General features: G+C 44.5%; 3 protein-coding genes and 1 long non-coding RNA gene across 9 annotated transcripts in view; 1 reads left to right on the top strand and 3 right to left on the bottom strand.

Moving 5' to 3' along the window:
- The first annotated feature begins 3,032 nt into the window (after positions 1 to 3,032).
- Positions 3,033 to 37,590, top strand: LOC119198721 (uncharacterized). 4 transcript variants are annotated; one of them, XR_009942769.1, is made up of 7 exons: positions 3,034 to 3,484; positions 4,129 to 4,199; positions 6,125 to 6,174; positions 6,633 to 6,705; positions 18,577 to 18,646; positions 18,768 to 18,941; positions 29,007 to 29,144. It is a non-coding gene; the product is annotated as an uncharacterized LOC119198721 (long non-coding RNA). The 4 variants fall into 4 exon arrangements; XR_005114549.2 differs by lacking the exon at positions 29,007 to 29,144 and adding an exon at positions 36,518 to 37,590 and having other exon boundaries at positions 3,037 to 3,484; XR_005114547.2 differs by lacking the exon at positions 29,007 to 29,144 and having other exon boundaries at positions 3,038 to 3,484; positions 18,768 to 20,233.
- Positions 23,267 to 27,971, bottom strand: en2a (engrailed homeobox 2a). The gene is made up of 2 exons (XM_037456172.2): positions 26,857 to 27,971; positions 23,267 to 24,981 (listed from the first exon to the last, which is right to left on the bottom strand). Exons 1-2 carry the CDS (start codon positions 27,341 to 27,343, stop codon positions 24,662 to 24,664), a joined length of 807 nt encoding a protein of 268 aa, XP_037312069.2. The 5' UTR covers positions 27,344 to 27,971; the 3' UTR covers positions 23,267 to 24,661.
- Positions 37,591 to 40,087: 2,497 nt separating the features above from the next.
- insig1 (insulin induced gene 1) lies at positions 40,088 to 44,773 on the bottom strand. 2 transcript variants are annotated; one of them, XM_037455877.2, is made up of 7 exons: positions 44,676 to 44,756; positions 44,113 to 44,337; positions 43,625 to 43,972; positions 42,325 to 42,449; positions 41,962 to 42,128; positions 41,520 to 41,619; positions 40,088 to 40,294 (listed from the first exon to the last, which is right to left on the bottom strand). In XM_037455877.2, exons 2-7 carry the CDS (start codon positions 44,285 to 44,287, stop codon positions 40,265 to 40,267), a joined length of 945 nt encoding a protein of 314 aa, XP_037311774.2. In that variant the 5' UTR covers positions 44,288 to 44,337; positions 44,676 to 44,756; the 3' UTR covers positions 40,088 to 40,264. The 2 variants fall into 2 exon arrangements, with proteins under 2 accessions (XP_037311774.2, XP_037311773.2); XM_037455876.2 differs by having other exon boundaries at positions 44,113 to 44,773.
- A 21,228-nt stretch (positions 44,774 to 66,001) lies between these two features.
- The window catches only part of htr5ab (5-hydroxytryptamine (serotonin) receptor 5A, genome duplicate b), a 10,464-nt gene continuing 5,229 nt past the window's right edge, over positions 66,002 to 71,236 (bottom strand). The window contains exons 2-3 of one of the 2 annotated variants that reach the window (XM_037456465.2): positions 70,693 to 71,236; positions 66,002 to 66,386 (exon numbers count right to left, since the gene is read on the bottom strand). The exon at positions 70,693 to 71,236 is cut by the window's right edge and continues 78 nt beyond it. In XM_037456465.2, coding sequence (XP_037312362.2) covers positions 66,054 to 66,386; positions 70,693 to 71,236 — 877 coding nt within the window. In that variant the 3' untranslated portion in view covers positions 66,002 to 66,053. Of the gene's footprint in view, positions 66,387 to 70,539 lie in introns of both variants that reach the window. The other variant, XM_037456463.2, reaches the window with a different exon arrangement.

Raw genomic sequence — 71,236 nt, forward strand, 5'->3', positions numbered from 1 at the left:
GAATGCAAACATTCTGGGTGAGGAAGAAGGTTGTGTTCACATGTTTGTGCTTTCTTCATACAAAAATAGTGCAAGGCTGAGCGCCAATGTCACAGACAATTGATACGTGACCGCTATGAATAACAACCCCGACAAACCCCGCGCTAGAATGTTTTCATTCAAAACAGTCAAATTTATCTTTCCACTCAAGCAAGGAGGAATTCTTCTTTTGCAACAACAGCAAGAAACATTTGAGCATATACACTAACACAGGGAAATGTACCACGACACCAACCTCACCACCGTTCAAAAGTGCACCTTCCAAAATCTACATAATCTACAAACCTGCTTTGGGATGTAGATGTTCAGCATAGCTCAGCACACTAGCTGCCATTATGTCATTCATTTGATGTCAGTAATCCCCACAGGCAGACAGCAATGGAAATTTGGGTTTGCAATATGTGGCAGGAGAGTGGACGTACTACAGGATGGTCCTTTTTAAAGGTCCATAACTGGAGGAGGAACCCTAGTGGTAACAATGCTGTCTTGTTCTTTAACATACGATTCAGTTGGTGATCCTCATTCAAAGGTTTTTCATTGCTGGAGCATCTCAGACGTTAAGATGTTTCTAGGTGTTGTCAAACTCTGACAACGATCAGGCTGGAGTAAAATAAAGCAAATCCTTTTCATATTTTTGTCATTAGGAGAATATAAAGGCACAGATGATCGTGAACTGATAAATGAGAAGAACTCCACACATAGCATTATTCACTTCGCGTATAAACAATAAATAAATAAATAAATAATTCACTTTCGACTCAATGAAAGAAGAGAAATCATACTGACTCGTAAAAGAGGATGAATCATTGAACTTTTCTGAGATTAAGTCAAATCAGATCCCAACTAAGACTCAAACAAATCTTCAGGTAGGTGTGAAAGTCGCATAACTCGTTACGGCCTTGTGCTTCATGCTGTTTCCCCTGAAGGCAGGTTTTCCATTTAGTGGCAGAAGACAACTGGAGTTCTCCATAGTTTCCCAATGTAGCAACACCGTTTTCAAGTAATGATTTTTCTTTACAGTACATCAGTCTGGTAATTATTTAGTTAGTTTAGAGCGGTCTGTAGGGGGAACTTGGTTTGTACATTTTGTGTGGATACCACAACCATTCTGAGTAAATTTGGCAGTTTCATTCACAATTCAAGTCCTTCCTTAGATGTCTATCCCTGCAAGGTCGGGGCTTATTTTTTTTCTCTCTTAAAAAATGTAAATCGCTGACTAAGTTTTTTACTGCTTTTGTGCTTAAGTCTGCGTCTGTTGTTGTCGGGGTCTTCAGCCAGACTACAGCAGAATTCTAACCCCCAAATTCCTCCCGGGCTGACAAACGTCAACAAAGGCCCCGAGAGACACCAAAGAGAGGTGAGCAGTGAACTGTAGCCTCATTGTATTGGCTCATTATGGGGTCCCGCAGTGAGGAAGAAGCTATTTTGTAGCACCGCAAGGTCAATATCTGAAAGCCAGGGCGATGGAGGGGATCAGCCATGAGATTTTTAATTCGAGAAAGCGTAAAGGGGGTTTTCCTAGTGAAGGACAGTGTGTGAATGTTAAAGCACTGTGGGGATTGTACAGAAAAGATGTTGAGGTGGCAACTATTTTTCCTTTTTTTTTTAAAGTAGAAATGCAATTTCTCCAGAGTAGATCCCCATCTTTCTCATTACTTATGTGCATATTCAAGGCAACGGGACAATATCTATCCCGTACAAGTTAGTTAAAACAACAGTTTTTCTCCTTGAGCTGATGCAAGTGCAATGCATATCAATATGTATTCCAAACTCCATTAAATATCCACTCTGAACAGCTGTTCCCAAAACTGTATCAGATATTCATGCTCCCTGGATTCACTTTCCCAGGAATTTTGATTTTAGTTCCAAATAGTTGTGAAAAGAGGAGCTGTCACACTCCATTATGGTGACCTCAATGATTCTGTGCCCTATCCAAATCCAGCGGTTTTCCATAACAAAGCAAATTAAAGGGTGCAAAGCCGAAGGAGACAAGACTTGTTATTTTCCATCCGTAGGACAGAAGTTCTTTACAACAAACTTGTCTGTACGCCTTTACATTTAATTCAAATGGCAAGTTGGAAGTTGTTTTGTGTTTAACAATAAGCTTTTTGCTGTCAATTCATGAGGGTCAGCATCTGTCCTGAGAAAGTGGTGCTGAGCTGTGGGTCATGTAGTTTTGCAATAGATTATTTTTTAATGAAAGATTGAATCACTTCATTTTTTGATTCATTGTGTATTGTCTATCTATCTATCTATCTATCTATCTATCTATCTATCTATCTATCTATCTATCTATCTATCTATCTATCATCATCATCATCATCATCCTCATTATCATGTAGTTGGGGCCGTTTTTCTAATGAGAGCTTAAATGAATGTGTAACATGACCATAACCTTTAGCTTTATATACTTTGACAGGAAGATTTCATATTGGCAGAGGTGTAGTCTGTTTCAATGACCCATAGAGGACCAGGGTTGGAATCTCATATTTTTCAAACTATGTATCTTCTATCTAGCAATGTATCTATTGAGCAATCAATCTCTTCTTTATCTATCATCCATCCATCCACCTGTCTACCTTTCCATTACCTAGCATAAATGCCAGGTCCAGTGTTTTAATTTCACACCGCTGCGTGTAGTCATGTGCCACATACATTGACACAATGGCTGCTGCATATACTGTATATCAATACACAACTATAACTGGTGGGTCTGGGGAGTTAAACCCAATATAAATATGTGTGGTTACTTTACAAGCTGAGATCATATTAATATTCTTTGATATGCAACGTAAAATGGTGCATGTATAAGAATATGAAAAGACAGATTATGAATATTTGTGTTAATTGCATTTAGGCTATGCGATTTACAATTAATGATTTGATTAATGAACACATCCAGGGTAATAATATGTCTTTAAAATCAATAACACCATGCATCTGCTATTTGTGTATAGGCTGCAGTCAGTGACCCACATCTCAATGCAATGAACTGCTTAACTCTGTTGTTTTATTCAGTGCAGTGTCAACAGACTGGCGAGGAGCAGGAGGGCGGGGCCTATACATATCAGCCACTGTGATTGGACACTGGACCCGACTCCTCTTCGCCATTGGCCCCCCCGCGCTGTCACTCCAGGATCCGTTCTCGCCGCTTCCCGCGCCATTCGACGTGCACGCGCAAGACGACAAGGCACGTACCCGCTGGGAGACTGTCTGGAGTCTGTCTGAATTTGATAAAAATTGGAGATGGAGTTTCACATCTGTTTGCAAATTCACGAGGAACCCGCCTGCTGGAAAATGGGATTTTTTTTTTTATCCGCTCGCCTCCTCGAACGAGTTCGCCCACGAGCCGCCGGGCTGAGCCCCAAAATACATTTTTTTACAGATAAAGACAGTGAAAGTTTATTCTTCTGCAGCCTCCCAGCAGACAGCTCCTCGTGGACAGGTAGGTGAAGCAGTGCGAGTTGTCTTGAGAAGCACTCGACGCAGCGGCGTCAAACGTCCCCGTTTATCCGCCAACGCGTGTCCGTGGGGTTTTAGTTGATAATTTCGGTTTGCTAGCTTAAAATATAAATGACACTTGTCCCGCATTATCTACAGTCTTTGGTGCTGCGGGACACACACGCTCGGGTTCATCTTTGCCGTCGGCACAAAGCGTGTGAGGTGCCTCTTTTTGAATCTTGGCAAAAGCTTGTTTTGTTTTGGAAGACTTGACCTCATTCGCACCGGGCCAGGAGGATGCGCAGGTGACGCACCTTTGCTGACGTCAGGTTGTTGATTAACCCCACGTGCGCTATACCTGTTACTCAGCCGGCAGGAGGAGGGAGGAGGGAGGAGGGAGGGCGGGACGCACCGGTCTCCTGAGTACTTTTTAATTATTTTTATTTTATTTTAAAATGATTATTTTTAAAAAACACTTTCAGCCACAGCTCCCTAATGCGTGACGTGAAATGCGTCGGACAACACGTACCTAAAGCACAGGTGCACGTAACTAATCCCAAACTAATCTGCGTGACTCTGTTGTGAGGAAATATGGATCCCCTCATGAAATGTTTCCCCTCTTTTCTGGCTCTTGTCGATGCCCTGCAGGAGGCCAGTCGTCAGCCCTGGAGTTCAGGAGGAGTGCATCACCCAGAAGGCAGTCTGCTGGGGTCAGAAAGGTCGGTTTCTGTGAGCACTGTAGGTTCAGACAGGCTTTGAAAGGTTGAACTGGTGTCGGTTGATTATTGCATAGACCATGGCGGTTTATTCTTTTGCGTTGATTACGTGCAACGTTTTTGTCAACATTTCTTGAATGAAATGCTTTCAGTATAACGATGAACTTCCCACAAGTAGCTTTATAATACAATGAGACGTAGTTTGAACTAAAATGTGTCTGCAGCGTATCATACGAACAAAAATACTGAATTGCCATTTTGACCCTGGCTGTGTTGTCACTTTAAATAGAAAATTCTGCACTTTTTGTGTATTCTCTGTGGCTGAGCCGGGCACGTTTCATACATTTTGAAATATTACCCAGCATGCGATTAAAACAATGCATGTCCCCACTGGTGAGGACAGTCGTTGGACGTTTTCCTCACCGAGGTTTCGTATATATATTGTGTTGTGCAGAAATGCAAAGGGGGCACAGACATGCATTTAACTTGCTTCAACAGTCAGTGCAACAGTAAATGCGTCCTTGATCTGCTGCTGCTGTCTCTCACCCGTCTAGACGCTTTTGCTCCGTCACATGCAGTTGTCAGCAGCCACCGCGGTCATATGACTCTGAGAGCCCTCCTCCCAGTGGCTCACGTTTTTTGGGGTTAAGATGGCCACTGTGGCGTTGTCGCAGTCCATGACGTATATGAATCGATGTAAACGAAACCAAATAACACGGGGAAACGTTCTACTTTAATGAAAGAGCCGCTCACGAGAGGCACACAATCCAGTTAATGTGGAGGGATTTGAAGCTTTTTATTACTTGAACGTATTTTTTCGGTTTACATTTGGATGATTATTTGATCCCCCGGTTTCCATCTTTTCAACTATCCCGAGTGACTGTAAATGTTATTATGTTATTCCTGACGTGATGGAGGTTTTATTTCTCCCTTGTTTCTCTACCACAGCGTGTCTGTCTTTTATTGGGAACCCTGGTAGCCATTTTGTGTGATTCATCATTCATCGGCCATTGGTGGCAAAGGCTTCCAGGGTCCCTCAAGGTCGCTCTGGCCTCTGGTTTTAGCAGTTGTATTCTGTATATTAGCTGGACACCGGAATCTTGCAACTACGCATACCTACGGTACATATCTCTAAGATAATAACGATAAATAAAAAAATCTATTACCCACAATCACAGCATTTATTTATGTGGCAAATAAACATTTTGAAGGCGACAGCGTCAACACAAGTATCATGTAATGCGATACATAAGGGTGATAATGAAGTTAGTTACAAATATATGTATATATTTAGTATATCGTACTCTCTCTTATTTGACTAGTTATTGGCAGTCACTGAATTATTACTATATTGTATTTTTCTGAAGTTAGAAAGGAAAGTTTATCGTAATATCACCTCTGGCTTTGCTGCTTTGGACTCTGTTAACTCCCATAATTATAGCCTGTGAAACGTATTTTAAAGTCATAATTATTATCGGGAAAATGCAAAATGCAAATATGCTTTTTATTTGCTCACAGAAAGTCCATTTTTTTAAGGACCGCAAACATTAGTTGAAGCACGGCGTCACTTTATCAAACACATGTTTACAGCTTTAGGTAAGTCACGAAATGAAGTGTTTTTAAAAACATTTTTTTTTTTAGGTTCACGGCCCACTTACTCTGCGAGGTGTGATATTAACTCTGGCTCCTTGCCTCACTGTGACATTACGAGTTACTTTCCCTCAGTGACTCTTTGATGTTTATCTGTTTGCCATATCAGTGACCCGCCTGGACGGATCTCTTCATTATCGCCTGCTTAGTGCATTCCCGTCCGCTGTCGAACACCTCCTTCGGGCTCGTCTTGTCATATTCCTTTTACTGGTTTCAGAACGCTTGTTGATTTTGTTTTCAAGGAAGAGTACACCTAAAGAGTGCGCTGTCTTTTGCAGGCCGGGTCCCAAACCCGATTGATGTAAAATGACTCATTGCGATGCGAGAGGTGAGAAAGTCTCAGGATTATATATTTATTCTTGCTGTAACTTCATGTTGTTGTTCTTGCTTAATACAAAACATCGGATTGTGAATTTAGTTTTGACAGGAAGGCCATCAATATTGTTTTCAAAACACACAAATGAGTCTCAAAATCAGTATTTCAAACATGCCTAGAGTTAATTTGTTAATCTGTTATTTGTTGCACTCCTGCCTGCAGATTAAATCAACTTCCATCATCATTTTTATTGTCTTAATTACAAATCTAATTTAGGCTTAATGTATCAACAACAGCTCAACCTTTTTGTTTTATTAATATTTCTTTTCCTTTAAAGTCTCTTACTGCAATTGTAGGATGAATGAGTTACGCTTTTTAATTTAATGCTCATTTTATTAACCCCGTCCGTGACGTGTGTCTAAGCCCAACAGTTGTTTGACATTGTTTTTTTTGTTGTCATGTTTTCACAGGAGACTCCATGTTTCCTTGCAGCCGCTCACGCCTTCACGTGTCTTCCAACGCCGCAGTGTTTCCGCCCAAATGGTAAGATCTAAGTTGACCTGTTCATTAAAGCACTTTCGGGGGCACGTTCAAAGTTGAGAAAAGCTATTCCAGGAATGCTTTAAGGTGCTGCAGCGAGAGAATGGGATCGCCTGAGGGAAATATCGGTTGGCCGCACAGACCAGGATTTAAAGAGGTTGAGCTCTGGCTCCCAAAGCCAAGCCTCCATGATATGATGAGAAATGGTTAATCAAATCCAGTGCTGTCATTCACTAGTCAGCGGCGATCATATTTTATTAACGCTGATTTCTGATCTCTTCATAACATAATCATGGATATGGATCTCGTAACTTTCACTCGAGGCTTAGCTGGAGAAAAAAAAAAAAAAAAAAAAACGCTGATGCAAGAGACTGCCTCCGAGTCCTCATCCCGGCTTTCCCATTGGCTCGCCGTCTCCTCCCACCGCGCGGTCACGAGGTCTCGCATCACGGAGGGTGTCTGGAGAAAACGGGCTTTCATCCGGGCTCTAATGCCACCTGAGCTATAGTGAAAAGACTTCTCTAGGTTATTTCTGTGCACGTAGACCATCTGAGCTCGTTTTCATGAAAGCCTTTTTGCCTGCTGCAGAACGCCGGGGTTGTTTACCTCCGCAGCCTCTCCTGCTGCTGCGTGACGGCGCCGGCCCCCCTCTTTGACATTGGTCCGCCATGTTTTGAGCCAAGGCCTTCACTGTATTTTTGAAGGCGACTCCTGGCTGCCTGCCAACACACGGATCCATTTGCCCCCCCCTTTCCCCTCCTAAAGAGCACAACTGCACAGCTGTGACCCAGTAGCCGGTCCTCGCCGCTGCTAGCTGCAAGCCAGCGGCGTCCATTTTAGGTTTAGGCAACTGCGGGAGAGGTGAACTATGATGTAGCTGGTGGGGAAAGGGGAACTCTGAACTCGCGGCGTTCTTCTGGTTCTTCTGGTTTTCGCAGGAGGAAACGAACATTTTAAAAGAATACAGAGCAAGCACGTGAAAAATACTGCCACTGGAGTCGCGTTTTGTGACTTAAATGTTTTCTTTTTATCAACGGCAGCGCGATTCCAATTTTATTTGGATCAATATTCTGATTTCAACGTAAAACTTTCCTCTTTCATTTTTATTCCATTTAGATGAAATATGTAATGTGACTTAATACGTAGTGTTTAAAGACATAAACAAAACGTCAATACGGTAATTAAATTAAAGTCTCAAATATACACCATATAATATAAAACTGCATAACGCAAAATCTTTTGCTTTAAAAATGTTGTGTGCGATGCAGTTTCTGCTTTTTATTTATAATTCCTTTGCAAAATTAATCCAAGTTTCATTTAAAACATAAGGCAATGAATAAGACCCGCGATCAACTTGAATAAAAAATATATTTTCAAATGCAATAAAAAGATAATGTTTTCATACGTCTGATTTGAGTTGTAATTTGACCCAGTTGAATATTAACCGCAGCTAAAATTGTATTTTGCAGTTTTTAGAAAATTGCCATTAAAAAGAATTTGAACAATATAAATAAAATGGCGTTTGATTTAAGCAAGTCGGCCGTTTTAAGAGATAAAAAAACAAAATGTTTTTGCCTGATCTTTGCGATAACATAATGCATGCGATTTGTGATTCCATTTTTATTGTATTACGCTAACTATATACAGATCTACATTAAATGTAAAAAATATTTAATCTTTATGTACATTACGATAACTGGGAATAAAAAAAACAACTTCAAGCGACATAATGGTATATTTTTTGTTTGTAACTTTGCATCACTACAACATTGGCAAAATACATCTTTATGATAAAGTGGAAAATGCTTTAAATGCGCCCATTGCTAAATGTATTTTAAAAGTACAGTATATTTTGATGCAGAGCCGCTAACCAGTGAACGGATTAGGTGACCTTTACCCTCTTGAACACCCAGTTTCACTGCTAAGACCTCGTGTGAAAGCCACGCGGTGTTCGGATGCCGCGTAACAACAGTAGCTGTCGGTGACATATTGAGCTGCGCTCTGCTCTGCGGCCACGAAAACGGACAGAGAAAAGACACCTTGGGTTTACGACGAGTTCGCAGTTCCACCATCTGTAGCTTAATGTTGAGTACGTTGCTGCTTTTGTGCCTATCGTCTTGCATTCTTAAACCTGTTGTCCTTTTTGTAGATGGTTGAAAACAAGTTTACTTCACCATATTGCAGGAAGCCAGTTTGCAGACGCGAAGTAAACCATTTATTCTGTCGTCGAAGGGTTTAATATCCCCATTATATTAAATAGTTTTACTTGTGTGGACACACAACGCTTTTGCTAGTATGCAATATGGTTTCTGTTTTTGCCTAGATTGAATATTTCTGCCGTTGAGTCTTTAATGCTGTATTCACGATGCCCTAACATTAAAATAACAACAGGCGAGACTTGTCTATGTGGTGGATTTTACGAGCTTTCTGAAGCATGCGATTGATCTTCAGCCAACAGGAGGATCTTTGCCCGGCGATAAGCAGACCTTTTTGTTTATCATTAAAACGACCACAACACACAGGGCTCACCGGCTGAGCGCAAGGTTTCGAGTTTCAGTTGCAGCCACAATATCAATATCAACGTCACGCGAACACCAGATCCTCATTAGAAGAAGGAAAAAACGGCTCAGTGACCATCGCGTCTGTGTCAATTTGTTAAAACGCTTATTTTTGAGCTTCCTGAAAAGGTAAGTAAATAGCCGGGCGTGCCTTAAGAGGGCCGCGTGTCCGTTCCCGCTCAGCGGCGTGGCGTAGGCGGCTCGGCCAATGCCTCCCGTTAATTTGACTGCCAATCCACCGCTGACTTTTGAAATGGAGTGTGCTCGTCTATAGGAGCCCTCGCAGACGGCACAAAGGCGGCTGCAGGCCTGAGTGAGCGCCGCTTGACTGCGGTGCAAGGCGCCATGCCGGCTTAAACTCAACAGCAGCCCGAACAGGCCACGCAACACTTTGGGAAGAAGCTTTTGGCCGGAGATGAACTTCTTTTAACCTAACTTCCTCTGAGCCGTACCGCCGGGATGGAGGCTTTGCAGGCGAGTGGGCGTAGTCTAACGTCTTCCCGTCGCCGTCGCAGAAACGCAACGCAACGCATGCTCAATGCTTTACGGTTGTGTTTTTCACTACGTCAGCTGTGTCCCTGTTAATAGTGAAATCATCCAAAAGGCTGTCTGCACTTCATTCTCAACAGAATCCTTTTTCTAGTTGCATATATATACAGCGTCGCCAGCCTGGTGCCAATATTTAAGAATGTAGAAAACAAACGCACCAGTGCAGAGATTCTTCTGATTACATTTGCATGAATTAGTTTACTTTCTACGTGATTAACCGTGACTCCGTTGCGTGCAGTTGTAGAATATCAGGACCGTTCTGACCAGAATTTGAGTCTCGGTACTGAAATGTTTAGTAAAACTATAAAGTTCCCTCCATTGCATCGACCTCCAATGATGCAACAACCCTGTTAAGGAGTAAGTAGTGACTCATCATTTTGCTTGAATATTATATTTGTAAGAGGGTCTCGTGCTGGTAAATTTATATTTCTTAAAACTGTCAAACTACTCTTAACATGCCACAGTATTAAAACGTCCCAAGTCTAGAAAGCTCTACTGAGGGCTTCCTTCCAAGGTGGAGATGTGAGAGACTTGAGGGCGTGCTTGCATTTTTCCCTAATTGGAGCTTATTCGAACACACCTGGACACACCTTCCTCTCTGCCATTTGACCTTTTTGGTGAATTAAGACGGCAAAGCAATCAGAGTTTGAGTCCGTCCACCCCGAGGTACATGGTAGCGAGGGGCAGGCTGCGCCGCGACTAATTAGAAAACCTCACTCCTCTCCAAGGTGAAGAGAGAGAGCGAGAGAGGAAAAAAAAAAGTGATTTCCTTTGCCGGGCGGTTGGGGGTTGATAAGTAAATACCCACCTGCTCCAAGTTGCAGTAACCTAATAAGTCTCTCTGGACTTTGAAAGTGAATATTTCATATTTCGCTGATCTCTAACAGCTTTTCTGCGTGTCTCATATTTGACTCCCTATAAGCCATCTCAGGTGGGTAAAGGGGGGGGGGGGGGGGGGGGACGCAGACCGCAGGGTCTCTTTCTCTGCCACACAATGGCTCGGAGAGGTCAGGCCTAATGAAGTCGGGGGTGTGACCCCTGGTATTCAGTGACTTTGCATGGGCCGCCATCCTACCGCTGCAACCATGCCGGTTAATCCCTTTTTGATCCTAATTGATGGGCATTAACATGATCCTTATCCAGGAGCTGTGTTTTGTCTTCCACGGCCCTTCTCTCTGGGTGTCAGTGACACACAAAGTGTGAAAGCGTTAAACCAAATGTGAAATTGATATTTTTAATGTTTGTGTGCTTAAAATCTGCCGGTGGGTCTAAAACACTCACACACAAGTGGCCGATGTTCAGGGTTTGCCCTTTGAGGCTCTTAACAGGACTTAGCATATGACCTCTGGAATCCCACTGTGATGTGAATGGTACCAGCCCATTTCCAGTTTGTTTTGCTTGGAGTCCTTTCATCTTCATCACTAGGCGATTACCCACTTTAACCGTTAACTAATTACCCTCTTTAAAATGTTTGCACTGACTTTTAAAGTCGGCACCCAATGTCACCTTTTACGACGGCGCCCGACGCTGCGTGGTCTCCAAAGTGCATTTAGAAGTGGTTGTCCACTTTACTTTGATGTATTACACTCTTCTTATGTTGCGACATCAGTGTAAACTTTTACCTTTAAAAAAACAACAACAACAACAAAAAATAACCACCTATTGAATCTGTAAGTTACAATAACTTGGTCTTAAGCCTCAGTTCTATAATGAATACCACATTGAGGGACGGGATAACCCGCCATGGTACATTCAACATTTGTCTTTTTTTCATTCGCTCACAATGAAAATAACCAATGAATGCATGAAGCCCTGCAGAGGATTGCTGAACAGATTGTTCCCCTCCAGCACTTAAATTCCTTAAAAGAAAAAAAGGATGAAAATAACATTTTCTAAGGTATAATATGAGGGAGACATGAATAAAACTGCAACATGTATATATATTAATTGTAATGTAGACTGACTACATTAATTGATCTGTTTGGATAAATTCCCATTCAAATTTCCAACACATTTCACTCCCGTCTTTGAAGCTGCTCATTTAGTTTCTTTTCCTGATTTGATTTTCTAAGATGTTTTGAACCATTTCCATTCTGCTGCTCGCTGTGGGACGTTCCCTGACAATGAGGAAATACTGTACCATAACAGAGAAGACAGCAGCTGTGAATGGGCTCGATTCACAAATGTGACATCCTCAATCTGCTTTTTTGATTTATTTATTCTTTGCTCCCTTTTAAGATCTCTAAACATGTCATTTTCTTCAAAAATTCACGCTTTCAAAAAAGTTTCACAGACTTATTATATGGCCAACCATATGTGATCTTATTTAAAAAAAAATTTCAGCCCTTTTACAACCTCCACAATTAAAGCATTGTGTCTTTCCACCGTGCTCAGCGGCGTGCAACAGCCCACTTCAGCTGGAAAATGCCAGGTGTCGCGTTGGTTCTTGTTGGTTTCACACGGCGGCTCGAGTCCCTCCCTGGAACGCGGTTCCCAGGTCTCCATAGGATTGCGCGTTTCTTCCAGCTTGTTTGTTGCGGTGAATAATGAGTACTCGGTAAGGCCTGATGACATAATTTGGTGATTTGCGATGGAAAAATAACCAATTATGGAGCTCAGAAACTACAGATTGGGACTACGCCTGTGTACTTCACTTGACTGGCACCACCTGCCCTCTATATGTCACACTCACTTCACTGGTCCCGCAGTCGTGAAACCGAGCTGGTGTCTGCCAGTTATACGCAACCCCCAGCAGACGCGCACACACACACACACACACACACACGCAGTGTAGACTCCCATCGCGCCTTTTTGTTATTTAGATTTTATTTACCCGTAAACAAAAGATTAGAAGTGGGCGGCGTACGGGATGGAGGGCTCGCTGGAAGCAGGATTCAGCCGTGGTGGAGGAGGGAGAGACGGCTCTCCTGAGCCTGGAGGAAAGTTGAGGAGAGTCAAAAGTTTGGTTCCAGTCACGTGGTGGTTCATCTGCTTCGCTGGACTCTGTCTGTGTGTGTGTGTGTGTGTGTGTGTGTGTGTGTCAAGTGTTGTGGGTTGACCTGCTGCTGGAGGAGCTCTGCTTTTCTTTTAATTTGTAACATTTATATTTCAATAAAATCTTTTGGGAACCGAAGCTTTAGCAGGGAAAGCGCATGCTGATGCCGTGTGAGGAGTTGTCCGGTTCCGTCCGTGCGTGAGAACCTTCTTCTTCTTCTCTGCCCGTTGTTCAACTGACCGCCACACATTTAAATTTAATATTTTACCGTCACATAAATTACCAGCGAATTGTAATCTCGCCCCAGTCTCGCCCCCCACAGTCGGCCTCGCCGTGTTTGAGAGGTTTCTCTTTCGGTGCCGTTGGGTCCAAGTGTGTCGTTGCGAGTAATTGCCAATATGGCCGACAAGTGAGTGTCCGAGCCAAACAAGTGAGCCAATGTGAGCCTATTTCTATGATGGAGGGCTTCGGCATGAAGGTAGAGGTGTGTGCCTCATCTCTGAAGTTTGGAACTTGTCTGTTTTTTTTTTGTGTTTTTTCTTTTAAAAAGGGGTAATGAAAAGCTTTATTCCAACTACACAAGGCAGATCACAGCACCCCCCTCCCCCCCCTGTTCCTCTGTTTATTCTCTCAATAATGTTCTCCTACAAACTGGTCTCCCAGAAATGACACCGATGAAGAAATCATATGTAAAATACTCGCAGGGTGTTTCTGCATCTCCGCAGGGATGAGAAGAGCTTGATGACATGTGTGAAGTAGATATTTTAAGACCTTGAAGTCTACAATAATTTCCACTCCTCTCAGAATATGGCTGTCACGAATCACAGCAGTAGACTGGCATTCAGCTCACTTTTGAGAATCGCCTTATCTGATATTTGGCTGTTTAGGTCTCTGGGACATTGGTCCTTTTGGGGTATTTTACTACAGTTGCATTTAATTATTTTTATTGTTTTAATGCATTTTACTTTCATTTGGTGTAGTTTACATAGCGATTTTAAACACACTGCAGAAGGTTTTTGGGCCTTGATGTTTGATTTTTTTATTTTTTTAATGAAGAATGTAGAGAGAAAAGTAGGTGGAGGAAAAGTTAAGAGTTGGGATGTACTTTGATAAGAATTTGAATGTAAACATTTCACAGAGTGCTCTACATAGAAATATGCTCTGTCCGACCTGAGATACTTACAAAGATATTAATGTTTCATTAAATCTCAGCACTTAAAATCAGCTTTACATAATTGCTTTCTAATTTATGCTCCTAAGAGGAAAAATAGTATTTAGGGGTTTCACCTTGGATGATCCGTGTCTTAGTTCCACCAGTAAGGTTCTTACAACTCATGATATATTAAAACACCCATTTGTGCTGGCAATAATATACATGTGGATTACATTTATTTCAAACTTTAGTGCCATAGCTGATTATTACACACAGTGGATGGCAGTAAAATGTTTTCCGATCATTATTGGTGGACCGATGAACAAAAAAACGATCCTCAAAATCTTTTTAAGTTTAATATTTCGACCTGAGCCACATTGTCTGTGTGATTTGCAGCTGTAAGCATCGTATGGTGTGTGTGTGTGTGTACATAACGTGTGTAATGTGTGAGTATTCATAGCAAAGCTGGTCCCGGATGGGCAGGCTGCTCAATCTAACATCCCAGCACTGCACGTCTACTTTTCTCCTGACAAAACCATTCACGATCAAGGGCAGCATCACCTTCGGCACTAATGAGGTAGTTTATTTACCGAATTTCCTTGCGGATCGTGAGAGCAGGACGAGCCATGCATAGCAGAGCGCACAGTCGGCGTGAGCTGCACAGAGCTCCAGAAGCTCCAAGTTCTACGTTCAGTGACAGGAACGCCGCGTGGCTTACCTGAAACCACCTGCATGTTCGTCATGTAAACCCTTCAAAGAGGCGGCTGGAGGGGAACAGGTCGGCATTATTACAACCCGCAGTCACGCGTAATCTTCAAAGGAACGAAATCAAGGCTTTCGGACTGCAGATTGGAACTTTTTCAAGCTTTTATTTTAAATTAGTTGGGTAACCATTCTAATTACCAAGTTGTTAGTTTCATGGCATGTCAGGTTTTCAGAAACCTAGATGATTACGTTGATGTACCACAACTTTGACGGCAAAGATGTGCAGGTGACTGAGGACCTGAAGGACACTGTTTCAAAAATCCATTAGTAATGACACAAATTCTAAATGGAGACGAAACGGCATTAAACGCATGAAAATAATCAGAACTCTGAAACTTCATCACAGTTGCAAACCATGTCCGCCTTCAGATGCCACAGATGTATTATGTGGAATGCCAGTTATTCAACTTTAATGGAAGTCCAGTAATTGGCATTTGGATTTGTGAGTTTTTTTTTTTTTTCTCCATTTCCAGGCAACATGAGCTGCAATTAGACCCAATCATCTGTGCCCAAACAGCAGCTGCATTGGTTGGAGAAGGGGGGTGGAGGAGGGGGGGGGGGTGCAAATATTTGAATATGTGTGAAAGGAACAGTCAAAAGTCACGACGCCTTGTGCGAAAATCACTGAGAAAGTGGACCGGGCAACGAGGTAACGTAGCCAATAAGTGACGGCCGTGTACCAGTTTGCCAACGCAGCTAATTGGCAATCAGCCTAATGTGACCGACCTGTGCAGCCAGGACGCTGATCCACTCAAGTCAAAGTGAAGACACATCCATTGGCGTTTTTTTTTTTTGTTGTTGTTTTGTTTTGACTAATGAACCAAGTCATTTAATTATTAACTCTCTTTCTATCGACTGTACTGCATTTTTTTCTTTTCTTCTTCTTTTCACATCCATCACAGATCTATCCACGGCGGTTTAACACATACCAGATTAAACCGACAAAGAGCCTGTGGGCATCGATGGTTCGCGGTGATAATGATGTATGCGTGGCACATTTCCTGCTTAAACCCGTCCATGATTTGCAGACCTGCTCGTCAGAGCGCCGGTGCTCCTGTGTTATTTGCTTATTCAGATTGTTTCCCAACCGGTGCGTGGACGTGTGCGGCTTTACTGTATGTTTGCTTGTGTGTCCGGCCGTCCCATCTATTCAAACAGGCCTTTTCATTTAGGGCCTTGTGTTGGCTTTTTTTTTTTCTCTCTTCTTCTTCTTCTTCTTTTTTTTTTTTTTTTTTTCCTGGGTCTTTTCTGTTATTTTGGGACCAGATGGCGAAGGGGCACGGAAGCGGCTCTTTTGTCCGGGCGCCCCAGTGAAAAGAGGCTGTCCTCCCTAATGTAATCAGCGGCACCGGAAGGGTCCATTTCGAGCCGTGAAAGGAGACAATCGGGTCTGGACACATCTAGATTACAGAAACGCAGGGTTCATCTCCCGACCCTGCCCCCCTTTGACCGGGCTCCCGGCGAGGAGGATCCTCATCTTTGATCAGTGGAGGGTGGAGGTGCTGATCCGACCTCATGGGGGCCAAAGGCCACCACCCCCCACCTCCGCCCTGTTTACCCTGCACTTGGCTGCTGTTGACACCTCCTTCCGGAAAGAACCAGGGGGTGGGTGGTTGGTCGGTTTGGGCAAAGGGGGGAGGGGGGTGGGGGGGGGGGGTTACCGTGACCTGTCTAGACACTAGACACTTACTTGTTGCCCTGGTGTTGCCAAGGATACATGATGAACTTTGACCTCAAATATAGTTGGTTAGAAGCCACCATGGTCATCCAAGGAAGACTTTTTTTTTTTTTACTTCTTTTTTTAATTTTAAGGGGTTGGGGGTGGGGAAATGAGGTGGGGGTAAGGGTGTGACCCACATAATACAGTCTACTTTGAGGGACCACAAGCAGGAATTGTGTTGGCGAGACTTCCTTTTTTTTTATTTATTTTTTTATTTGTGTGACGTGTTCAGCTGGTCACAGGTCCAGTTATTTGTGTAAAATAGAGGAAAACATAGCTGGAGGTTTCCTTCACCTTTCAACTCTGAAACAACATCTTACTTTCATGAGAAATGTTTGTTTGCTTTAGTTGAACTGATCCCGATGACACTTTTGGAAGGACGACTGATTTCTTTCTTTTTTTGTTTTGACATTCTAACACAACGAAAGTCTTGCGGTTTGTGGTTCATGTTGGTTTATTCATTTAGATACATTTTTGGACATTTTATTTCTCATCCGCAGTAAGTAATCTCTGATTTTATTTGGTTTTTCGTGTTCTACAATATACTCGACAGGCAGCTGGAGGTAAAGCAAACAATATTCTTACATTTACATGTATATTTTTGAACAATGATGCGTAAAACTCATTTTCACGTTTTCGCCTGGTTGAACCAGGGCAATTTTCTATCTTTGGCACACATGCAGTAATTTTTGGATTTTTCTATTGAGATTTACCTTTTTATAAAATTGTAATTTTCATATTTGAATAGATGGAAATTTGTGTTTGCTTATAAACATAAATCATGTATGCATTATTTAATTAAAAGTATTTTCAGAATTTTTAAGCCCAAATGAAGTGCATCAAATCAAGCCGTAGACATAACTCTGTAATAATGTGTACTATGTACTGTACTGGCCTACGATTGATATTATATATTTAAATATAGCAATTGAGACGTAACAGATCAGGATTTGAATTAATACTTTGGATGAAATTTCCTCCCAATGGTTTTCAAATTGTCAGAATAACTTCATTAACATGAGTAGTCTCTAATAAAAATGCCTTGTATCTGTATTTATCAGCTCGCTCTTCTGCACCCGGGAGTCCCTGGTTTTTGTTCCTAAACCACAAACGCAACCCAACGTGCGGCTTGGCTTTGAAGTTGAGGCCGTTCCTTCAGGAGTGGGTGTAGCGATTCCGCCATGATGGCCGCCACTACCCAACCCCGCCCTCTCGCTTGCCACTCAGGAACAGTTAAAATGGCAGCGTGCAGCAGAATGAGTGAGAGGGAGACAGAGGGGGGGGAGAGAGAGACGCCCACTACTGTGAGCTAAGGTTCGGTTGACTGAGCTGCCGCTCGCCTTGCATGCCAACTCCAACCGAGATGATTATTTCTGTTGTATTTGGCCGACTGAGAACAATGTAGAAGCAGAAGAGGTCTAGACAGGTAGATTGGGCGGAAATCAGTGAACGGTTAACCTTTTTTTTTTTTGGTCACCGCTTTATCCAAACTTGTGATGGAGCTCAATTCCAGCCCCAAATTTTTGTTTAGTATAGAACTAAACCCCGGTGTATATCCCTCTTTTTTAAAATGGCCGAATGTCAGAAATAAATTAAATCCATTGAAACAAAATTGGCGAAACCATGGTTACCATTCAGTGTAAATACAGCCCAATAGAAAAAAAACGTAATGAGCGTAATGAGAAGTGCTACAAACATGTGGAACTCATCACGCAGGTCTTTGGTGGGCTGCAGTTCTGTTCCGTTCTGATTATCACAGGATGCTCCGCAGCATCCGCGGTCCTAACAGGAGCTACGCAATCGCACTCTGCACACGGCCTCCTGTCTCCGTTTGGGCTGTCGGCACAATGGCCAACGGCATCATTTGCATTCCGAAGTGGTTCTGAGATGTATTTATTTTGCGCGGTGATCATCGAAAGGCCTTCGCTCTCGGGTTAAAAACCCGCCCCAATGCATGTGCTTATTATGTCATCTACTTAATTCCAATTAAAGGCTGTACGCTACACCAACCCAACGCCCTTTTTTCGCCGAGCCAGGAACCCATTTAGGAGGGATCACGGCGCGCCGATGTGTGCATCCAGTCTCAATAAACCGTCTGAAATGAAGTATTACACCCAATCATCTCTCTTTGCAGGTCTGGCTGCCACTTCTTAACAACTCTATTGCAGGCTGTGCCACATCTGAACTGCAGTGAGAATTTTAAGGTAAATGTCCAAATCCTCCTATTTATAGGTCTTCCCACTCACACAGAATGACACTTTATTACTGGCTCTTTGTGTGAATATGTGTCTTTTTTTTTTTTTTTCCTCACCCTTTCCTACACAGTGCTGAGGGCTGGTGGTGGACTAGGAGGAAGATGTCATGCTAAGGATGGGTTTTGGTGATGATGTTGCTGCTGTTGATGCAGCATCGAGCTCTCACTTTGTGCCTCTGTCAGTTATGATGCGTAACCACAAAGTGAGTGACAGGCCAATCCCCGGGAGAGCAAGGGGGCCTGAGGTGAGTCAGATGTATCCTTGACCCTGTCTCGCTGTGTCAGGAAGCAACACAAACTCTGAAACAAAGGCCAGAAATGGCATGACTGTACATTGTACATCTTAATTTGGTATATAGAAAAAGAAGCAACTTATTTATGTCCAAGAGATGTGGTTCTTATTGCATGAGCTCCCTGGTCTTATGAAATTGTAATGCAGAATCTCACAGTGCAGCTGCACCTTTTTATATCTTTGCACATGCGTTTGTTATCTCCTGAGCACAGAGGGTTTTTTTTTTTTTTTTTTTTTAGAACTTCAAGCAGGAACCCGGTAGTGATTTTGGTAGATTCAACATTGTTTACTGATACGGTGCTAAACACCCGTTGCCACTTTGAGACTTCAAATAAGATGTTACTCCTGTGTCATTCTTTGGATTCAGATGTGTGTAAAGCTGGTTTGAAGGATTTGTTGTATTCTCATTTTCAACTCGAATGTGGCTCCTATTTGGACTGAACACTTTCAGAGTATCAGGGAGCAGGAAAGTTGACGTTGGTACAAAGTTTACTTGAGAATTTAACCTTTTTTGGATATTTCCATAATACATCATTCATTAAACATGACCAACTGCACCTGGAGGCATCACAATGCTTGAAGGGGATCTAACCTAAGAGTGTATTGTGTGATTAGGCAAACGTAATCTGCATTGCTCGTTGGAAGGAATGGCTAATCACGGATTAGTAAACGTTTCTTCCAATCTGAATGTTGAGGTTTTATTGATGCATTACTTCTTCATGATGTGAAGTGTGATGCGTTCTAACTCCATTCCCACTATTGGTATTGTAATTTATTCATTTTTGTTGTGTTGATTTATATATTAGTCTATGAAAAGAAAATTGACCTGAAACAATTCTGATAATATATCCATTAAAGTCATACATCAACCAATGCTTTCTTCTGTTTGATGTCAACGTAAATGTAATATTTGGGGATTTTTCATTGCTGGTTGGACCAAAAAAGCGATTTGAAAATGAAACCAAGCTGGTAAATCATTGTTGCCGTTTTTACTTTTTCCATTTTATAGACTGAATGTAACTACGGATGAATGTAAACAAGAAAATAATCGGTAATGAAAGCGATCTACAGATGCAGCTTTTTACATATACGTGTGTACCTTAAATGACCTCAAACTGTTGAAGTGTTTTGGGCTTTTATTAATCCCATGTTGTTTTGGTGAGGAACATCTAATGGATCCTGACCGTTGGTCCACAAGTGCTTTTTGCACGACATCTATTAAATGCAGTCTGCATAAAAGACCAAGTCTAACTCTTCCTACAAGCCGATTTTTTTTTTTTAATGCCATCCGTTTCTGTTCCACCTGTAATGTTCCATCCTACGGTTGTGGATTTTCTGGTGTAAAACAGCAGCTCGCAAACTACGTTACAAACACCCAAGTGAAATTAAATTAAATCTTTTTTACGTTTTATTTCAGCCGCTTGAGCACAAAAAAACATCCACTCAGCAACCCAGATATGGTGGCTACATGGGGATAAAGAAAAAGCACATGGGGATTTGTTTTTTGTTTTTTTCTTCTTTTTTTTTTTGTCCCCCCTACGAATTTTGTGGAGTGAACAAAGTCTCTCATTTCTTCACAAGGGTCGCTCAAACGCGGTGTGTGAAATGAGAGTCGCCTGGGTGTGACTTTTCCAGAAAGCATCCGCTTGCTATTGTCCGCCTAGTCAACTTCTGCAGGCCCCAGTGCCCGGGCCCTCCATACATGACAGATCAAGGGTTACCAAGGTGCTTCTGAGAAAGGGAGGGCTCAATGCGAGAGCGGAGGAGGGGGGGGACACACACACACACCAACCAGTCCACAATATACTCATTTCCTCTTTTTGCGCGTTAGGTGCCCTGGTGGGGATTCAGACGGGGTCGCTGACACAAGCCACTGGGGTTGAGTCCCCCCCTCCCCCTTTTATTCCTTTTTCTTCTTCATCGCTGTTCTTAATGAAAACCGTCGCTCCTCCGTCGGCTCGCAGCGGCTCTGCGGTTGTGTGGCTCCACGACGTGCCCCGAGTTTGCCCCCCAAAAAAAGAGGGGGAAGCTAGTTCAGACTCTGGCTGCTTTATTTATTTTTTCCCGTGGGGGGGGGGGGGGGGGGCACAGACGGAGGCACCTCGGGGTAAGGGAAGGTAAAACACATTCTGTCCACCTCTCGTTCTTGCCAGAAAGTTCAGTCACTGAGCCACGGCATTAACTTGTATTCTAACAAGATTAAAATATATTCGTCCTGGGGATTAGCAGTTAGGTGTTCTTTTGCCTTTTTTTTTTTTTTTTTTTTTGTCCTGCGCTGGTGCGGTGACAGTGGGCTTTGATCTGTGTTGCGAGGCAAGAGTCCTGGCTTGGACCGAGCCATTCGAGTGCCAAGTGTGAAATTGGCCTGATGTCATCCCCATTCTTCACCTTTTTACATCTTTCACCACTTTAATTATGTTTCCGCCACAAAGCCCGGGCACCTCTGAGCAGATTCCACTCTGGCCGTAGGAAGCATTTAGAAACTGGGTAAATGACACAGTAGGGGAGGGGGAGGATGGCAGGAGAGGTCATAGCAGGATGGGGCCCCTTTGTGTTCGGAGGGAGACATTGATACTTTCCTGATGTATTCTCTGCTCACGGAAATTGTCAGCAATACTCAAGAAAATCATTTTGGTTTCAGACTTTTTTTGGGGGGGTCGGGGGGGGGGGTTGCAGCTTCATGAAAGATGTCATCTACCCAGATCACTGATCATTCCTCCTGTGGGGTTCGTGTGTCCCGACTTGAACTCCTGGGAGCTTCTCTGCCAGGGAAGATGTTGATGAAGGTTTTCCTATTGATGAGCTGAATGAAGGACCAAAACAAAAACAAAACCCCGGTGGGACGTGTTCATGTGAGGGGAGGGGAGTGGAGGGGAGGGGGGATGCAAATAATCGAAGAGAATTTGGGATGCGTGCGTGCCAAGCGAGGACAAGAAATAAGAAATAAAAAAATAAAGAGGTCGTGGGTGTATGCGGGAGGGACTTAGTGAGTGAGTAGGCTCTGTGTGGAGAATGAGTTAGTGAAGGGTGGGAGGGGGAGGGAGAGAGAGGGGGGGGGGAGGCTGTGCCACCTGCAGCCATGACAGGCTTTGACCTTCATCCCCCCCCCCCCCTCCTCCTCCTTTTTTTTCTCCCCAAATTCCCCTCTGCCTTGTGGTAGAAGCTCCGGCTCCTTTCAGAGGGGAAGACTGACCGTCGTGACGTCATTGCCGGGAGCGGCCCTCTCCGCTCTGACGCTCGTCCCCGCGGCCCTCAGACACGCCGTTTTGGAGACTAGCGGTGCAAGTGTGGAAATGCAGATAAGGCATTGTTGAGGAAACATGCCGGGGGAATTGCTCAAGCCCCCCCCCTCCCCCCCCCACTCCTCGCATACGGTTTGGACGCTTTGGCAAATGTTTTAATCTGAATAGCCGTGAATTTGATCCTCCGTGAATGTGTCGCAGAACCGCCCATAGAAGGAGTGGGTGTTTGTGCGTGGAAAGGATTGTCATGGCCGTGATTATACGTTTGGGAATATTTGGCAACATTTATGTATTTTTCACTTTCCTGAACTATTTTAGAATGCGTGATTGTGATGCCTTCAGAAGCTCTGCATTGATGGAGGGTCACGCGTATTACTTCAGACATGGCCTCTGTTGTATTGTTTCTGCTTTTCAGTGGAAATATATGAACTATTTTGTTCACACAGAGGTGCAAGAGACGTGTTTGTTGTATAATAATCAAGGTTTATTTACTCTTCTTTTGCAGTTTTCAGGAGGCAGTTAATTACGCAATTAATACATGATACAAATTATGTACATTTATACCAAAGAATACTTCCAACATAAAATAAAAAATAGCATTGTATTCTACAACTCTGTGTTGTATTTTTATTTAAACATGTTCATATATAGATAGATATACGCTGATGAGTAAATTCATAATGTCGTACCATGTTTCCATGAAGGCATTAAACTTGAATAGTCTGCATTTGAAGTAATACTGCTTCTCTGATTCGGCACGGTTCTGTTTCATACAAAGTTCACACTTGAACTTTAAGGCAAAGTGTGTTTCTGTTTGGTGGATTTTAATTCACACACACTTTTTGCAGATACACAACAAAAACACTTGGAAAGGCAAAAAGTCCACAATTTGGTATGGATACGGTCTAAAACTCAGCTCCATCATACTTCCGTTGACAAAGACCAAAGTTTATAAACACAGTTATTTGCCCAAGTACAACAAACTGCAGCTTTCATGCAAAGGCCCCATAAACTATTTTCATTCACAAAAAAAAAGGAAACAAAAAAGTTATTGCAAGATAAACAAGCAGTGTAAACACCTCAGATATCTACTCTAAAGCAACACTGGTCATTGGATAGATTTTTTTTTTCTCAATATAATCTATATAAATACACATATGAAGTCCTTTCAACAACGATAAGAGATTTCCAACATTTGTAATACAGTCACTGACGAATTTGCCTTTCATGATAGATGGATATGTGATAAAACTGTTTCATAGAGAAAGATTTAACAAGAACACCCAATAACCTGCTTTTATAGTCTGTACTCTGAGTGGTTGTCGTCATTGTGTTTATGCTACAGAGTTCTGGGACTTTGAAGGCAGCATTACAGCCTCAAAAGTTAGCTACCAAAAAAAGAAAAAGGTGTATATTGCTAAAAACTATAATGGCTGCACTGATGCATTGGTATAACGAATGGGGTACGCACATACTATTTGTTTAAAGGCTAGAAGACGACCACACATAAGCAAGGCGTAACTTTAGCATTTTAGTTAAGTGGCGTGTTAGAAAAAAATCGCTCGGTCACATGTGATAATAAACTGTTCCTGTGATTATTATTTTTTTGTTGATTTTCTTTTTCTTTTTTTTATCCCTTTTTAAAAAAACGTATCAAAATGCATTGTCTGCCCAATTAGCTCTTTAACTGCCTCTAAAAAAAAAAAAAACCCACCTTCCTTTCCGTTTCTACATTAAAACACAACCAAGGAAACCAACAAGCGTGGAAATAAAACTCGTGTTAGCATTTATTTAAATTCACAGTAGCCTGGATGCAGCAGAAAAATATTCTTTGGACTTCAGTTTGTTCACTTCGCTGGCGGATCGAAACGTCAGGAGCCAGCTAGCTCAGTGTGAAACGATGACAATCATGGATAGTGGGCCTATAGAAAAATGATGTGTGGAAGTAGTACCTTCCTGTGGGGGGGGGGGGCGACGACAAACAATGAAAACATATCTTTTATACAACATCTTTTATAGACGTGATATTGCAGAAATATCTTTTTTTTTTCAAACAATTTATGCTGGTATACTCTACGCTGGCCCTTTTATTCGATGGAATTATTGCATTGTAGGCTTGACAAAACCTCCCATATAACGAAAATCCGCTTTAATATTACTATAGGGAACTATAGAGACCTATGGTGTCATTAAATATTCATGTGGGGACTTCAGTAGTCCAATGACCTGTTTTTTATTTATTTCTTTTTTTTTATCGTATTTCCTCTAGTGGGTCAGCACTGATATTGATAGAAGTCTGTTGTATGTTGTGTATCTCCTGGGGTATCTTTAAATATTCCTGTGGGTTGCGTCTATAAAAAAAAAAAAAGCCAACAAAAAAAACCCAAATCTATCACAGGATTACTGTAGGTTCTTGTTCGTCTGTGACTTCTCAGTCGCTGTCGGATTTGGCGTCCTGCGACGAGACGGTGGCGTGATTGTAAAGTCCCTGCGCCATCAGGTGCAAGGCCAGAGAGTTCTTGGCGCCGGTGGACTTCTTGATTTTCGCCCTCTTGTTCTGGAACCAGATCTTGATCTGGGACTCGTTGAGGCCCAGCTCCTGCGCCAGGTTCTGCCGCCTCTGCTCCGTCAGATACCGGTTCGTCTGGAACTCCGTTTTTAGTCTCTGCAGCTGCTCTGCGGTGAAGGCCGTGCGTGGTCGCTTGTCCTCTTTGCTGGTCGTTTTCTTCTTTGGTTTGCGAGATCTTGGCCCTGCGGGGGGGGGGTAGAGAGGGGGGTGAGGAGGGGTCACAAACAGACGTTGGGTTTGTCAGTACCAAAACATGGTCCTTATTATGGGGCAAAGGAATAAACAGGAGAAGGGATGATCAGGCAAATGACGTTTTAAAAGAAACTTCAGAAATGACCAAATGGGAATTGTGTTTTCTCATTAAATGAATCAACCCACGTGACTACTCACTGCTTTACATCCAGGGTGTAGCCTGTGCATTCATATGAAACGCGTGTGTCCATTTAGTCTAGGTTGTACGAATCTACATTGAGTTTAATCTCCCCCAAATCAACAAACAAGTTGACATATGTCTCTTTAAGACGTCTATTTGCAGTCGGTGACCGTCGAGTTGTTCTATTTTGTATACAAACCAAGTCGGGTTGATTCCTTGAGACACATTTTTGGCAAAATTGAGGACTGATTTGTAAAAAAAAATAATAATTGACTTGTTCAAAGAAGAAAACAAACCAAGAAGCTAAACCTCCTCTCCCTCCCTCTCCGATCTACTCCTCGCCCTCTCTTACACACATTCACGTATAGCCTACACACACACACACACTCACACACACACAGGGAATTATTAACCAATAGGACAACACGCACGGGACCAAAACATCCCTGACACATCCCGGCTACTGTTCTAAAATACAGGATTCAGTTCAATGCAGCTGCTTTGCATTTGGGTTTTCGTGGACCACTTGAAAAAAAGAAAACCCTCCTCAATGGGCAAACGTGAAAAGAATTTGAGTTGCACACATCAGACGCACGTTCATTTTCCATGTGGATAGAGGCCTATTCGGCGGAGCTGTGCGCTTAGTGTTTGGTTCCCTCCTCCAAACAGAGTGGAAAACATTAATGAAACGACATAAACACAGGCCGAACCTTTTTAGACGGATGAATCGGCGCCCTGTGTGTGTGTGTGTGTGTGCGCGTGTGCTTCTTTTCTTTCCAGCCCATATAAAAACTGTGCAGCTCTACAACTCGTAGTAGTCGCCCACGCCACGCCATACAGCGTTACATAATGCATGAGAACAAGTTGTACTCCACTCTTCATACACACTAACACGAATGCACTGACGTAACTTCGCCAGGGCTGACAGCCTGTAGCGCGAGTTTATTCTTGCAAATGCACATTAGAAACTCCACCGAGTACAGCCCGCGTAGCCATTCTCCGTGGGAGCGTCCATTGTGAAAACAGACGCATATTTAATTCATCCCGAACACAATAACGCTTTTCTAAAGGAGAGAAATGGCTTTTAAAAGCACCGGTTATTATTTTTTGCAGAACTGCAGATTTTCTGGAAGACTATTCAGGCTGTCAGCGCAAAGGTTTAGTTGATGTAGAAGTCATTTTATTATCGCATTCACAACCCGAGGAAGTGTACAAAACGACTGCCCGAATGGCAGCTCGAAACAAGTGAAGGTTATTCGTGTTTAGGTGTATATTGGTGAGTGGTTTACATTCTAAAGATTCAATTAAATTGGACCATTCAAAACAAATCTATATATTTTTTTTCTTTTGCATTGAAAATAGGCCCCGTCTCAGCGAAATGGACCCTTGTTTCCATCTCGTGTTTATGTCACATATTTCCCACGTTTTTTTTTTCTACCAACGGGATTAGTTTTTTAACATTTTTAATCTTAACATTCACTAATATTTCCTCAAATTCTAAAATGTATTTTAGTTGTTGTTGTAGCTGTTGTTGAGTAAATACATCGCGCGCCTCGCTGTTCTACTCGGGAGAAAGTCGGTCAAAGGCATCCGGGGTCAGTGTTACGGGGTATTTCAGGTTACCGACATCACGACGGAGCAACAACAACAACAACAAAAAAAGCGCACGCACGGTGGCACCAACCTGAAGAAGGCCTGTCCGAGTATCTGGTGCAGTAGACCCAGGCCGGCCACAGCATGGACTTGGACGCGGGTGGGTTCGAGCTGGCTTGGGAACTGTCCGAGTCTGAGCTTAGGCACTGGTCTCCTCTCTCCCCGCGGGGATCCAGGGGCTCCTCGGCGGCTATAGCGGGCTTCTTGCTCACGGTCACCGTGTGCGGGGTGGAGGTGCCCTCCGCCGGCACCGTGTTCCCCGCCGGCTCGGTCTGGGGCGCGTCGGGGCTGCCGGGGCTCTCCCGCGGTGCCAGGCTGCTCACGTCGCGGTTCGCGTCCCCGTCCTTTTTGCGTCCGAAATCCGGCCGCAGGATGTTGTCGATGAAGAAATTGGTGACCCGGTGAGGGATCTGCGGGTTCCCCGGCGCCTGTAGGAGGGGGAGGATGGCTCTGTTGGATTCATCCGCCGACTCCTGCCGCTCCACCACGTCTCTGTTGCCGCGATCATTTTCCTCCATACTGATTCACTTCCCCCGCTTTGCTCTCTTTTAACCCCTTTGTTGCTCGTGCGCTCGCTCCGCTGCAATAAAAAAAAAATCGCAAAGAACTATATAGAAGAAAAATATATTTAAAAAAAAAAAAAACGGCACGCTGCAATAAATGTAAACAAAAAAAACTCAAATGCTAGTGGGTGCCTTGGACACCATGCAAAGCCTTGCGATAGTGCCCTCTGAGAAAAGCATACTTTTTTGACATATATTCCCCTCAATCTCGGGTTACAACTGATACCGCAGACTCAAAACATTTGCGCACCATCCAATTAAGTGTTGTCCGATTGGAGTGTGCTCAGCAATGCCTACACCTAAACTAAACTAAGGGTAAATAAAGAGGCTCCTAAACTGATGCTCTAATACTCTCACTCTGGAGTTTTGTTCTTATTTTCAATACGAGCCCCCCGAGTGACGTTTTCCCACCGTCCTCCCAGACACGTGCCTTGGACCAATGGGAGGGCAGAAACCAAGCCACGTGACGCAGACTCCAGAGCAGTCCACAAACGCCCATCCTCGCCTCGGTAAAGGGGAAGAGTCCTGGAAAAACCTCATTTAAATCCTGCGCATGCTTCCAGATACTCCCTATAACTCATCTATGTTATAAACATGTAACTTATTTCTTTAGGGGGGGGGGCGGTTGTGCATCACTATGTTTGTGTTTATTAAAAAAAGGGGACCCCCGCGGTTCCTCGCTTGCAGGGCAGGGAGGGATTTCCAATAAAACGAGAAATAGTATATTTCTGTACTATGGTCGTGTTCTGTTTAATATAGATGTATACACGTTTCCTTCTCGACACTTCGCGATTCCCACAGCTCATTACAGTTCAACCCTACAACAATAGCAACTAAGAACGTGCTCATTCGAAGGCAAATGAGACAAACCCCTATTGTAAAGAGGGAACTAGCCTAATGTGGATCCATTTAGGGGTCCGTGACCTGAAAACCTTTTGAGGCAACATGTGTTGAAATATGTGAATCGTACACACCTCCAGACACCGTTGGAAAGAGTGTTAATTGGCTGTAATCATGTTCACAATATTTCTGCATTAGCGGTTATTATGGCACCTGTAAGGTCAAATGGACTCGGGTTTGAAGTCAGGTTGTCCTGGCCACGGTGAAACGCGGATAACAATAGCTGCCTGTCTGAATCCACTCATTGGGAACCAAGGGCGGTATTTTCTTGTTTATTTTTTCATTTTCTAAATATTTAATATACATCTCTTTCTAAACCTACAACAGCATACACACGTTATGATGCAGTTGGGGGGGGGCTTTTGCCATTTTTATTTGCAGAATGTTTGAAGTTTGCCTATTGTCCACAAGATGCATCCAACACCTAAAACGTGAGATCCCCCCCCCCCCTCCCCATCTCCCCCTCTCCCCCTTGTCCAATTTTAAAAGCGCAGACACTTGTATTTTTTTTTTTTCTTCCACCGTGCGTATTTTTTGATGTTCTCGTGCGGCCGTTGTCGCCCAAAGAAACGGGGTCTATATCCCTTTAAAAGAAATCAGTGATGCAAACAAACTGTTTTGTGCGCGCCGCTCGGGACACCCGAGTCGCGCCAAAGACAAAACAACTTGTGGGTAACTTTGCCGACCGCAGCCCAGAGTTTGTGCTTTCTCCTCCCAGGACGCCGGCGGTGCTACGGGCGTTTGGCTCAGCCGGTTCTCCGGTGGCGTTTGAACCGAGGCTGCGCGTAAAGGAGATCGGGTTTTCGCGGAGGACCGACGGGAGCAGCCGAACTGAGACTGAGTGAGCGGCCTTTGAACATTTTAGGTGAAAAAGTCAGACATGCCCTCCTTATTAAAAAAAAAAAAAAAAACATGCATTGTCTGCAATGGCTTTTTGGATGTTTCATGTAACTTGGAGCCAAATTTCTAAAATGATCATTGGAGCCATACTATTATTTGTGGTCAGACGTTATAGAATATTCTGATTTATTAGGTTCGTTTGCAGTAAAAGAAAACGTGTACTTTTTGTTACGGCGTGCAGCAATAACCTGCTGCACAAAACTGTTTGTTTGAATTTGTATTTCTGGCACCCTGCAATTTAAACCCGAGTCTAAGCCTGGCGGTGGCTTGCTATCCTTGACTTTGTCACTTGTTAAACTCAGTGCAAGCTTTGTGTATATTGCAAAGTTATTGTAGTGTTTTTACATTCAAATATTTGTCTGGGGCTCAACATGTGTTTGCGTGAACAGCCCGCGTGCACACACTCAGTCAAAACGCCACATCAAAGGGTCTTTGAATCGTACGTTTCTTCCACATCATTTAGAGAAATATCAAATCTGCCCTGTGCTATATCTCTGATGGCAACGGGAGCTCTCTCTCTCTCCCTCTCTCTCCCTCCCTCTCTCTCTCTCTCTCTCTCTCTCCGGCTGCTGAAAAGGAAAAAGTTGGGAGTGAAAGATGTAATTAGACAGGCCACTCTCATGCTGCGATTGTTTCTCACTTGTGAGGGGAAGCGCAGATTAATGCTGAGCGCTAAATAAGCAGCAGACAATGGAGGCACAGACAGGCCGCTACCGCCTCGGCTTGGCCTCTAACCTCCCGGCGAAACAGGGCCGTCTGGAGGAAATGACACCATTTCAGCCTCTGAAATGATAATACATGAGCCGGAGCGCGCTTTACCAAAAAAAAAAACAGGTGCACGTTTTGACACGACAAACAAGCTTAGATCCCTCTCCCCCTCCCCCGTTATAGAAGGTGACATAACGGCGCCCATTTAACTTGTTTACATTTCTAGACGTGCTTTTTAATTGGGAATAGGGATTTGTCTTTAGACAAGGGAAAGAGATGTGCTGCAAAGAGGTGGAACGCCAGTCTGCTGAAGTCCTCTGTCTCTCTCTCTCTCTCTCTCTCTCTGTCTCTCTCTGTCTCTCTTTCTCTCTCGACTGCTGTGTTCCAGCAGCAAAACAAGCTTTTAATACTCCGAACTATAGACTATATGGGTATCCGTTTGCAGTGTATCGTGCAAGGACATAATCCCACTATTCACTATTGTCCGTTCAGTTCTGACTGGCTTGTTTTTGGACTGTGGTGGTTAAAAAAAGAAGAGGAAAAAAAGAAAGAGGGATGAGATGCGTCCTGCTTTAGCTGAAAAGTCAGTCCCCATTGTTGCTTTGCTTCACTTGCTGGGGGTTTCTTGTAGTCTGACAGAGGAGTCAGACCTTCTGCTTACTTGTATATGTGAATGACGAGTCATTGTGGTACAGTGTGTCCGTGGCATCCAATTGTTTATGGCGTGGTTATTTATTTGTTACATTCTTCTTTCCAAGTGAATTCATACTCAGGAATACGAAGCTATGAAGCTATGTTTGTTGTAGTTTTTTAGAAGCCTTATGTTTTCTTCATATTCAGCCATGAGTTTGCTTCTTAAATTGCGAATTTAAAAATCAAGCTTTTGGGATGGTTAATCCTCGAACATTTTGATTTAGCCCGCTATAGTTAAAACCTGTGATACTGACGCTAAAACGAGGCTGCGCTCATCGGGCCTCGGCCGCACGCGGGAGCTGATTTGTTGCCACATTTTTGATAAAATCCGTGTAGATAGAAAGAGATGATCAGGAGAAAGAAAGAAAAAATAGGGGGGGGGGGGGGGGGGCACTAATTTCAAAACATTTCTGTGCAACAAGCGACGCATTGGTCCGCTCTCCTTGAACACGGACGCACGTGGTTCGTATCCCGCAAGCGTTAATTGAAATCATTTGCTCCATAGCTTTCGTTTGCGCTGACTGACGTCCAGAAAGCCGCAGTCCGATCACTAATGGATCATATTCCATTATTTGGTTATCTCATTACGTGGTGTGTTGTGGTCACTATTTGTTGCTTAATGGTTAAATCCCAGGTTTCAATGCAGTTTTGGGATGAATGTATTCTGGTCTTGTTCAAAGGGGCAGGATACATATGGATCATCGTGCATCTCACATCTGTCAGGTTCTACAAAATAAGTGACATTTTTAGTTTGTTTGTTTCACGGAAGGGTTAATATTTGGTTGTGATTTGGTTTCTGTAAATCCAGCAACTGGGTTCATATTCACTTATGGCTCTTCACGCTCTCCACCCTCCTCCTCACACACACACACACACACCCTGCTATAATACATCGCATGCATTGTGCGCATGTGCCCTGTCCTTGAGTTTTCTACAACCTTTTTTTTTTTCCTCTGTATTTTCCTTGGTAGGATTGTCGTACACGTCAGCAGCGCTCAGCACTATGCGGAGTACTACAAAAGGTGACGCGCAGAAGGAGGATTTGTGAATGGACGCCGTGATGTGTGCCAGCTCACACAGATCAGAGGGTGGTGGTGGTGGTGGGACCTCTGCAGATACACCCTGAGCCCCCTCTCTACCCCCTCTCTACCCCCTCCCTCCCTCCCTCCGTCCACCATCCCTCCCCTCCAGATGAATGGGGGTCTCGATATCAGCTCTGTCACCATGCAGGGGTCGCACCAAATCCTCCGGCTTCCTGTGCCTTTCAGACCCTGAAAGCAAGTCCCCCCCTATTTGATGATCCCATATGATTTTTTTTGTTGTGCTTTTGTGGGCCTGGAAGCTCGCTGCCCCCTGTTTTTCATCGCGGGTCAGCCCAGAGCATGGCAGCCGAATTAGAGAAGATTAGAAGCGGGCCTAATTGTGTCTACACTGCAGAAAGTCAATCAGTTTTTCAGAGACAATTAATGTAGTGTTACAAAACATAAGAAATAGAATAAAAAGTGTTTTAAAAAAAAGATTTAGACAGATTAGCCGAGCAGATGTTACTGCATTGTTTTCCAGGAGGGGTGGTGTATTGAATATGGGCAGATTACACAATACATTTATTTTGGGGGGGGGAGTTAATTTGGATTAAAATGCAATTAATTAATCGCATTGTTTTATTTCTACCACTTGTCAAGCTGTGGATAGTTTGGCAGCGGATTCACACAAACCTCTGCCTGTTACCACACCCTTAATTATTTTGGTCCCATTTTGCTGAAATTCTGAGCTATTTCAGTGGACTTCTTGTCATTCTTCTAAAAGCCAACAATGTAAAATTCAGTTTCGCTTTTTGCATTTTTGGTAACCTTTTGCCAGGTGTGTTTCAAAGCAATGCCTTTCGGGTTCTGCTGGTGCATCGCCTGTACTCCACTAGTTATCCATCACACCGCAGCGCGCGTAGATGATGTCTAAATCATTTGTTTTCCCGTTGTGTTGAAAGTGTTTGCAGATAAATCCTCTGCAGTCGCCGAGCAGCGGACTTTGGGGCTGTTGAATCTTGTGGTTTCAGCCCTTTATAGGTTTTAATAACTCTTAATCCTTCTGATCGGTCTGGCGTAGATAAGTCTCATTTGAATTGGGATTGTTCTTGAGGAGCGGCTCGTATTTCTCCACTGAAGTCTCAAACGGAGCTTAGCACAAACAACCGCACCACCCCGAGCGCAATTAAGGCCTCGGCTAAATTGGATGAAGGCTAATTGAATGCAGCTGAGCTCCCATCAGCAAACTCCTGAACGCATCACTAATATGATGAAAACGTTCGCCGGGTTGGCAACCACGTTTTTTGCCCTTTCTAAAAGGAGAAAACGTGTCTTAAAAATAATGCAGCAGCCCTCGTATCGTTGTACATCAAAACGTGTCCATTGCTCATAAGATACAAACAATGAAGCAATGAATCTGGTAATGTTGGATGCAGAGGGGAAGGAAACTTACGGCTGCACGTTTAAAACATTTAATATTGGTCTTGCCCCAGTGGGAAATATCGGGTTTTCATTTGTTATTGATTGATGTGTATTGTGAGGCGACGTTAATCATAGGTAAAACTCTTTGTTCAGTTTCTGAATGTTTTATTTAAAAATATAAAAAATTTATTTTTTTAAACTTCAGGGCTCTTTTCCCTAACTACAAAATGAAACCGAAGGGAAATACAAGTTAGAAATAATAAACCTAAAACAATAATCGGATACCAACAATTTAGACGTAATTTTCTTTCCAATTAATTTCACCCGAAATCATAGTTATTCAATTATATATCACGAACTAGCGCCAATTGATTAACTACTGTAAAATAACGCAAGTAAATGTTCAAAATGGCAGTATGCGATCGAGGTTAAAAACTTTACTAGTTTTAAAGTTTCACTATCAAATCCACAAACCCTGAATAGACCCCCCCCCCCCCCCCCCCGCATGTGAGTCGTGAGTTTGGCCCTCCGACTTCCCTCCCGAAGGCGGTGTGAGCATGCATCAGGTAGTCCGGGTTAGTTTTAGGCCCGCACACTGCTGCCTGCGCGCCCCCCCCCCCCCCCCCCCCCCCAGCTGGTCCGCGCGACTTTTCACGTCTTACTTGTGACAGCAAAGAATGAACTACACGTGGTGGCTATTTCCGTGCACGCACGACCTCATGAGGTCAAGCGGGTTTACATTCTCCGACATAAAGAAAGAATAGGCTGCCATGCAACATGGGGGAGCCGTGGGGGGGAGGGGGGGAGGAGGTGGGCATCTATGGACATGGACATGTGCCGCAAAATAGATCTGAACGAGGAAAGAAAGACAGAAACGCAACGTAAAAAACGTGCATCTGCGTCTTCCCCGACTCCTCTCACTCACGCAGCCCGGTGGGCCCCCCCCCTAAAAGTCGTTGGTCCCGGTGTGGAGGTGCGAGCCCCGGGATGCTTCTCGAGTTTAACATCGCCAAAAATGCCTCGTGCACCTGTCCCGCGCTCCTGCTTGCGTTTAAGAGCATTGGGGAGAACAAGTGAGGGAGACACAGGTGGGAAGCACTTGCTGCAGGACAAACAGAGTGTGGGTCCAAGCATGCGGACAGGCCACCGAGACGAGAGGGGGGTTAAATCCTTTTATTAATGAATTAAAGATATTCCCAAATAAATATCCAGGTGCAGCCACACTCTCCTGAAGGGGAATTCTGCAAATACCGTTTGTCTCCAAACTAAGTGGATTTATTAAAGCTGTTTTTGGTTTTATGATCATCCGGACTTCACAAATGTCAAAGAACACGCAATGTGATTACGTCACATACGGTTATAAAGGCCATTCCATTCCGAAACCACGTGCAACTAAAACTTTTTTGTTGTTGTTCTCTCTCTCGTTTATTTCGGTTTTCCAAATAGGAGAAACAATTCGTGTTATGTGTCAGTGTCCAGCTTGCAACTTTAATTATAGTGGAAGAAGGTCAGTCAGAAGCGGGGGTTTCGACCCCTTCTCCCTGTGTGGCATCGCGCTCTGCGCCGCTTAACTGCCAAAATAGTGCCGGACTGCCCTGAAAGCGCCATGTGCGACATGAGTCCCTTTCACCCCGCGTGCACCTGAGTTGTTTTTACCCCCCAGCCGCGGATATGTTGTGAATTTGTCACTTATCAAGGGCCGGGCTGTCAAAGGCCATTTTAGGAGCAATAACTTTCCCAGTTGGATTTAGCCTGCCAACTTTGTGCGTCTCTCAGCGGCGCGATGAATGGGCTTGCGTGCCTGTTGCTTCCCCCAGAAATGTCTCCTACGCCTACTAATGGAGACTAATTAAAACATGACAAACATCGACCTTTAGTGCATTCTAAACAGGCCTGAAAGCATGATTCGGGTTATGCAAATGGGATCTGCATTCTATGACAGTATTCATGTGGGTGACACATTGCTCACATGTGTTTGTTTACTCCTTCACAGAAAATGTCTTTTCATTTTTTTCACTTTATATTTTATAATTTGATGTATAATGGACTTCTTTTTCACCATTCAAGGCAGGCCCACGCCGAGCTAATCTTAAAACCAGTTTGACAGATCATGTTTTCACATTTTCATTTTTACAGATACACTGTTTTTTTTTTTTTTGTCAGCATCTCAGAATATGATCATACAATGAAAATCCTCAGCTGGATTTACTCCATCACCTTTTAGTCATTTAGTCATTATTAACACCAAGATGTACTCGATGTGCTTAATTCACACCGGGACGGATTTGTTTATGCATCACCTGAGGTTTTTCATTTTATTATTGTGTCCCGCAGAGGAAGTAGAGGAATCTACATGAGAGGCACACGAGGCTAAGCATGCCGACTGAACTGATTAAAACGATGTTGTTTACACTGTAAAGACGATGTACTGCATCTGTGCACGCTTCCCTGCCTTCTTACCTCCATGTTTTCTTTTTTTACATCTTTGTTTCAGCGCCAAATCACTGAATGAATGGGGACAATTTTTTTTTGAGAATTGAGAAAAGGTTTTAGCAGATAATTACTCCCTGGGACAGGAATACGTGAGGCAGAGAGCAGCCCGAGACGTTCCTTTCAATGGGAACTGAGAGGTAATTTGAGCTAAAATGGAGTCCACTTCTGAGCCCCTCACTCAGCCCCCCCCCCCCCCCCCCCCTCCCTCTCCTCCCCTCCATGGCATCCACTGTAATTCATTATTCCTGGCCGGCACTGGGAGAGGCAATGAGCGAGGGGGCAGAGGACAGAGGACGGGAGCGGACCCGGCTCACGGCGTAATGAAGGTTCAGTGGACCTAAACCAACCCCCCCCACACACACACACACACACACACACACCACACACAACCTTTGATTATATATCACAGGGAGCAGGACATTAATGGCACTCAAGACCTTTTGGCAGAGAAATAAGTGCGAGCAATGATTTTTCTCTGAATCCATTTCGGTGACCTTTTCTATCATGCATGTGACTGCCTGCACTGCAGTGTGAGATAAATATTCCAAGAATAAGCTTCCCTCCACCGTTTGACAGATCATCTTTTTGAATCTGAACGACTATTCTAGTAGTTGGGTTTGAGATCTGTATTTTTAAAAAGATGTGTATATATTTCCTAAAATGTGTTGTCTACATTTCTCTCCTACTTTCCCATTTTTAAACACATAAAGCGTGTTGTTTCCGTATCAACTGAATCGGCATCCATGTGTACTCTTTAACTCCACAGTATGTTTGTGTTCTCTAGTCTCAATGAATAGATGTCTGTCATTGTGAGATCAGGGCCCTGTGAGACATTCGGTGTTCCTTGTGCCTCCACTAGGGGTCCACAAAGGTCACGGTAACACTGTCCAGACAAAGCTGAGAGGGTAAATACTGTCATCTGGTGGTAACAAAAGCCATCACTACTGAGTGGAGATCAGTCCACCTTGTAACGCACGATTTACTTCTCCAGAACATCTCCCCCAGTCCTCCTCGGGCCACCTGTGTGCATGCGACACCTGCAAAGGGGACGTTGAGCCACCTGCATCCCCCGAAGTCTCAAAAAAACGTCTGAGTGCGACAACAAAGAAGGTTTGAAGTAGTCGACTGAGTAACCTTGATAAGACAATGCAGTCTGCTCTACTTAATATACCATGTATGTAGTCTGTCTGTTATAGATTTCTCATTTGTCCTTGTCTGTTTCTCTTTTCACATACCTGTGAGCCTTGACATCCAATGAGATGACTTCATTTTCTTTATGGTTGGAATACAGGTTTTTGCATTTATCATAATTGATATGTTTATACAAAGAATGGAAATAGAAGAAAAAGTACATTTGCCCACCTGTGTGTCGGGCATTAAAACATTTGTTTTGTTGTGATCGGATCTTTTTATACATCAATGATTTATGCACTTATGTCAGAATCAGAATGTCTATCTGCTTATGCGTGCAGGGACTCTACTTTGTTCCCTGCATACAAACAAACATGTGCACATAAACTGTACAACACTGAGGTGCAAATGGGGGGGGTGGGGTCTGAGGGTAGAAGCTTTTTGTGTTGTTGATGTTGCCACATCAAAGTCCAAAAGGAATAAAGTCAAATGAGTCCAGCAGGAGACACCATCCTCCACTTGTTCCTTGACTGACCGGCCCGATTTCTCTCCAGAAGCAAAAGCCCCACAATCTATATCAGCCCTTTCCATCCCTTCATCACGGCCACGTGGGAATTTCAAGACCAATGGTTTTTGAATTGCTGCACCATTTCTTCAAATGGAGTTCATCCCACTTTTCCTGAGGTGCACGTTGGAATCTCTCCCCGGGCCTCACCCATAGAACCGTCGTGGACCTCGGCTTGGTGCCTCGTTGTACTCGAAGAGCGGATACGTGTCTTCATGCTTACCGGCGGTGGTGTCGGTGCAACGTTTTAAAATTTAAAATAGCATAATCAGAACACAAAAAAAAGGTGTTTTGCAAGGAGACAAAATTGAACGGTCTACCGGGAGAATCTATAGACGGCTCCAATCGATGAGCTCAGGAGGGCCCGGGCCGGGCCGGAGAGAGTAGGCGGAAGAGAGAGAGAGAGAGAGGGGGGGGGGATCTTTTGGCAATAAGGGGGCACTCTAATGGAGTCTTTCAGTTTGCTGTGGCTGGAAATGAAAGGAAGTTGAAGCCCGGCCAATTATTCTGCCTGGGAAGAGGAGGAGGCTGAAAGAGGAAGGCGAGGGGAGAGGCGGCGTGTGGCGCCGGATCGTTGGCCTGTCAAGAGAAGGGGAGATAGATAAATAGATAGATAGATGGAGGACAGATACATAGATGTATAGAGAGAACGAGGGGGTTCATTCAGAAACAGCCCGCAGATATTGGCCCCACTCCCAGAAATTTCCCCCCCAGAGCAAAAGGTTAACTGTCAGTCCCCCGCTAGGTATAAATAGAAGTCTGCCCTCCAGAAAGGCATGTTCAGAGGGGGGGGGGGTTCACCATGATCCCAGTGACACACACACACACATAGGGGTGGGGGTGGTTTCAAGGGGTGGGGCGAAAAAAGATGCCCAACGCACCCCCCCCCCCCCCCCCCTTCCTCCTCCTCTCCCCTCCTGCAGAAGAAATGATAATGCCTCTGGAGACCGACAGAGCCCCTCTGTCCGACAGAGCCCCAAAAGAGCGTCCTCTTCCATTCATTCAACTTGGCCGTGACGGCAGACACAACGAACGCCACCACCACCACCCCCCCCCCCCCCCTCAGAGAAAGCGCCGGTGCATTTGAGATAGGGGAAAACCCCCAAAAAACCCAAATCAGACTTGTGTAATTAGGTTGGTGGGGTAGTACTGAAGTTAGAAGGGGGCTCAGCTGTGTCAGGTTCATTTCACCATAGGGGTGGGGTTACCAGATGGTGTCAATATGTCAGTACCTTACACGTGATTCAGGTATTCATGTCCTTAAATGGTCGAGTAATGACTACATGCAGAAATCCTTAACAGGTGTTTATTTTTCACTAAAATCAATGGTAGCAAAAATGATACATGGCAGAAATATGAGACACACGGAAACAAAAAGGTGCTTCAACAACAACAACAAGAGAGAAAGGTTCCTCTTCAGTGAAACACACCTGGATGTAAGCCAACGCAACCTGAATCTGCTACGTACAAAAATAAATTGAGTTTGCTTCTACAAAGTGAGACGGTTTGACACAATATCGGTTTTGTTTTGTCTCTCTGGTGAGTCATCGGTGTGGCCTCCGTGTGGCACGTAACCTCTGACACAACCCTTGCTCCGGAAAAGAAACACGTTATTGCTTTTTTATTTTAAATCACTGCATACACTTGACAAGCAGAGTTCTCTTTTGCAATCGTCAGAAAAAATAATAAATAACGAATAATAATCGTCTAATGTATACTCGATTGCACTGAATCCTCTAGACCCCCCAAACGCTGAGTAACATACTGTAGGTCTATTATGGTAATAATACCTTTCTGATCACATAGGAAAGCGATTAAACATTAGCCATAATGTCATGTTTGTACAAAAAATAAAACAAGAAAAAAAAAAAAAAGTATAGTGACAAAAGCACTACATTCTAAATACACAGGCAATCACAGATTGCAAATCTTGACAATGAATGTCCTGCCCTCTCGTTTCCACTGGTGTAGGTTCCCAATACTTTTAATCTAGAGTGGGAAATGATGCCCACGATCACAGACATTGAACAGCTGGTCCCAACGGGGTTTTTTTTTTTTTTTTTTAGTTCTAGTTTACTCGGGTACATTCTCCGCTCTGCCCACAAAAGAAAAACAACATGTGAGTAACGCGCTGACGTCTCACTTAACAATCCTCCGCCTGTGTGTCTGAAAATGGACAAAAACGTCGTACCGAAGGTCTCCGAGTGGCTTCCCCCCCTCTCCTCTCCCCCCCCAAAGACAATAACACGTGATCTTGTGCTGGCAGAGAGCTGTGAACGTGGCCCGGCACAAACTAATTGGCACTGTTGGGACAAGGGACGAAGGGAACGTGTCCGTCAGCCGTCCTCTCGCATGGGCTTCAGTCGCTCTGAAGGTTCAGCTCAGACGAGGACGTCCGGACTGTGGTAAACGTGCACCTCGCTTCTGCAGCCACGGCTCTCCAATATTAACTATTGTCCGGTATCAGTCAATACAGTACATTTGGTTCGGGGGGTCATTCAAAAACTACGTAATAATACTTAATTTGGTTTGACTGGGGGGGGGGGGGGGGGAGGGGGGGCGTTTCACCCTGAGAGAGGAGACATTTTTTCGTACAACGTTTCCCTTTTAAGATCAGAATATATTCAGGCTACAAACAGACCAAAGCCCGTCCACACCAAAGCTAAATGCTTCCGCTTCTTGAAACTGCAGAAAGAGACGCACTTCCAGCATTAAAATAAAACCAGTTCACTTCAAAACAACAACAAACAAAACAAAAGAGAAGAGAAAGGCAAACACTGTCCTCTTGTGAAGTGTGAGGGAAGCTTGAATGCTAATGGAGTAGAACAGAGGCGGGGGGGGGGGGGGGGGGTGAGCCCGTTTGGCCACGAGGAGGTGGGGGGGGGGGGGGGGGGGGGACATGGCACGTTAGACCAGGGGCTTCTTCTCTGACCCCCACTTTGTCATGACAACAAAGGACGAAAAACAAAGAGTCTCTTCCTCCCGTTAACGTCGCGCAACTTGTCCAGCTTCACGTCCGCCGTCCTTCTGCGTTTCCGCCGTTCAGTCCATGTGGGGTTTCTCTACGCCACCCTGGGGAGGGGGGGGAAGAGAAGAAGAATCTCGGCGTCAACAACACAATCGATCAAAAGTTCCCCAGCGATATAAGAGCGCCTGGAATTGAAATGTTGCTCCCATATTTGTATGGTTAGAGGCTGAAAAGTGTTTATGGAAGAACGGGAGTGGATTTATGATCCTCGTAGTGACAGGGGCCCGCCCATAAAACGACTTTATGGTTCTGATGACAGGGAAGCCTCAGGTAACTCATTTAAAGACATACATTGCACGTTAAGTGTTTTTTTCCTGTAAACGCAAACAGCAGCTTGAATAACAAACTGAAACAATGCCGAAAGGCTCTTTTAGCAATGAGCAGCTTCGAGGTAAATGCACTGGTTGCCGATTTATGAAATGAAGTTTCTTTCAGTTCCTCCTTTCGGGAGGTTACATTTTCCTTTTGTTGTACAATAACAGAAGAGAGAAGTGCCGGCTCAACGCGATGCAAACTACTTCTCTCATTGCGTATTTTACTCATCACAAAAATCTGAATACAACTTGAAATAAAATGATAACGTTAGTCCGCTTTAAAGCACAAGAACTAGCATTTATTCTGGTTTCACCACAACCGGCTTTAACACGGACCACAAAAACCTTTGAGATACAAAAATGTTCCTCCTGATCCTGTTCCTAAATGACCCGCTGGAGCGAGGGAGAAAGAAAAAAAACAAAAAAAAACACGAGTACGGACTCGTGCCAACATTCCTCGGGCCCCATCGCAAACAAAAACAACGAGCAGCAAATGAGCCTCTGGTCAGCCGAGTCGCGACTGGCTCCGAGTCGCACCACGACTGTGAAAAACAGCGGCCCTTAATCTGCTTTCACGCTTCCACCCGAGTCACACCGAGGGAGGGACGGGACGCTTACTTTACAGAATGAGGTGAGGCGTCTGGGCACGGGCTTCAATGAAGACATCAAAGCCCACTTGATGGGATAATTATTGAAGAAAGGGGAGTTAGGTGAGGGGGAGGGGGGGGGGGCGTCCAAATGCACTCTGCTCAACTTTAAGCCGCTTTGACAATTTTCAAAATCAGCTGCTGCGGTTCGGTTTAATGATTGTTTAATGGTTCAATGAAGGCGGATCGTTCAAAGCTCGTGCCGATGAACGCAAAGAGATATTGTGACGGGTCGAAAGCGCTTTCCCCGCCGTCAGTGGATATGTTTATAGAATAAATGGCAAAGTATGTTTAGTTGCAGGCGTTACCATGGCAAGTTGCCGTCCGATGTTTCCCACGGTAACGCCGCCAGAGAAGAATATGCACGGCAGCCAGGAGCGTACATACAAGAAGTCTGGAGACGTATACCTGAAACACAGAAGAAAAAAAACAGTGTAAGTGGAATCTCATGTCACAGAATTGAATTGGGGGGGGGGGGGGGGTCCTATTAACAGACCAGATACATCGGGTGGTACTTCCAGGTAGATTCTAAAGCCAATTCACACCCGGGTGGGGCTTTGTAATCATCCCAGAAGTCAACATAGGATTTTCTGCGAGCGTAATATGAAACCAGTTATTTGTGACGACAGAGCACTCGCGACTGCATCGGTTTCGTTTCATCAAAAAGAAGAAAGAAAAGAAAGAGGGGGGGGGGGGGGGGGGGGGGGGGTGGAACAACATGGCCCGGCTTCTGTTCCCCAGCACACTTACTGGTAAACGCCGTTGTAGACGAGCAGCTGCGTGAAGACGGTGGCCAGGACGGCGGTGGTGATCCCCAAACCAAAGCCGCTCCTGGAGCGGTCGAACGTCCACCACAGGCCCAAGGACAAGGCCGCCAGCGTGAGGGACAGCTGCACGTTGTTGTCAAAGTCTAGTTTCTGTGTCACCGATCGGTTAAGGACAAAAACAAAAACAAAACAAAACAGGAAAACAGTTCTTACTCAAATATTTGCATGACATGCGGAAGTGCCATCGCTCCGGTGTGGTTGAAACCAGTGCAGCCGGTTTCTTTGGATACAAATGAGATTTTAATAAGGAATCTACTAAAAAAAAGGTGAGCGCTTGGAAGGATACAACACTGGCGTGGTTGATGCCGACGAACACCGCTATGCACCGCATGACGCTGGCCCACTCCCGCTTGAACTTGTGCGGCTCTCCCAAATGGCTGTCGAGGCAGGGGTACAGCAGGCCGACCACAGCTGCGGGGAGGGAACAAACCAAAATGTACACGAGAGGAGCAGAAAGCACGCGAAACGCCAGCAGGCAAATTCAGTCAGGGTGCTAAAGTGGGATTATTTGAATTGCTGAGCATGCAATTGCATAATAAAGTCTTATTTAGATACCTGCTTAGACTTACGTTTAAAAGAAGGAAGCTTTTTTGGTTGAATGTTTAATGCCGTTTGATGGACTACTTGGGTTTAACTCAAATTAAGTTCCAGTTTTGGACTTGACAGTGAATACATTGTTATTTATTTTAGCTTGCAGCGACCACAACTCCAAAAAGAGATAATTAAGTTAATTTCATAGGACATAGACAACTGGCAAATCCTCAGTTTAGAAACTAGAACATGGTATTGGATTTACTATCTTTAATTAATCATATCGATGCAAATAGAAAAATATGTGTTCATTCAACAAACGTATCGAGTAAAATGAAAGCAAATATTATCACATGACTCAGACTAACTTTGGTTTGTGTTCTGTATGCAGCACATGGCGTGAGCGGCCAACGGTAAAGGATGTTGTCTCTCCCCCCCCCTCAGCTCAGCTCTTCTCCACCCACTTCCCGGTTCCTGCACCTAGAGCACCGCCCCCTCAGCTCACCCGTTATGACACCAGCCAATCAGCGCGCAGCTGATCTCGTATCCGGCTGTTGCGGCAATCAGAGGTCGGCAAAACCATCTGTTCCAAGTCATGCTTTTTTTCCCCCCTTCTTCTTTTTTTATAACTGGCTGCCAGACAAAACCGCTAAGACTAGTATAGCATTAGAGAAGAAGGCTTGAGTTATTAGTCCACAATAACAAAGCCGAATGGCGGTTTACCTGCACATGACCGGACAGTAGCTGATAGCAGCGACAATAAACTCATTGTTTTATGACATCCTGTTTGGAATGTCCTTTTACAGCGTGGTAAAAAGGTGTTGCATGTGACAGCCACCATTGATATAGAAAACACATTTTACTCAGTCCAATAATGGAATAAACTACTGCACCGTGACCCCTACACCCTCTCAGCATTCCTTTGTCCCAAACTTAGCAGCAAAACTACTGAAAAGCTAAAACGGAACTGCTCTACACGACTATTCACAACGTTTATTAAGGTTTTTTTTGTTGTTGTTGTTGCTTGCTGCAAAAAGGACGCGTGGTTTACTCACCGGCCCCTGTGCCGCAGCACGGCGGGATCCACCAGGCAGACGAAAACAAAGTTGTCATCACCTCCTCTGGAAACAGGGTGACGTGCCTCTGGATCTGCAGCAAGTTGAGCACCAGGGCGAGGAACGCGCCCACGGTGAAGAGGACGAGACCCCGGCGGATGAGGTTGGCCGTCCGGACGTCGTGCAGAGAGCCGTAGGCGTTGCGGAGCACCGAGGTGATGATGCACATCATTTCTTCGGCTTTTGATGCTAACCAGTTAGCTCCGGATGAGTGTTTCGTTTCGACCCTCGGCGCACGGGAGCAGCTCCAGCAGTGCTCCTCTAGTCTTGGCATTTGGCACTCGGAGGCTGGAGGGAAGAGTTTGGGGACATTTGTGACAACGCGGAGAGAGCAATACGACGTTTGAATAAATCAAAAAGGAAAACGGTCCCCCCCCCCCCCCGCATCCTGTTGCATGAGCACAAGTGAAGAGAAGGCTGGTCCTTACCTTGATCACCAGATGTCTCCAGGTCCGGTTCTAGGTTCCGCCTGGGCAAAACGATCCGGCCGAAGGTCCCCCCTCTTTGTTTCTCCTGCTCGTTGCAACGAGGGCTGTGATCACGCGGTTTGTTCACATCGTCGTCGGAAGAGACCAGAGGGAACAGTGCTCCATTCCACAGCATGCGAGCTCATAGCCGGGGACCGGAGCTTTCTCCGCAGAAAACAATCACAGCTGTGTCGGGTGAGAATCGGCAGCCAATCAGAGCGCGGCGGCTGATATGACGTGTCGCTAAGCCGCCGCCCCTTTGTCAGGCGCGCCAACCGCGAGGCAGCGAGCAGAAGCGAAAGTGTAAACGGAGATCTCCTGTAAAATGGCCTAACAAACACGGGGAACTATGAAGAGGATTCGAGGAGATGCAGCTAGATATAAGGGGTGGATACAAAAGAGCAAACGTGCAAAAACAGCAGGAGCTTACACGTCATGCTAAACTCAGGACTGAAAAACAGCTGCAGGGGAGATCCTAATGTACCACTGAAAGGATTCGTTTAAAAAGGGGAATTTGCATTTACCGGGCTAGAAGCAGAGTTTGCCCCGATTAAATGCTCAAACATGTACAGGTCTCGTCCAGAAAAGCCAACTTGTCTCAACGTCATGCACAGCTTCCCCTTATATTGGGCAATGTGACGTGGCACGGCTCTTTTCTCCCCCCCCCCCCCTGTTGTTGACATGATGTTGAACTTTAGGTCAGGTTAGAGGAGGCGTAGCTCGCCCGCTTGCAAAGAACCGCATGCAGGGACGGGAGGGGCATGTTGACTGCACGTCCCTCTTGAGATAATGGGAAACATGTTTTGCAAGACCCTGTGTGACCCGGGCAGGTATACGGTGCAATGCGATAAGAACCAACCATTGAATACGTGCGGCAAAAAGCATACTTCATTAGGTGCGCTTTGTTTTCCACTGTGCAGGAGAACGGGAGTATTCTAGACATCTAGAATCCAGTTGTGTCACTTTTACTGTTAAAAAGTCAGACAGTAAGATCATGCTTACAGACATTATCTGCTGGAACGTTTTACAAAGTATTCTTTCCATTCCATTGCAGAATAAAGCGATGCATCATGACCTGCAGCAAATGTGCTAAACAAAACAAACTCCTTCTTTGGTTTAAACATGCCAGCAATGTGTCAATATGTTGCATTTGTGTTTTTTGTTGGCATTCATGTGGTTTCAAAATAGTTCTGCACAAAAAGAGGCAACTGTTAAGCTTCTAAGGCGTGACCCAACTGCTCAATTTATCTCTCTGCACGACCGATTTGATGTGTCTTTGGGAGGAAAGTGATGCCCCAATTACTGGAAATTTTGAAAGAAAACATCTCAAAACCATAATGACTGTAATGAAAGCAGATATGGGATCACACCAAGCTCACCAGACGTCTTACCCGTGCTCACAGCAGGGTATTAACTATTTACCACATGGATTGCCATAACATTTGGCCCAGACGTTCATGGTGTGATGATGTGTCATAATCCCGATCGAACGGGATCGGTCGATACAGCTCGGAATAAAAACTGAAACCAGAGCGACGTGGATGGCACACTCTTTGCCCAGTTGCCAACAGACGGCACGGTGCAATCTGTTAACAGAGATTACCGCATCAAACACCCCCCACCAGCAGCGAATGGGGGAGGGGTGCTACCGGTGCACCCCCCTGCTCGTCTGGCAGGAACACCAGCAGCAGGCCTGAGCGGGCCGCTCAAGTCACACAAGCAATGCAGAAGAATCAGCCAACACGGGTCCAACAATTTCTGTGGAGAGATATAAGCTTGATCAGAAATATTTTAACTTAGTTTGAGTTTTCCTCCTTTAAAGAAGAGACTAAAGTCAAATAAATGAGTGTTTCATTGATGGAAATAGATCCCACGCACATGTCAAACAGTTACTTCCAGAAAACAAACGGAAAAAAGAGATAATGGTGGAATAAATCATGTGTGCTGATTCAGCAGAATTTGATCTGAATACAAATTTGAAAGCATTCCCATTATGCTACATTGCATTTTTATTTGTCTCCTGGTTCATTATGGGTTTACTTTACATAAACCAAGTCATTATTTCCAACATTTCCCCCAAAATTTACCAGGATGTGGGAAGTTGAAGTGATTGAGGCAAACAACACTTTCTGGGGGAGGAGCACTAAGCCTGCCCTCTCCACAAGTGCCCCCCCCCCCCCTTCGAGAATACCTGAGCCTTTGCTGAAAGCGGTGCTGCGTGTGTGTCCTGTCTGTCAGGCCCACAAGCTACAAACCATGATGGAAGAGGTAGTGGAGGGGGAGCTGCTGTATTTCTTTCTTTATTACAAGACTTTCATATTATTAACCGTGTCACCACGCAATTTAAAAAGATAGAGCGCTACAGCAGCTTCAGAATGACTTTTTGAATCCTCTATTTCACATGGATGTATAAGTCATATTATGTGTGTTACACTTTCAAATGGACAGAGTTTAAATAGGTTCCACATGAATAGAATGAGAATATGTCATTCATAAAATGCCTGATAACTGAATGGTTAAATATAATTGTCACGGCTGCACTCAACTTCACTATTTTGTCCCAAACAAGTCAAGCATGAAAGTGTATTGAGGTCTGAAAAGTTTGCAATTGACCCCTCCGTCCCATTTTCTGAATGCTTGTGTTGGTGTCTGAATGCGGCCTGAACAAACACACCATGCCGCATCGAATGAGAAGACTTTCAAAGAGGAAATTTAGCTTTTTAACCATCTGAACAGGTTTATTTTTCCTCCTCCCTCACTTCACGGCATCCTTTCGATATAACAACATACGTCCCCAACCAGGACCTCTTTACAAACTGAATGCTGTGGTTCCAAACCACCACTTTGCTGCTGCAATCCGTAGATAATGACATCAGCCATATTCACTCTATCCTTATTTCTTTGGTCCATGTGGTTAACACAGATAAATCGCCAGTTTCACAGTTGTGCAATTCGGGGGGGGGGGGGGGGAGAAGATCAAAATGAGAAGGGTGCACATAGGAGGAGCTCTCCAAGGCCCCAAATCCACTGCATCATCTTATTTAGCAATAGTTTCCCTCTCTGCATGTGTGTTGAAGGTCGGTGCTGTGAGTGTGTGTGTGTGTGTGTGTCTGTTCAGTACCCAAATTAGGAAATATCTCTTACGACAGAGAAAAATAGTGACATCACCCTCACACACTTTGACTAACTACTGTGGCTGATTCTTCTGAATTTTAAGGCATTAACATGTGCATTAAAAGTGGGGTCACATGCTGGCTAACGTGTCGCCGTAATAACTATGAGAATCACTCGGCGTGTACCAAACCTGGCTCCTAGCAACCGGCAGGGCTGGCGCTGGCATCGAGGAGGTGTCAGACACTAGAAGATAACGCAGGATGCTCTGACACTTCAAATGAAATGCCGTAGATGATGCTGTTTGACTGGGTGGGATTGAATTACAGCTAACAGGAAAAAAGCCTGCTGTTAAATTGATCTGTCAAACTCAGGCATGACAATTCCAACCCTCAATTTTTGTGTGAAATTATGAGGAGGGAAACATCCTAATCCGCCCCCCCCCCCCCCCCCCCTGCCCCCTCGGAGGGTTGACGAAGAGGGGAGCGCTTTCAGTGTCATCCGACTTATTCCTCCTGGTTCAGGTGTCAGAAATCATTTTGTTCATTCCTTTCCACCTGCTAAGATGTGTAAAGAGGTTTCATTCAGGCGAAGGCACCGTAAGTGATGATGGCGTCCATTCCTCGCTCACTCAAAGTTTTCCAACCCTCCCCTCGTCTTCATCGTCTTCATCGTCTCCAGCCGCGATGCATTCTGGGAACTAGGGGCCCTCGTTCTGCGTGCCGTGAAAGATCAAAAACAGGATTACGCGGCACAGACTGTATCGAGCGGCTAAACAAAAAAAAAAAAAAGGGTGCGATGCCCCCCCCCCCCCCACCGAGGGCGTGGCACCAGGATGCGGCTCTCCCGGCTTCTTTGTTCTTCGGCGTTCACGTCCAGAGCCGCTCACCTGTTTTTCATAGCCGCCGCCTCCTACACCTACCCCCCCTCGTAGCACATCCTAAATCTGAGCTACGAGGCAAAACAACAAAAATGTGGCTCGCAGGCCTCGTCTAACATTCAATGTGTTTGTTTGATGCAATAGTTCAACATTTGGGGAAAACGGGCCATCTTCAGCCACACTCACTGTCCGCTGTGGCCTTGTCTTTGATCATCAGACAGGAGATTGGGATCAATCTCCTCATCTCTCGGCGACAAAGCAGTGTTTCCCAGGATTGAGTCTTTTGTGACTGCCTGCTGCTCTTATCACCTGTCAACTTTATTGCCTGCCTTTGACATTTTATTAGCTATTTTGCATGAAAGAAAACCCCCTCGATTTTTGTTATTGCACTTCAACTGAAATTGCAACAAGATGGTAATGCGTAAAAGACCTGGACTCGACACCACAAGCTCCGAACCGCAACGTTAAAACCCGACACTTGTTGTCGCGGGGGGGGGCCGTGGTATCGGGTTACTGTAGGTCACGTCACGTCTGCCCCCACACGGCTGTAAATATTTACACAAAAGCTCTATTCAAGTCAGCCACACACCAGAAGTACCCATGAGCTGTACATCTCAAACAGCCAATCAGCAGCCTAAGTGACCCCCCCACCCCCACCCCCGGCTGCTCAGGTGTCGTGCTCGACCAATAGCAGCTGCTCCCTCGGTGGGTACATTTGTGCGTGCGTGCGTGTGTGTGTGTGCGAGAGAGAGAGAGAGAGAGAGAGAGAGAGCGAGAGCGACAGGACAATGCTCCTGAAATAACACCACACGTGATTTATTCTGCTCCCTTTTTCCTCTCCGACCGACCAAGGTCCCACAGACACAGGTCAGGTGTGATGGTGATGGAAACCTTTTGGCAGATCCAGGATCTGCTCCCCAGGCGGCGACCGATAGCACAACTCACCTTGACGGCAGCCATTGGTGGGATTTGGGTACTTGACTCACAGCTGATGAGATTCAGTCAGTTGAAATGTCTTCCACAAAAACTCTGTCGGTCGTTAATCCCAAACCTGCAGACAGGGTCACCTTTTTTTTATTGAGGTTAATTCAGGGGACATTAACTTAATGGGCCAAACTCGAGGCAATAGGGTTTAAATCATCCTACTTGGACCTGTGCAGTTTGACACTCAGAAAAAAACGAATTCCTCTCAAAACTGTAACAAAGTTAGGTTTCTATTATGTTTTTGTACTTTACTTGTTGGATTTGCTCAGGCTCATGCAAGGTCGCCAACATATCTATTAAACATGTTTATTATATAAGTGTATGTTGAACAAGGAATAGATGCAATAAAAACAATTCAAAATTACAATACAAACACAATTGCCTTTATTTTACTTTCAAGAGTCAAGAAAGGGTGAAAGACATCGTCCACTGACCAGTGAAGGCTCAATGTTTGCTCCATTTAATGCTTATTTTGCCCTTAGTCAACATGTGAGATGTTAAAATGCACAAACATGGCATGTTTACAGCCACTCTCTTTTTTTTTTTTTTTTTTAAAGAGCATTACTTTCGATCACGGCACCTTAACCCGAACCGCCTCCGGCTATAGATTAATGGTTAACGCAGTGGCCTCGTATCAGGGTGAGTCCTGAACACCGTGTTACCGAAGGAGGCTACACTGGGAAAAACAGAGGCACAAAGTTAAAAAGTAAACCCGCCTTGTTTACTGTTCTCGGAATATTTCCACTTGACTGATTCCTGCTGCTTGGATTGAATACTTAGGTAGTTTCACTACCTAAGTATACCTAAGTATACTTAGGTAGTTTCACTACCTAAGTATTTTTTATTAGGTTTAAATAAAAGAAATACACATTGTGTGGTGTGACACGTGGAACACGTGGGGGGGGGGGGATTTTCTAAATAACTATTATTATATTGACTTTTGCACCAGAAAATGAGTCCAAAACAGTGACCTCAGTGACTACGCCAAAGCTTACAGTCAAAGACCCGCTGACATCATGTGTTTGTCAAAGTTGCAACATGAGCTGGAGATTTTAATGTTGTATCCAATACAAATGTCCCCCCCCCCCCCCCCCCCCATTGTCCTCGTTGGACTGCGCTGCGCTCGACACACACACATTGTTGTTGATCTTCTGAATGGTGAGCTCAGCTTTCTCGATTAAACCCGCACCGCGCAGGGAGTGAAATGTTCTTTTCTACCCACTTCCTTGACAAACTATGATTACAGAAGGGCCTTGTGGGCCTTGAATAAAAGTCAGATATGGATTACTAAAGGTTGCAACATTTTACAATATGGCTTGTAATTAAATAACATATATTATCAAAATGTGGCATAATGGATCCTGGCATTGTGATAAATTACGTCCTCTTAAAATATTCAATGTGTAATAGAAAGCTGTTCATGTAACACCTTCTTTGTGTTATATTGGAGCATCTTTCTATTTTTCCCATGTGAGGTCACAATATGACTCAGGTATGTCTTTATCAATATATTAATTGCATTGATTGCACATGGCATGCTAACTGTTATCTATTTCTAACGTGTTCCTTTCCCTACGTACATGTTAGCTACGGTCATCACTGATAGGGGGCCAGTTATTGCTGGGTCACTGTAGGGCACAGGCTGATCTATGTGTCATTTCTGATACAACGGAGCTTTATCTCAGAAACATAAATCCAAACACAGCAGGACCGGATGGGAGCGTTATTTTATGGTTTATCAAGTTATTGTATTTCCAATAATGGAAAATAGTTGTGGCCTGTAACTCTTTTTCTCTTTGACACAGTAGTGCAGTGTCCCCCTAGTGGTAGAAACAGGTATAGCATTCAATGGGCTTTTTTTGCACAAGAACAACCAGCAGATGGCACACAAACGACAGCCAAAAGATCATCTGAACATGTTTCAGACAATGATGGAGGTGAGGGATCACGTGACCATCATAGCATTCAAGTTAGCATTCAGACAGGCAAAAATAATCAGTCAGTTAAAGCACTTTCTACTCATTATTTTAAAACATCGAGGTGCTAGCCTGTGTTGCAATGGCATTAGGGAAAAAATAAAAAAATGTCCTTCAGCTTACAGCGACTTGTAAAAGAAAATATTAACTTTGGATTTCAATTAATTTGAATTGAGCTTGGTGACACTTAGACATCTAATACGCGGACTAATTAAACATCAGCATGCTGGATGCTCATCCACGAATTGGAAATTCAAGCGGCATAGAAGGTCATCCGGGGATATTCATTGTCCAAGCGTGGTTTTATTTCCTCAGTATGTGGGAGCAGAACATTTCAATTTAGAGCCCAAACCCACCGTCGGCTTATTTTAAAGATACCGGCAGGATCCCCCGACAAGACGGACGTATTTGTCGATAACGGCTCGTAATGTGGCCCGGGGGGGGGGTCAAAGAGAAGTGGCTCTCCATTCCGGCGCTGGCCCCAGAATTTACATTACCCGGGAGTAAATGTCCCTTCACGGGGATACCGTGTTTCAAAGGCACGTTGTTCATCCGAGACACGTTCGGCCGCACAAAGCCTGTGTCGTGTTTACTCAAAAAGAAAGTGAGACGTGTCCTCCTCTCGTCTCTGCTCCTCCGTGCAGCCACTGTGCCGTCGTTTGCAGAGGCGGGTAAATTGGTTTCCCCTTAGTCTGCCATTATCATCCCTCTTTAAAAGGTAACTGTCCCTTGTAGATCTACTGCAGTTGGCTGTTTACATGGCTCTTATACTCCATGAAACAAGCGAAATGCTAATACGCGCCGCCTGTCCAATAATTACGGGCAATTGTTAAAAGACTTATCTATTCACCTAATTGCGGATAATCAAATCACGAGATAATAAAACAAGGGGGATAATTTCAGTGAATATACATATCAAAAACCCTACTTTGACTGTCAAGTGGGCCTGCCTGACGTCACCACTCTTCAGGAGAGTATCCCATCCCCATGTGACCAGATGCTGGTAGCATCTCCTTTTTTTTTTTCTCAAAATCTTTTCCCTCAGCTCTTGCATAGCTGCTCACAGGACACCTATAGGAGCTCATTTACATCCCCACACTAGAGCAAGAATGAAACACAGCACGGCGCTTCACAGTTTTCACTGATAAGTCGGTGCAGTCACACTGCGGCGAGGCTTTCGAACCGAAGAGAATTGTCCTTTGGTTTCGGAAAAGCCCCCCCCCCCCCCGAAGAATGCAGCAAGTCAAATGGAGTCTCAGATGTGTTGAATTTGATGCTCACTTGAGGCGTGCGTGAATGAGGAGAATAGCCTCGCCTTGGCTCAGATGGTTATGCATTTCGTGCACTTTGTCCATCCGAGAGCAAACGGATGGGAAAGATTAGCTGATAAATGTCATCTCCTGTGGGAGCACAAATGATCAAGAAAGGGAGGAAATCAATGATACTGTTTTAATGGATTAAAGACAAAGTGTTAATCAACTTCTTTATCAACTGATCCTTGGAGAATTGCACATAAAATCTTGCAGGATGCTTATGCTCCGATAATTGAAAATCATTCAGGTTTTGAAATAATACTGTTTTTTTGTTGTGCATTTCAATTGTGTTGCCTTGGGGAAAGCCCAGTGCTGTGCTGAGAGTGGCTCGGTGTCAACATTTTTGATCAACTTCACGTCCTTGCGGTGGTAGCGGCGTGAGGTATGATGCCGTTTGAAATGACAAGGTCAGTTTGTGCAGCACGGATGTGATTAGCAAGTCGGCTCATTGTTTTTTATTACACCCTTACACACACACACACACACGCACAATCAAACACTGGGTGATTACTCAAATCTAATTCACAGTTACTGCGAGAGATTACGATTATAATCACAATGATGATTAAGTTCACCTTGTTTTCTTTCCCTTGGGATTCCCCCCCTTTGTAACTATTTTGACAAAGAAGAGAAAATGCTCATCAGCCTCTACGTTCATTCTATTTGATTTTAAATGACTTCTAGCACCCTTTTCAATATGAATCATAACTAAAAGTATGATGTTCATTTAAACTTGTAAAGAAATAAAGGCCTTGATTTGCTCAGTGTACAAAAAAAATGAGAAAGTAGAGTCCCCTTAGATGTATTGTGTAGATACAGCAGCTCCTTCCACACAATCCCCCCACTTGAACTCGTGATTTTGTGTTTCGCCCGGGGCCATGAAGGCGCTGTTCAACATTCACAGGGTGCACGCCTGAGAGTGCCAGGATTGATGTGGGCCCACAGCACTCGCGGTGTTACTCCTGGCTTTCTCCTGTCTCCTCACACTTGGCAATTATATTGTAACAGACTAACTATGAGGAGGTGTGTGGGCGTAATTAAGGAGGTTTGGCCCGGGGATTGCGTGAACACGCCGTGCAAAGGAAATAAAATGTACAAGTGTATTCTAAACAAGTGCAGACTAACTCCGAAGTGGGTGCAAAAGTCAATATTAAACTACAGTGTTCTTGCTCATGTCACAATTGAAAATTTTACATCCACCCGCACAGGTATACGTTTGATGCTATATTAGACCTCTTCTCGACAAAGGGTGTGCAGGTACCTCGCTTTCCTTTTATGTTGGAGTGGTCAATGTACATTTTTCATTTCAGTTCATGACGCAACTCCCAGCATAGCAGAGGTCTAAGAAGTCACCATGAGAATATTATGTTCATGCCGAGGTGCAAATCGGGAAGAGCAGGAAATCTTTTCCCATCATTCAGACCTGAATATCATATATATATATATCTAGTGATTTCATGAGACTTAAACCGGCGGCATTCGACAAATTGAATCTTGTAAACCATTTGTATTCGACTGTCCCGGCAGCAGAACGAAAAAAAATAAACAAGTGTCTACTTTCTGCCAACGATCAATGCGCTGTGTTGCATTTGATAGATTGCAGCCACGGCGCGCTGTCAACACCTGTCAGTAATGACACAAAACAATGATAATCCATAAATCTTGGCCCTGCCGCTCACTGTGTCTGACGCGGCACAGATGTTTGCATTCATTCTGCCTGATGAGACCTCACAGGACCTTTTTCCTTGAGGATCCACCAAAAGTAAACATGATTAATTTCAGCTAAAACAAGCCAAAGGGGATTACATTATTCAACTGCTACCCTCTTAGAATTGATTTTAAAGTGCTTTGTACTTATTATGAAGCTCTAAATCAGGGGATTATCTTTCATCTCATGTTCGGGCCAGATCACGAAGGATCTTCACTTCTTTTCTTTTAAAACTCTTGCATTGGCCCATAAACGTACCATTGATAGTGCTTTGTGTCTTCATGCTAAACAGCCTCTTGATATTAGAATGAAAGGCTCTCTCTGTATTTGTTAGAAGGAAATGAAAATCTCTTTAATCTGGTTTTAAATTTGGAGTAATGATATAGCCTCATAGTTCGTAGCTTTAACTATTCGACTGCAGTTTTATTTCATCAGATTTACTTTCCAAAAGGTGTGTATCAAATACGTGATTTGATTTGTGTCTAATTTCAGTGTCCTTTCGAGGACAAGAAAAGGACCCCGTTAGCCATGGCATGATTGTGTGGTTGAGCTGTGAGACTTGGCACTCTTCAGATGAAACACTTCACCAAAATCAACTCGGCAGAAAGAAATGCGAGTTTTCATTCCCACCCGCTGCCCTCTGCGTCTCACATTGCCTCTCACCTCCACAATGCAACATGCTAACAAATACGGCCCCTAGGAACGAGCCTTGACGGTTTAGGGGTCCCTTCTGGATGGATGCTGTGATCCTGTCCCCCCCCCCCTCCTCCCCCCTCCCCGGTGAACCGGCTAACCCCCCCCCCCTTCGACTCACAACGCCCAGACAGGTGCTGAAGCGCTCTACTTTTGATCTCTCCGCGCAGAGTGCCTCGCTATGATTATCTCGAGCTCGCTGCCTTTGACTCATTCCATCTATTCTCGTCCTTCTACTGCGGCGGCGGCGGCGTTTCGTCTCGTGCTTTCAGATGATCCTGGTGGAGCCAGACAGGCCCGAGGAGCACGCCGGCGCCAGAGAGGCGCACGCCTACGCTTTTCCATGCAAAGAACTGCATTGTGGGAAGAGCGAGCGTTCACGTAAAGCACATGGAGCCATTCGAGAAATGTACATCGCAAGAGGCGGCAGCGGATTTGTGACTGAACGTGTACTTTACTCAACAACTATAGTCAAACGATGCGGGAATTTATTTAATTTATTACAATATGAAAATGAATGCAGGCCGCAATGAATTGAAAAAAAGGCGATCTACTGTATATGTTTGTATTGTATTGTATTGACTGTGGTAACCCACAGGCAGGAATAGAGGTTAAAGGGCGTGCTCTGAATCTACTCAAATAAAAAGAGCGGATTGTGTCTGTTTTCGTACCTGAATATTGTTGGATTCAAATAAACAATTCACTGATGATTTTATTTCTTTTCGGGAGATGTGTAGAAGAACCAAACAGATACAAAGCTGCAGAGGAAGCATTGAGCTGTTTTCTGCTTTTTGTGGCTTTTTGTTTGCAACAAGAGTAATCCTGCCAAAGAAAGGGGATTTGCACACATACCTATAAACTTTATAGATAAATATCCATTTGAAGCAACTCCCTGTCAAGTTACTTTATTAGCAAAGTTTAATATAATATTTCACTGCATCATATTGCATTCTTTAACTTTTGAATTCAAGAATCATTTAGGATTTTTTGGGGAACATGTGATGAAATCCGCAAAATAACCATAGGTGCATCTGCCGTATTGTCATTTCCATCTTCTGGAGGAGATCAATAATTGCCCCGTGGTCCATCACATCCATTGGGCTCATTAGAGCTGGTGCACAAATCGGTTTTCCTCCACAGCGAAGCGCTTTGCATCTTCTCTCCATCCCATGTGAAGATTTCTTTATACATTCTGCAACAACGCTTGTCTGACTTTTATATATATTTTGTTGCGTATGACCATCGATGCCTAAAACCTCTCCGACAGGAGAAAGACAGGAGCAGAGAACCGCTCACCAGGAATCGCTGGTGTTGGAGAAACTTTGCCCCGTTCGGGGGGGGGGGGGGGGTGATTATACTTATAGCAGTATTTTCTTTTTACAAATTTCAATTTGATGCGACCAGACAATACCAGATGCTAACCAGGGAACCGTGGTGCTACTTCAGATTGTGTCATCTAATATTTATCAGTTCCTTTCTTTTTGTTTTTTACATGAAAGGACCAGCAGAAACTAATACTCCATCTTTCCCAGTGGGAGAGAATTCGCTTTTACTCTCCTGCGAATAACGTCTTTCAAAATACGACTCCCATCACTTTGCATTGCTGCGAAGTTCACGTCCTCCATCAGAGAGCGGTTTGCTAACGCTGTCAAAACGGTTATTTGTGTCTCTACTGAGAAGTGACATTTAATCTCATTTTTTCTTCTTTATTTAAATGTAAATTAAAATGATAAGAAATAAAAATGAAAAAGTAAATGAACTAAACTGAACCAGTTGGAGGCACCCACAAAAAAGCAGATTCAAGGGACACACATTGCTCCATTGGAGGCTGTGTTTTTCGCCCAGCAGTTTGCAATCAAATATTAAAGTAGGCATCAGTACCAGAATTGCTTTGCTGAATGAACAACGTCTGGAGAAATGGGAAAGTTTAAAGAGCGGGAACTTGGCCCGACGTTGTTGAGCACAGTGATGTCCTCAGGGGGGGGTGGGGGGGGGAATCTTTTCTCGTGCGGACGGAGGCGAAGCTGCGTCACACTCGGAGCGAAGCGCCTTGAGACGGGTCCGACCGCCGTGAAATGAGTCGCTCCGTCACCTTTGACATGGCGCATGGGGGAGGGGAGTGGGGGGGGGGGTGAGGGGGGGGCGTGAAAATCCCCTTCTGCATTTCACACGTTCAAATATCTTCACTGATTACGGAGCCCGTCCTGAGCTGCGAGCGCAATCGTGAAACAAGATGAGAGGTGAACCACCGAGGAAATAAGTGGATCTTATTGGCGGGAAGAAAAAAAATGGAGCAATCGGATGCTAATTAAGATATCCGGCTATGGGGGGTGAACGGGGGGCCAAGCGTTATCTGTAAAATGAGGTGAGAGAGGTTGACGTGTCCGTTCACCTCCCTTTCGATAGCAGATCTGTCTCCATCTCTAAACACCTCAAACTCCTCAAACGGATGATTCTCTTGACCCCCCCCCCCCCGGGCCTCACCTGCTGCTCGTCGTTCCTCATCGACATCCAGCAGCGCTCGGCGGGGGGGGGGGAGGGGGGAATCAGATCCGTCTCGCCCGAGTTTGACGAAATCCATTGACGCGGTGGAGATGACGACGACTCCTACAATTACACGCAGACCCCCACGGCGAGGACAGTGACGGATGGAGCTGCACACTCTGGAGGCAAACACATCAATGCACATATGGTGCCCCCAAATTGCATTGTGAATCTCAATTAAGCCACACAGCTGGGGCGTTTTAGCCACACCAGCAGGCCACGTTGCGCTCATTCGAACTTTTTTTTTTTCTTTCTTTGGAGAGCCGCACCGAGTGAAGCCTGATAAATGAGCCCTTTTGCACTGGCGGGCCATCAGTAATCGGCGGTGTGAGGTGGTGGGAGGATGGGACAGGGTAGCATGTTGTGGGGAGGGAATGTTTTTCTTGCTTTTCATGTGGTTCCCAGGGTAGAGCTGCTTGTATGTACAGCACACATGAAAGCCAGCGGATCCATGGGAATTCCTTTCAAACGCCCCCCTATGTGCTTCTCAGCTTATTAATTGGGGGAAGAATAAGACACGCAGAATGTGTTCTCAAGGTTACGGACTGGATTTCAGCAACTTTAATGGTAATTAAGAGACCAATATAGCCTTTTTATATCCATTCAATACTTTATATGAGATAGGTCCCATTTGATGCTGGTCGTGGTCATTATCGGAATTCATCGGAGCGGTTTATCTCACATCCACAAGTACCAGAGGCTGATGCTCCGCGTGGCCTGAACCGGTGTCGCAGACAGTTGATGACGCGCCGCAATTCAAGTAGGCCGATGATGACCACTCGAGCTTTTGAAGATGGCCGGGGCGCTCCGTTCGCTCCCCGCGTACGTTTCTGATTGTGAATCACGGGGCTGTGATGAAGGCGAGATTGGCTTTGGTGCGGCGGCTCCTTCCCGTCTCGATGCAGCCATGCGTGTTCCCACACATGCTCACCGCACGCAGCCCGGCGGTTCCAGCAACTCAGAGCTCACTTTTCACATTACAGGCCTTACCCCCCCGATTGGAGCACGTCTTCGACCTATGAATGAAATGATTTACGTCACGGAGACATGCAATTTGTCTTCAAAAGGAAGGCGAGTCCACACAATTTGACCCCGTAAACAGATTTATCTTCCCACAGCGAGAATAATACTTCCCCCCCCATCCCCCCACCGCACACACAATTTGTGTGTGTGTGTGTCTGTGTGTGTGTATCTGTGTGTGTGTGGGCGTCAGCAAGCAACAGTTACAGAATACACAGTACATTTAAACCACATCGATCTGCAGGGGCCTTTTCATGCGGCCCACAATTAGACACACATCCTTCCCTCACATGTTGAAGGGGGGGTGGGGGTGGGGGGGGGGGGGGGGGGTGTTATATTTTAATACAAGAGCAATGGTGTTGGTGGGATGGATTTCCCTGCGTCTGTTCTAATCTGGGCTGCGATACATTTCTGTTCCGCTCCTGGTTCGATGTCACACTCGAGCAAACAAAGCGGATGTCACTTTAGATTTGTGTAGCTGTAAAAAAAAAAAAAAAAAAGGCAATTTCTCTTGGGACTAAAAGAGAACACGCTAAATACAGAAACGCATTGCGAGCTGGCAGGTTCACCTTCCTGCAACAGCTTAGCCCCAATATTTCACTATTAGACACTGTCATGCGGGCTGTGTAGCTCCCATGTGCATATTAACCAGATTCTTGAGTTAGGTGGAGTACAATAAGTCACCCGGAGACGGCGTATTTTTTTTTTTTAACCGACGCATGAAAGCCAACGGCAGCTTACTTTAATTGATGGTTCAATTAGTCGGCTCGCTACATGATGATAAAAACTACATTGACAGCCGCCGGTGCGAAATGTAATGCTTGTCGACCTTTTAAGTGAAATTCTGAAGTCATTGTTTCAAACATTACCGCAAAAGGTTTTGGGGGCGGATCTGCCCGCCGCTCCCATTGTGGATTGCATTTTGGGCTTCAATGGAGAGCTGCACAGGCGTAGCATCGGTAACTAAGGGACAGAGAGGCTGCTGTCAAAGATGCATTTGTTTATTTTACAACGTTGTACATTTATTTTCCAATGAATCCTCCTCATAATCACACCTGCTTTTCACTAAACCAAGTTACATCCACCCACAGAACACTTATTTCAATGATCACAGTCGACTTGCTTTAGCTAATGGCTCGCTCCCCTCGAATCTGCCCACTCAGCACATTGGGATCTGCCCCGTTGGGTCATCAATAATCAAATAACACTGCGGTGTGCATTTAGAAACTACGTAAACAATAGCCTCACGTATGAGTAGACGCAGAGAGATCTACGGGTGGTGTTTCGACCGACCCGTATCGTGTCACGGTAATTTATTCTTGATTATAGTTCCTCCGGGAGTCATTCAGTCACTCGTCGTCTCTGTTATTATCTCCCTTTTAATGAAGTTCAACTTCAATTATTAAAATGTTGCGGTGCGCTGGATTCAAAATGATCTACGTTCTTTATATATAACACATTTTTTTACGAGTTGGGCTCTCATGGCGTCGATGGTATTGAGCCTTCCTGGCAGAGAGAGAACGTGTTGCTAAGTGCCGCAGCCCAAGAGGACATTTTAAGGTGAGAAGTGGGCTGCGCGGATTGGAGCTGGCATGGGCCGACTGCTAAAAAAAAACCTAAGGCATGGGGGGGTGACGATGTACAAGCCGCCTTGCATTTTGCCAGACGTCCAAATGTTCCAAACTGCTGCACAAAGTCTGAATTATTGATAATCGGAGAAAATCAATTATCACAATCCACACATTGTTGTTAAGGAGGACACATTGAAATCTTTAGAAGCTACGTTTTTTTTCTTCTTCTGGGTTTTCCATGTGTCATTTAGCTTTTACCAATACGTCATCCATCTAGACTAAATGAGACGTAACATTTTAGTAATATGCTTTTTCCTAAACAGCAATTAAATGCTAATTCAACATTTTCCTCGTGCAGTTTGAATCTCTCAAAAACAGCTGCGAAAGAATTGGAAACTCACGGCCAATCAGCGGGCCACTTAAGGTTATCACTGCTGGCATTTCGGCACGGCACAATTTGTCAAAGAACTTAATGAAAATCCCAGAGCGGCACACAGATATATATTTTCCATTTTGTGGATAGTTTTATCTCTGGTGTGGATACAATAAAATGAATCTCATTAAGAAAATAATTTCCTATATCCCATTAAAAAAAAAAGGGTAAACATGGCAACGCATCGAAGCTTGGTCTCCAACACGGATTTACCGGCTTGCTTAATCTAATATGCACTAGTTAAATCAGTACAGATGTGTTCCTTCCACTGAAATGTTGTTATCTGGCTTGTTGCTATGGCATTCCGCCCCCCCAACGGCGCTCCTCTTGGGAAAGCACTGGCAGTGAAGACTGATTCAGCGTCTGAAAATGAGGTAATGGGATGTTTGGGGCCATGCAGTTGACTCAGTGCCTCCCAATGTACCACAAGCCGCTCCTGAATATGAATGCACTTCAACCATGAAGGTAAAACAAAGCCTGCCATGCCCTCCGGGACGTTTGAACTAAAATGCATTCTCTTCGGTTCCAGCTGCAGACGTTGGGTCAAAAATGAGTTCTACGGCGGCGTTGGGTCCTCCCCGAGAGGATAAAATCCCGGTGGCGCTGTTCTGATCATCAACCTCCGAGTAATCAACCGACCTTTGTTCGTCGTGCAACAGATCTCATTCATATTGAAATGTTTCCTTCAATTGGAACTCAAACCAGAAGCTCTCACATCCGGGGTTGTACAATGGGAAAAGCAATAAAAGGGTCCACCCCCCTCCCCCCCCGGCCTTGCACACAGCGGCGGACATCAAAGTGGAGCGTGCAAACATCTTCCCCCGAGCAGGCCGAGGTGAAGGGCGCCGCCGTGGGCCAAATCGGCTGAAACAGAAACAATGGATATGCTGTTCCACATTGCTCTGCAAAGCGTGACGTCGAGCCCCTGGCTCACTCCTACCCTCGGGCCTGGAGAAGGTCCTCCCCCCCAGGCGCCAGCGTTGCAGCTTTTGTGAACTTTTGCCATCAGAAATTTGGGAGGCGTTTCAAGATCCTTCAAATCTTACAATGAGGAACATATATCGTCTCCTCTTGCCTTTCCTTTAACTTAGCGCCCGTCCCATGTAGCCTGGGCGAGGATCAGTGGCTTTCTTTTCCTGTCTTGGTATCATAGCAACAGAGAGAGCGTGAGGCCTTCGTTGCTTTATTGGTGAATTGTCACCTCGGTTGGCGTGGTTTCCAATATTCAGCCCGACAACGTCTCGGCTCCAAATTGATTTGCATGAAGGGGGGGGGTTCGATGTAACCCATCCAAGAAACAAGAGACCAATGTATCCGTCTGAGTGAAACTTCATTTTAAGTCGACAGGTGATGCGCTGCCATGACAACATACTTTGTGCGGGTGTTTCAAGAGTGGAGCGGGGAAGGAGAGAGAGAGAGAGAGAGAGAGAGAGAGAGAGAGAGAGAGAGAGAGAGAGAAAATTTGAAAAAAACACAACCAGCCCACAACTATGAGCGATATTGGGGAGACATGTCGTGTATGTTGACTTAGTTTGTCAGTCAACCCTAACCCTAACCCATACACAATTTAAAAGTATCGGAGTGTGACATTTGCATAGATTAGAAATGCTTTATTTATCCCCAGGGGGTAAACCAACAACAGTTCATACGCACACTGTACATTAAACACGACACAACCTTACAGCAACAAAATGAAAAAAAAAAAAAAAACGGCCGTGAGGTCCATGAAACGCCAATAGTGAAAGGTCCACAGCGACCCAATACAACACATGGTTCGTTGTGAGGATTCTTTAGGAACAAACAGCATGTTATCCAAAGAGGACGGGTTACATTTAGAAAGGCCTTTCGATGCAGGGGGGAGATTCTCCAGAGAGCTTCCGTGTAGAATGCCATATAGGCTTATCCAATTTCATCAGTGGGACTGTGGCTCAGCAGGATCTGCTGAATCTGTTTGAAATTCTTCCCACCTACATTGTATTAACTATTCATGGCCTGGCAGAGTGAATTATTGCAGTGAATGACAGCGCAGCGGTCAGAAGAGAGAGATGGTTGGAAACCCGTAAAACATCAGCAATGGATCGGTGTTCAGAGTAAACAGATGCTTTCATCCCCCGAGCAGAGAGTCTCGCCTTCACTATATGTATTCTATATATTCTATTGATATGTACATATATTCTTTTTCTTTTCCTGGTTTAGTGTAAGATTTTCTTTGATCTCTTGAGACAGCTGTCAACTAAATCAATGCAATATTTTGATTACAGCTTCTGATATCCAGAACTGTAAGAAAAAAGCATTCCCTAATATATTTCTACTTTTCAGTGTTTCAATGGAGCTCGTGAAGTTTGAAATGGTCGACCTCAGGATGCCACAAAGTGCTGTCTGTTCTGTCCCGAGGCAAAGAAAGGCTTATCATCTTGTATTTCCTCTGGAGTACTTTCCGATTGACCTTTCTCTCCCGCAATAACATCGTTTTTTTTGCCCCCGAGAATCCGAATTTAAAAGCCAGCGAGGAGCTAGAGTGGAGATTAAGGAGAAGGAGGCGATGTGCTCATTCATATCACATACATATTCTCACCAAAATCCTCTCCTCCACAGTCCTGCAGTGCCGTTTCTATTTGGATCAAACTCAGCTGGCGCGGAACAACGAGCGCAGCAGCAACAACAACAACAACAGTCACGCAGGGACAGGAATACGCCGGGCCCACTACGTTGTGAAGATAAGAGAGGGGGGGGGGGGGGGGGGGCAATGCGGGACACCTGGTCCCGCCTGGTCAGTCTACATCTCATGGATGACGTCTATTCTATTGCAACAACCGGAGCCTGGTGTTGGTCAATCCCAGATATATTATAAGTGATACAGAATCCACGTTCAGAAGAAATATGCGCACACAATAGGTTCTGTTGGTAAAACATAAATGTTTCCTAGAAATCCTCGCACGTCTCTATTTGCCCAAATATTCCATTTGTTGTAAAAGATGTTAGTAGCTGCTGTAGAATTCAGCAGCTAAAGCACAGGTTTGCCACTGCCAGGGGCATCTGGTTCTAATCCTAAGTCAGCTCAGCCAAGACCCATTCTTCATGCATCCCGGCTCCTCCTGAAAAACACGGATGGATGTGCAGCTTTGGAAGGCAGCTGAATGCTGAGGGATCGGATGAGCTAATTCCTGTTTATGAAATGACTTCCAGTAGCGAATAATAAAAAAAGTGAATATTTATTAAAAAGTAGAACACTGAATTCTTACTCTTGTTTAGGCATGTGTGTGTGTGTGTGTGTCTGTTGCCAACCGTTGGCAAGCATCTAGCCAGTAGGCCTCGTGGCTCAACCTGAACAGCTTTCACTTTCATAAGCCTTCATGCGCCAAGCTCGACGCTGTGTATCTCGAATCGAGGGCTCGTTTATTGTCAGTTTCATCAGCCAAGGCTTCTGAGGAGCAAAACATGCACACATCGAAAACACACCGGCACAATAACACATCCGATTTCCCGCTGTCTGCTTTTACGAAAATAAGTATGGATTCCCAGAAAGTATCTCGGAAGAAAGTAATTGTCTATTTTTTTTTAGTTTTTTTTTTTAGTTTTTTACCTCTTTTGAGAAACTAGCCACAGTGATGAATGGTGGACAACACATTTCTGTAACATTTTGCTTTTCCTGAGCTTGGTCACCACTCAGAACCAGACCTAAGAGGGGCAAAGCGTGAAAAAAACCTTCTGGTTCAACCAATAAGTCATGCATTTAATACATATAAGGAGTGCTAGAAGAGATCAGTTTTCATCAATCTGCACTTAGACCATATCTAGGATATCTGCTCCTGTCTATAGTCCATGCATTTCAATATTCACAGCAGTTTGTGGGCGTTTTCTTTTCACATATATTTATGTTTCATGACAAAATACTCTGTATAACTCGATTTATAGAACTTTTTTCTTTTAGAATTAATGCTATTATATATATATATATATATATATATATATTTATATATTAGCTATGTAGATATTTGAAACGATCAACTACTCTGATTTATAACCCATGTCGTTAAAGGTCTGTAATTCTAAATCAAGGTAAAAGAATAAGGTTGGGTTGTGACCAGTCTTGGCTTACATATTGTCTTCTTTGTGTACAAAATAAATTCTAGAAAAAGTTTAGTTTATTGTTTATCCTAAGTTAAACTATGCATCGCTAAAAATATAATCTTTCATGAGCTAAAACACCCATTTTAAGCTTTAAAACCATCCCTTTTCCAACACAATGTATTACTCAGCCTATTCAGCCACTGCTGAAGACGAGTATCTACCTCTTAGTCCAAAGGGAAACATCTCCACAACTATGGGATGGATTTGTATGACATTTGATTTTAATGCTTCCCTGACCTTTTCTCTGTAGCGCCATTTGTGTTTTGATGTCTCGAAAGGAGTTGCCGTGGAATTGACACATACATTGAAGTCCCCCTCAGGACGATGTGTGATGACATCCGTGATGCCCGAACTTTTCATCGGGCACCTTCATCACGTCAAAGCTCTCTTGTCTATGACCAGATCTCTGCATCAGCTACAACTTTTTTTGTATTTAGGGCTAATTAGCAATTGTTAGCATGCAAACATAAATGTTAGCATTAAAACACAATCCTTCAGTTGATCGGAACATTTCAAAATGACTAAAATGGGAGAAAAATGATTTTCACATTTGAGGCACTTTTTTTTTAGAAATGAGAATCTTATTGGATTTTCAATACTTTGATGTTCCTCCACAACGGGAGTTCAAATCCATAGAGCACAACTATTTTCTGAGAATCAATTGCTCATTGATCACCTGCTGCTGCTACAGTGTCGGACGTTTCAAGTATAAAGAGGGAATTTGTGCCGAAAAAAAAAACGTTTTGTCATTTCAAAAACATGCATCACTTCAATATCTACACAATAATGCCATGCTATTTTATTTATATTTGCCAATTTAACCTCCATTGATCACATCTGTAGTTGCGATGCTTTCGAATCGTTTGGCACCAGTTCACACGCGTCTGGTGACTTTAAGCAGAGTTTGGCTCCTCAACAATTTGACTCTATTTGGAGATTGTTCTGCTGTTTTCCTGCTTTATCAAAACCAATGGTTTGTGTAGTTGTATTTGTGTAAAGAATTGATGTGTCGGAATCTGGCATCTGAGGAGACATTGTACATTTATCTAAGTCTGTATGAATAAGTCTACTAGGCTATACGTGGTTTCTTTACAGAAGGGGATTTCAGGTCGGATCATCCTTCGTTTCCAACAATCAAATCCATTTTGTTGTTTATAGCTTTAAAAAAAAAAAAAAAAAAAAGTCTGTTCTGTTCTTGTTTTTTTATTCCTCAGAATCTTTTGAGCAGTTCAAAAAATGTTTTACTTTGAAAGCATTTCCAGCCTCTGCACACATCTGTTCACCAGGGAGTTACCACGGCTTCCTTCCTAAGAAGCATGCAAGCCGCAGAATGAACCCGACTCGCAGAATGACCCTCAGCGCGACCCCTTCGTTCCTCTCTTTGTGGACCCGAACCCGGACTCAGACACACGTTTCCTTCCCGCTGTGAGGTCACCTCAAAACCAGCAAATAAAACATAAATGAAAAAAAACACATTTTTTGTCTCGAGGACGATTTGAGTGAGAGACAGGACCGGTCCTCCTCCGCCCCGAAGGGGCTCAGCGCTGCCGGGAGAAGAGGTTCTTCAGGGCGTTGTTGTAGTTCTTGTTGAAGGCGGTGTATATGAGCGGGTTGAAGAAGGAGTTGGAGTAGCCCAGCCACAGGAAGATGCTCTTCCAGATTGGCGGGATGTCACAGGAGCACAGCGGCACGATGAGCTCCGTGATGAAGAAGGGGATCCAGCAGAGGACAAACACGCCGATCAGAATGCCCACCATCAAAGCCGCCTTCTTCTCCTTCTGCTCGCGCCACGTGTCCCCGTCGGTCTGGAAGGTCACGGTGGCGTGGCGCACTGTGAACACCATCTGCGGCGGGTGAGTCTCGTCCTTTACCTGCGAGGCAAGTGATCAGAGGATAAACAACACCGGTTTATTAAATACGCTCACACGCACCTGGGGGACATTTCTTTTCTTCTCTTGTACATTTTTTATTTTTAACCCTTTTAAACAAAAGATAAATATTGCATGGCCCGAAACAGAAATGTAGCTTCTTTTTTTTTTGGAACATGTGGGATTTTTATTAGTCCTTGTAACCTTGACACAGGTTCTTATAAAAGGCCTTTTATAAATAGAAAAGGAATCTCTTCAACGATGAAGGCCGTTTTGTCTACTCAACAAAAGATGGATTACCGCCTGGAAATAAATGGGAATCGACAGTTGGATCAACAAGCCAAAGCAAATTCTTTCATAGCACATCCGCACAGGACGTAAAACCAGAGCAGTGTCTTAATCTACATTTTCCAGCAGCCCATTTCCCAAACAAACTGCAAAAAAATAAATAATAATGTCGCCATTAATCTGCAGACCAAGTGATCGGTTGTTTTGCTTAACACAGCAAAAGGCTAACTTCACTTTTTTTGTTTTTTCAGGTGAAGTTGCTCGGGTCCTTCAGCAGCATAACCCCCTTTTTCAAAAAGACCTTTTGAATGTGTCGGCAGTTAAACGGACGAGCGCTCTATGCTGTCCACCATTGAACAGGGATCCAGAGATGGAGAAGCTCTCTCGCTCCGTAAATGTAAATGCAGCCGGATCGATGCGGGTCCATCTACAGCAGAGCGTGGAGGTTAAAAGGTCAATGCTGTTGTGAAGGAGGTTTTCATTTCTGTGGATGGTTAAACCAACTTCTCCAAGTGCTAACAAACCAAAAGATCAACATCAACATGAAGCTTAACAGAGGAGACGGTTAGCTTAGCATGCTAACTGGAGTTCAATAGTCCACTCAATTCTGTTTGTTCACAGCAAATTTCAGAGAGATTAATTGACTATGTGAGATTCAATTTGAACTCTAAGCTGGTGTTTATTTTGTCCCAATCTTGTCAGTGTTAAATCAACACTCAACCAAGTGTTAACAATTTAACTCTAAATAAGTGTCAAAATAAATCTGCTCAGTGTTCAATACGTATTTAAGCTGATGATTTTATCAAAAGCAACTTATGTTGCATTTTTAACACATGGAGTTTACATTTAAGCAATTCAGGGTTAGGTGTATTACTCAGGGACACTTTGACATGGAACATGGGTCAGCCAGGGTTTGAACCAACAACCCTGTGGTTCCTGGTGCACCCTCAACAATCCATGCACCATATTACATGGAGTTAAGCCTGACACCAAGAAGTGTGACACTGTACAGTTACATTTCAATCCTATCAAAGTTAATTTAACTCTACTAAGTGTTGCAAATGAACCTGATCTTGACACTGGATGATGACTCCAGCTCTTTTGTAAAATTGACTCTGTAAGAGTTGAATCTTTTTTTCAAGTGTGATTTCAACTCTGCACTTAAACACTTTTGCCGGAAAATTAACTAAGGATTTTGCTGTGTTTGAATTTAAAAAAATGGAGTTAGATGCTGTGAGTAGTATTTTTTGTCAAAGGCTCACTTAACCTCGGAAATTCACACATATGTAAATGCTGTGTGTGAAAGCCTCACTAAAAGCTTCAAATGTAAAAGAAAAAACATCAAAAACACTCGGTAGCCTTTGCTGCGACGTGCCCCTCTTTCTCCGAGTGAGCGGTTAGCGATGTGAGTGGAGAGTCTTTTATTGAATGTGACACGTGTGACCCGGTACAGCAGCAGCTACAACCAACACAAACGCTGTTTTCAGAGAGCTCTGGGGTCGAATGAAATCTATAATGTAAGGAATAAAAGTGAGTGCACGATTGATTTTGTCCACTGTCACGTGCAATGAAAGGAATCTTTTTGTCCGAAACGGCAGATTTTCATGGCTTTTGGTACTTTCGGCGTTAAAAGAAGATTTGCATCTCTGCCCGGAATCTGTGCACATCTGCAGACTCTGTTTCTGGTGGCACGTGGCTACTATAAATATCTTTGAGTGGGTGTCCATGGATGAATTGATATTTATTAACCTGGATGTGAACGCCATCGCTCACATTACAACATACAGACACTTCGCAGGGCTCGCTGCCTCGTCTCTCCGATGCGAGGCGAGGGATGATGGCGATAAACGTCTAATACGGCTACAAGCAACGGGGAGATCTGTTGAATTCAATTTAATTGCTATAGCTGGAAGAGCGATTGCCTGCGTAATGAAACCCGACATAAAGTTAGTCTACCAGAGCAATAAAAGACATGGCTGATATATTCCGTGATTGGTTCTCCTCGACCATGAGCTCCTGATTTTGGGGGAAAATGATGTCACACCTCTCATAACGGAGGACCAGGGGAAGTTGTGGATGACATAGATGAAAAACAAAGAAGGGCCCCAGTGTCTATTTTCTGTAAAACATTCATCTCTTCTGTGGAGATCTGAGAGTGTGCCGACATTTGATGAAGTGAAAAGAGGCCTCTGCTGAAGGTGGCTGAAGGTGGAGTAACGTCTATTGCGCAGGTGCGTTCGTAATAACCACCACAAGGGAAGGTGAAAAGTGAGAGCCGACTCAATTTTCAGAGGGGGGGGAATTTGCCCGACTAAATGATGTCCATTAAAAAAGCACGAGGTGGTATTTATAGCTTTCTACCTTCTGCCTATGCACATTAACAAGCTGGCGGTAATGAGCAGGATCGCGGCAATTATTTATCCCTATGCTCATTCATCCGATTCTCGGGTTTCTTTGATTGCTGTTTAATAGCTCATCAACAAGAATAATAAATAAATCCAAAGCAAGTCACATGTTTGGGGGTCTGGGATATCAGTGAGAGGGATGAGTGTTGGTCATAGATATGATGTCAAATAAAACTGCAGGCCAACGCAATTTATTTTTAACCCTAAGCGTTCGAGTTCGTCCATTACGTTTTTTTTCGCCACGAGTCGCGAGCTTATACTCACAAAACAGTTACTCTTTCTAGAATTATCCAAGACTGACTGAGTCAGGTGGATCCACAGCTGATGTGTCACAATAAACCATTTTCATTCCTTTGAACTTTTCCTTAGTATTTCATCATTTCCACCACACCTCCACACTGTCAGTCATCGGGGTGGCCTTAACTATGCGCACAACCACTCTGATATCGTGCTACAATTCCTGCAGGCTGTGAGCAGTCTCATAGCGTCCCAGTTTGCAGCCCCCCCCCACCCTTAGAATGAGGGATGACGGTCCTCTCCATGTCTTCGCTTCTCTGCGACTGATGAGGGCTACTTTGTGGTAGCAGATTGTCATTCGAGGGTGAAAGAATGGAGTGTGGGTCCAATGTTTGGCCCCATGAGCCTTTCTTCTGGGCTTAAACCTGCACCAGTCTTCAACGGTGCCAGATGTGGCTCATTACAAGACGGTGGTGCTAGTTCTTTGAGCGGTGTACTCCACTCTGCGTTTACTATCAGCAGATATTTCGCCCCTCTACACAGTGTCCTTTGCCCGTTGCCTGCATATTGACAGGTCTTGTCATAAAGATTGTCGGTAAGTGACTTCTCTTACTATCAGAAACATGTTTCTCTCCCTATGGCCCTTTTCCCCACATTTGCTACACAGATTCTGATGCTGGGCGTTTTACATTGTGCTCTCTCCCCTCCTTCTCTCCTCTCCTCTCCTCTCCTCGGGCTGGCGGTTTCTCACATCTCTTCAATGGGAGCGCATAACCTCCTCCGACCTGGAACCTGCTGGCTTATCTGCTGGGAGGCACCCTGCACTCATCATAGTACGCACAGCGGCTTCTTGCGTAAGGTGGGACATGAGCTCCACTGGATCTCAACACCTTCCCCCCCCCCCCCCCCCCCCCAACTGTGCAGTGAACCTAGACTGTGTGAAGCTGTCTCCGGGTTTTCTGGAGCACCGAACTTTGCCGCGGGTCTCTCGCTCCTGTCGAACTAATGGGACGATACAGCTCCTGTGCGCCTACAACATGTGTCGTATTTCCTCTACAACATATCTCAACATCAGCGTTAAACCAAGTGCTGTGAACGAAACCTCACCGACGGCCCACAAACGGCTCGTTCAAGGTTTCAAAGAGTGCACGTAATAAATATACCACAACAAGGGGATTTAAAGAGGGATCAGCGAGGCATCTGAACAAAAGAAAATGAGTAATCACCTCAGCCATGGGTGTTATCGTGTTGGTCTTGCGGGTACCAATCCGAAACTTGGCAGCCTTGTAGATCTTCCAGTACACAAAGAGCACCACGCAAAGCGGCAGGTAAAACGCTCCGAAGGTGGAGAAGATCGTGTAGGACGGCTCCTGGCTCACCTGGCACTTCATGCCCTCCGTGTAGGTCTCCCCCCAGCCGAAGAGGGGCGACAGGGAAATGATGGAGGACAGCAGCCACGTGAGCGCGATCATCACATTGGAGATCTTTTTGCGCGTCTTCAGCGTGTACTCCAGGTGCCTGGTGATGGACCAGTAGCGGTCCAGGGCTATGGCCGTCACGTTCCAGATGCTGGCCGTGCAGCAGAGCACGTCGAAGGAGATCCACACCTGGCAAAGCACCCGGCCCAGTTTCCACCGCCTGCCGTTCAGCTCGTGGACGAGGCTGAGCGGCATGACCAGGGCGGCCACCATCACGTCGGAGATGGCCATGGAAGCCACCAGGTTGTGCGGCACGCGGTGGAACGTCCGCACCCTCAGGATGGTGACCAGCACCAACAGGTTCCACACGAACGTGGCCACCACCAGCATCGCCAGTAAGGTGAGGGTGAGCACGCTGAAGACGGAAAAGGGCCGGTAGATGTTTCCTCCGGAGTCGTGGCCGTCCGGAGCCCCGCTGAAGTTGGCCGCCGGGACGCTGGCGTTG

Source organism: Pungitius pungitius, chromosome 19 (genome assembly GCF_949316345.1).
Source record: "Pungitius pungitius chromosome 19, fPunPun2.1, whole genome shotgun sequence".
NCBI classification, from domain to species: Eukaryota; Metazoa; Chordata; class Actinopteri; order Perciformes; family Gasterosteidae; genus Pungitius; species Pungitius pungitius.

Excerpts from the sequence above, each read along its gene's own strand:
- en2a (XM_037456172.2), bottom strand. The coding sequence starts at position 27,343 with ATGGAGGAAAATGATCGCGGCAACAGAGACGTGGTGGAGCGGCAGGAG. Across the intron at positions 24,982-26,856 it reads CTCGGACAGGCCTTCTTCAG|GGCCAAGATCTCGCAAACCA; the intron begins GTTGGTGCCACC and ends CCCCCCCCGCAG.
- insig1 (XM_037455876.2), bottom strand. The coding sequence starts at position 44,287 with ATGCTGTGGAATGGAGCACTGTTCCCTCTGGTCTCTTCCGACGACGAT. Across the intron at positions 43,973-44,112 it reads GGAGACATCTGGTGATCAAG|CCTCCGAGTGCCAAATGCCA; the intron begins GTAAGGACCAGC and ends TCTTCCCTCCAG. Across the intron at positions 42,450-43,624 it reads GTGCTGCGGCACAGGGGCCG|CTGTGGTCGGCCTGCTGTAC; the intron begins GTGAGTAAACCA and ends CCCTCCCCGCAG.